At 37.2% G+C, this 72,089-nt stretch overlaps 3 protein-coding genes and 2 long non-coding RNA genes across 7 annotated transcripts; 3 read left to right on the forward strand and 2 right to left on the reverse strand.

The window, feature by feature from the left end:
* Positions 1-5,171: 5,171 nt before the first annotated feature.
* LOC118479851 lies at positions 5,172-10,930 on the reverse strand. The gene is made up of 2 exons (XM_035974654.1): positions 10,396-10,930; positions 5,172-5,534 (listed from the first exon to the last, which is right to left on the reverse strand). Exons 1-2 carry the CDS (start codon positions 10,509-10,511, stop codon positions 5,267-5,269), a joined length of 384 nt encoding a protein of 127 aa, XP_035830547.1. The 5' UTR covers positions 10,512-10,930; the 3' UTR covers positions 5,172-5,266.
* On the forward strand, positions 8,252-10,138 carry LOC110865750. 2 transcript variants are annotated; one of them, XR_004861042.1, is made up of 4 exons: positions 8,252-8,588; positions 8,668-8,842; positions 9,464-9,511; positions 9,999-10,138. It is a non-coding gene; the product is annotated as an uncharacterized LOC110865750 (long non-coding RNA). The 2 variants fall into 2 exon arrangements; XR_004861041.1 differs by having other exon boundaries at positions 8,668-9,511.
* Positions 10,931-21,234: 10,304 nt separating the features above from the next.
* On the forward strand, positions 21,235-27,658 carry LOC110865749 (probable cyclic nucleotide-gated ion channel 5). 2 transcript variants are annotated; one of them, XM_022115067.2, is made up of 8 exons: positions 21,235-21,385; positions 22,157-22,211; positions 22,335-22,914; positions 24,253-24,465; positions 24,982-25,283; positions 25,993-26,104; positions 26,185-26,421; positions 26,799-27,658. In XM_022115067.2, exons 2-8 carry the CDS (start codon positions 22,183-22,185, stop codon positions 27,489-27,491), a joined length of 2,166 nt encoding a protein of 721 aa, XP_021970759.1. In that variant the 5' UTR covers positions 21,235-21,385; positions 22,157-22,182; the 3' UTR covers positions 27,492-27,658. The 2 variants fall into 2 exon arrangements, with proteins under 2 accessions (XP_021970759.1, XP_021970760.1); XM_022115068.2 differs by having other exon boundaries at positions 21,237-21,402.
* A 5,536-nt stretch (positions 27,659-33,194) lies between these two features.
* LOC118479852 lies at positions 33,195-38,468 on the reverse strand. The gene is made up of 3 exons (XR_004861043.1): positions 38,390-38,468; positions 33,368-33,482; positions 33,195-33,220 (listed from the first exon to the last, which is right to left on the reverse strand). It is a non-coding gene; the product is annotated as an uncharacterized LOC118479852 (long non-coding RNA).
* Positions 38,469-49,436: 10,968 nt separating this feature from the next.
* On the forward strand, positions 49,437-57,401 carry LOC110865748 (ARF guanine-nucleotide exchange factor GNOM). Its single transcript, XM_022115066.2, has 3 exons — positions 49,437-49,612; positions 52,134-54,644; positions 55,351-57,401. The coding sequence occupies exons 2-3, from the start codon at positions 52,186-52,188 to the stop codon at positions 57,050-57,052; spliced, it is 4,161 nt and encodes a 1,386-aa protein (XP_021970758.1). The 5' UTR covers positions 49,437-49,612; positions 52,134-52,185; the 3' UTR covers positions 57,053-57,401.
* Positions 57,402-72,089: the final 14,688 nt, after the last annotated feature.

Here is a 72,089-nt window from a genome sequence, read left to right on the forward strand (position 1 = left end):
CAATTGTAGAGTCACTTGGCATGATCTTGAGCCATGAAGTTCACTATATAAGGAGCTTGAGTTGTGAACATTAGTCTTGCTCACTTGGATCTTTTATTCAAGACTTCTCTGGAGCTACTGGACAGCAACAAATCTTTCTTAGGCTCTATAAGCAATCTTAGGACTCTTGTAAGTGTCCTTAATCCTCTTTAATCCATTTTAGCTTAGTTAATTAGCTAAAAGTCAAACCGTCGTAATTAAGGTTTGACTTCGAGATTAGTCCACAATTACTCAGTCAAATCTCGAATTAAAAATACCTATAAGTAGGTAATTATGTGGGTAACAAACCCTTAAAAGGGTATTTCCAGATTCCCACTCTAACCATGATGATTGTCGAGTCAAAGCTTACTTTAAAAGTCAACAGAATGCTTAAATCCAAATTAACTCATGATTAGCAATGTAGGATACATGCAACCTGTTTGATCATCAAAATAACTTGGTAACTAATGTAAGAACATGTCCCAACATGTTCAACTCGACAATTTTCTGTTTAGACCCGGTTTGGAACCGAAAGTCGCATAGTTTGACTTTCGCTTTGACTTTCAGTTCTGACCCGTTTTAGTCAAGTTTAGGATTGCCTTAAAGCTTCTTTTGGACCTAGTTGCATGTTAGTATAACCCTCTGTGATTATACAGCTTGGTTCACTAGTTGTCTAATTATTATACGAGTTTCCGTTAAATGCCCATATGTTGACCATTATGCCCAAATGACCATAAAATATGATTTTTGAAAATATAAAAGGGTAGACATCTTAGTTACTGAGTTATAAACTTGTACCTAAAATTTGACATCAGTTTGAGGTCCAGATTAAGAGTTATGCTCATTAGCGTAATTAGAAGCTTTCTTAGTAATTAAATAACATAATTAGCATGTAACCTATCTAAACCTAAATTTTTATATCAAACTTTATACCCACTGATATATAATAATATTTTGGGATTTTTAGAGATTTTTATTTATTTTTAGGCTGAGCATAACTTAGAATTCGAAGCTTAATTCGATTATTGCCGGTTATGCCCTTTTTAAAGCTATAAAATGAGTTTTATAAATCCTTTTGACCTCAAACCTTTTTCTACTGATTTGTTATGTTAAATATATTATTTTGAGCCTTCTGGAATTATAAAAATATCAGCTTTTCTTTCAAAACCCGGAAATGGCTCCAAATCGCCGTTTTGGGCATTTTTACGACGTAGTATGTATCAAAACTAGTTTATATGAATGAGGGTTGATACCTACTGATATATTCAGTAAATTTTTATATTATAACAGTAAACTAAATTTTCAAACTCAGGTTTCCAGTTTTGACCTTTTTTACTTATGTGAAATTACCAAAATGCCCGTTCGATGCATAAGATGGTTATAATTAATAAAATTCACATATATATATGATACTATACTGTTATAACATAGTAAATTAAGTATATTTACTAATTTATTCAGATATGTAACTCGGATTACTAGTTTAACTCTTTTATACTCTTTAAAATGACCAAAATGCCCTTATAAGGCATAATGTGAGCTTAAAATTACTTTGGGCATAATAGGAGATACCTTACTGATATCCCAACATATTTAGTGCATATAATCTCAGGAAACTTGTATATAATTTATATGGTTACCCGTTACGCACTTTTGCCTTCGGATCGGCTTATGTAACTAGTTTACGCATATTAGCCGAAACGGGTCAAACCATATCATCTTTGTCTCAAAATCCAGAATATGTTTAGTTTACCCATATTATACAAGTCTCCAAACTTGTTGGGTCTAAATCACATTCCTTCCCAGTTGTCCCCTTTCATGCGATTAAACCGTATTTATCCTTTGAAACTAACCGGTCTAAGCTTAGGCTAAATTAAAGACCCGTTAGGATTCTAATAGGTTATTATAAAGCTTCGTTCCAGAATAGGAGACCCAGTAAAAGATACTTGCACTTGCTTGTTGTGGTTTGTACTTGCTCAGGTAAATACTTTTAACATAGTTTCCCTTATACGGGCTTGGGGTACGGTATATAAAATACCGCTTGGTCGGGCAATTGACCCCTACTCATTAGTAGTTGGGTATTATCAATGTGATCCGTTTAAAAATTGGTTTTGTTTGTTTTACGCCTTTGGGAGTTTAATGACCATGTCCCGGATATCCTTGGCATCATTCATGAAATGGCCACGACCTTGACACGCGGGTGTAGGCGTACACCCGACAATGTGTCCATATTTATTAAGGTATAACCGTTGGCTTCCCGCCACGGATTTATACTATGTGTTGTGTCTATTAACCTTAAACCCGGCACGAACCGGGCGACTAAACGCATAACGAACATGTAATTCTTTTACAAGTTTAAAATTTATTAATTATCCCAAGTTATAAAAAGTTTTATGCCATGTGCGTTCAAATCAATTTTTAAATGTTTTCAAAATGAGTCAGTTAAATTGTATTTACCAGTGTAAACTGACGTATTTTCCCCAAAAAGATTAAGTGCAGGTTCTACACGTAATAGGTTGGCCACTCCTTAGCATCGTTAGAGTCTCGCAAGCTTGGATGCCATTATCTGTTGAACAGTTTCTCCTTTTTATTTTTGATCCGCCTGTGGATCTATTTCAGCTACACTGTGATACTTGGATATTACATTTTGTTTGGTTGAAATAAATCTATCTTTTTGCTTCCGCTGTGCATTATAATTTGTGTGGTTTGACTATGATGATATCAACTACGTCACGATACTCCCCCACCGGGCCCACCGGTGACACGTGGAAATTAGGGGTGTGACAGTTCATTTATTTCTTCACTTGAACATCCTATCTTTTGAATATCCAGATTCACTTCATTGAAACTTTCAGTCAATTTCGAGAACGGTGAATTCGTTCGGTCACCGTAATCATTGAAATCTTTCAATCACTACAACACCTTGCGATGTCTGTGTAAATTTGTAGCTTGAACTAATTAATATCCCTAATCATATCAGTTCATACGTAATTTGTTTGACTCATCATTCAAGTAGTCTTGATACAATTATGTATTAAGACAATGATACACTAAATTCTATTGTATTTTCGGTGTATCTCTGCCATTTAAATAAATGTCACTGATTTCTATTGTGATAGTTGACAAATCATTTTTCATACTTCTATTCTCATTTGATATTGTTAGTCTACCTCAATTGACGATCAAAGTAAGTTCTCTTTTGACCTTGAATCCTATTATTTCTAAAAGTCATTGCATTTCGAATTATATGCCTATCAAATCTCTCTTTTAAATTGTGAAACTTAGTCACCTTGATGATTGTATCATTTCATCTCGTGCAGTTAACATCGATTCTTTTCACTAAGTTTTTTTTTGGAGCTATTGAATTCCATTTATTATTATTATGTCTTGATTCTGCTTCAAACACCTTGATATACTGTTTTTACTAACTTAGAAACATGACATAACTCCAAGGAGATATCATAACCCAAATCTCGAGGACGAGATTTAAAACAAGGTGGGGAGGATGTAACATTCCCAAAATTTCAAATTTAAAATAAAGTTATTACACGAATAGATCATGGGTAAGTTGACTGTTAGAAATATGAAGTACCTAGACGGGCCTAGGAACCATTTAATAATTAAATTATAAAAATACATTATATTAGAACCTACTCCGTTTTTAATGAAACTTGGTTCAAAATGTAGACACAAATTTTCTCGTTCTAATGACATATTTATTGTTTTATAAAACGTCATATTTTAGAAGTTATAAGCGCCAAATAAGTGAAGCAGCTAAATATATATATATATATAATAAAATAATAATAAAAACTAAATCAACACATTTGAAAATGTTGAATTGTTTACGTATCCCTAGTAATCAAAAGAAATCAAAATCAATAAAATAATAAAATAAAACTAACATGTGAATTCATTAAAAATGTATGGTGTACCAAAATCAAAAGAAATCAGAAGGAGTAAGCTCCAAGGTAAAGTTCAGGTATATAGAAAACGTATATAGAAAACATTTGGAAGACATTTTTTTCATTCTTTTCCCATCTCAGTCTCGGCTCCTCTCTCTCATTTCTATAAGGGTCTGTTTGGTATGGGGTAATGGAATGGACGAAGGAATGGAATGGACGAGGTAATGGAATGGACGAGGGAATGCAATGGATCATTACCATTCCATGTTTTGTTTGGTTACCATGTGTGAATGGAATGAGTTATTATTATGTATTGTTCGGTAGGCAAGAAAAACGGAGTAATAAAATCAGCGGTGAGTGGTGGTGGTGGTGGTCGGTGGTAGTGATTGTGGGTAGTTATAAGTGGCAGTCGTGGGTGTCGGCGGAGACGATGGGTGGTGGTGGTGGCGGCGAGTGGCGGTGCGGCGTCGACGACGAGTGGTGGTGGTGGCAAGGTGGTCGTTGGTGGTGGGTGGCAGCAGAGGTGGCGGTTGGCGGCGGCGGTTGGTGGTGGCGGTGGTGGTGGTGGCGTCGACGATGGTGGTGGGCGGCGGCAGTGATTGTCGTTAGCGGTTGGTCGCAGCTGTGGGTGATAACGGTGGCGAGTGGGTGGCGGCGGCGGCGGTGGCTGTCGGGGTGAGGTGGTGGCGTGTGGCGGCGATGGCGTCGGTGGTGGGTGGTGGTGGTGGTGGGTTGTGGCGAAGGTGGTGGGTTGTGGTGTTGTTGATGAATGGTGCAAGAGGGGATGGAATGGAAGAAAAACATGGGGGGTGGAAGGAATGATTTTGAGGGAATGGAATGCATTTTGGAATGGGTGATTCCATTCCATTGACCAACCAAACACCATTTCCTTCATTCCCTCGTAATCATCCATTCCATTCCACCCCTCATTCCTGCATACCAAACACTACCTAATTCTATTTTTATTATTATTAAATCTATAATACTCCAAAGCCCTGCCCCGTTTTAAGTGTTTTAACCCCTGATCACTGATACCCTGTCCGATTGATCTAGGTCCCCCTAACGCATGTCAAGGCTCTGCTCGACTAAGTTCGTTGGGGTTCTGTCTCGTGATGTAGGGATAAAGTTGAAGTGAGTTACTATACTTAACACGAGCGCATTATATATTTTATTAAATAGTTCAGAAGTTATACCCAAAATATAATAACCATCGAAAACACCCCTAAACGTTCCTAAATACACCTCGTATACGAAAACCGACCCCGAATAACCTTTATTTCATCAAATAACAAATAAAAACAAAAATTATAGTCTGTCACGGGGCGCGACAGACTCTCCTTCAGTCATCGCGGGCCGCGACCGAATAACAAGTGGCGAGATCTGGTGATGCCACGTGGCAGGACACGCGTCGATCTCCCCAGTGACTCAGCAACACCGCCGCCGCCTTTTTGTGTCACACCCCGAAAAATCAGAGCTGGCGTGACTGGACCGATATCTTCATTGCACAGCGGAAGCAAATAAGCTAAGACTTCTAGAAAATGAACGCCGCTAAGTACTCGAATTCCCATGGGTTCTCCTATTCCAACCATTCCATAGTTTTGAAAATGCAACCTGAGAAAGAACATGCGAAAAAAGTCAACATAAAGTTGAGCGAGTTCATAGTTTGTTTTGAAAAGATTTAAAATAAATCTTTTTGGTAACCGGTTTAAAAGTTGTTGAGAAAATATAGAAAAATCATTTTCTCGGCATGATATATAAAAGTTGTGAGTCTAGCCCACGAGAGTCTTTGTAAGCAGGACTAACACGTCCTCTTATTTGTACATAAGTTGAAAGCGTTGTCCAGGTTTGTAAATACATGTATTATGAGTTTGCGTCAAATGAATATTAAAAACATTTGAAAGTTTTAGTGTTGTAAGTTGGTATGTAAAGCGTCTATGAACATGTTGATCATTAATGTTTCGCGAGGACATTAATATATGCGACGACATAGGAGGTACTCAACCCGCGTAGGCAATTTTTAGTGTCGAATAACCTCGATTGGGACACAACAGCACTCTAAGTGGTCACCCATGGACCGTGAGTGGGGCTCGCCCGTACCCATTAGATCTAACCTTTGTTCCTTGGTCCTCAAAATGATTAATGGCACCTCAGTTACAGCCTATGCTCACATGATCTAAGAGTTCATTCCATAACTTAATCATACCTAAGTTTGACATGCATTTCCCCCCGAAAGTTGTAAATCAAAACGTTGAAAAAAAAAGGGGAACATGAACTCACTGAGTTGTCTCGTTTTTCGTACGCAGGCCAACCCAGTCCCGTTGTTGTAACTAGGACCTTCCCATCACTAGTTATGAAAATCATGCACGTTTGCGAAAAATACGCGTTTGTTTTGTAAAACCGGTATGCTTCGTATAAACCTTTCGTAAACCATTCAAGTTCGTTGAAAATCATTTGCAACATGGTTTATAAATATGTGTTTTCGTTCATCGAAATATTGTTTGCTTTTGCAAAAAAAACTTGCATGTCTTTCCACCCCCGAAAACATTTATAAAAATGTAAAACCGTAAAAAGTGGGGGTTATGAACTCACCTTGATATTTCTGTGCAAAGCTAGCTTAATGTGATTCCGTAGTGTCGTTCCGAGAATGTGAAGTAGCTAGCGTGCAACTATGACATTCCTACGAATGAATACTTATAAGTTTTCTAATTTAAACGTAGCTAAACCACGTGTCCGAGCTCTACCGAGTCGTTAATAAAACGACTCTACGAAGGTGTTGTTAGTTTACCTTAGAATAACCGATCGATGGTTATTTGATCCCGTTTATATTCGGATAAATCTAAGTCTCGAAAACGACTTAGTTTTCGAATGGTTTAGAACATGTATATATTTATATATGTAGATTTAAATATACTTACGGCGTCGTGTTAGTTGTTGCGATTAGAAATACGTAGAGGGATAGCGGTAAGTCTCGTTGAAGTCTTCGTAAAATGAGAATAAATAAATAAATATATATATGGTACGACAATCTATCGTTGACGCTTGGAATAAATATAAAACATTATATTTATTTAATAAAATTACACAAAGTATGGACGGTGAAATAAATATACACAATTATATTTATATTAAATAATCTGCGAATAATAGTCATTCGAAATAAATATAAACATTATATTTATTGTATAAAAAGTGTTCGGAAATCTTGACATTCGAAATAAATATAAACATTATATTCATTTGTAAAAGCGTTCGAAAGTATTGATGTTCGCAATAAGTATATACCTTATATCTGTTTGCAAAAGTGTCCGGGAGTATTGATATTCGAAATAAATACATACATTATATTTATTTTAAATGAGCATCGGGTTTCATTAGCTTATAACGTCGTCAAAATAAAGATATCTTTATATTCTTTATATTTATTTTATAACAAAACTCGGATCTGGTCAAGTGTCGTTTTTAAACTATAAATATGTTTTGTAATTCGGGGTTTTAACAAGCAACGGACAGAGTTTTCTCTCTTTTTGGACGCTCCCGACAATCAAAGTGTCGATATTTTAAATCAAAACTCAACAACTTTCAACGACAGTTCAATAATATAATCAATCTATATAAAATTTTTGTCGAGTATAGTAAATGTAAACTAATTTATAAACGAAACGGTTCGAGCTCGGTCGCGTATAGATTTAAAAAAAATCTATAACTATGTAATCGAAAGTTTCGCGTCGTGTAAATGTTACCGGGTCGCGTGAGTTGACCGGGCTTTGACTGCTGACCACGTTTGACCATCCTTTGACCTGAGCCCGTTCGACCGAATCTGAACCGGAATCGAAGCCCGAGTGTTGACCGAACCGAAATCTGATTTTGACCACAACTTTTGACTTGTTGACCCGTTGTGAAACCCGAACCGCGTCTGACCCGAGTTGACTTCCTTTGACCGCCTTTGACTGAGTTGACTCGGTTTGACCGAGTCAAACCGAGTTGAACCAAACCAAATATGACTTTTGCGGACTGAACCTGAATATTCACAACACCACCACTGTCGCACACCACCGTCTTCATCATCTCATCGGTTATCACTCAGCAACGTCATCATCATCATCGGACAATAATAAAAAAAAAACGAACACCAGTCGTTATGTTGTTACTCGGAGGTGAACGGAAAGAAAGAAAAAAAAATATAACAATTATCTATAATAACATTTTGGGTAGACTCTTGTGAACAGTAAGCTAAATAGACAAATTCAGGACATTATTTACGATAATGCCACAGGCCACGCCACCACCTGCTTATCTCCATCACAGCCTCCCCTCCGTCAGTATCCCAAAGGCAAACCAGATTAAAAATAAGAGATAGAGAAAACGGGAAGATAGAAAGAGAGATGAGAAAGTGAGAAGGGAGGGGCCGGCCACGGTTGTTCCGTGGCGGCACTACGGAGGCAACACCATTGTACATCCGAGCGACGGTGACGATGTTGGACGGTGTAATAGCTCACTGGTCGGCGTCAGAACAGTACCCGAGGCTGCCTCCGGTGATGCGGCTACGGTGCTGGCAAGGTTCTTGCTTACCTCCGTTTTAAGGCGCCGCGCTCTTTCCAAGGCCACCATCAATTCCGGATTTGCGATGTTCATCTAGGATCCCATCTACTATTGCACATTCAAACGGTATCCGTTTCTTTTCCGGTCATCAGGTTTAGGCTTCAATTATGTAGACAGATTGCAAATTGTATGATTTTCCGTGCAGGTTAGAGATGTGATAATCCCTAATTTGTTAACTTCAGTCTGCTTTACGATACATATTCTTCAAATTAGTTTTGAATTTTTGATGAAATGGAAGCAGCCGAAGATCTTGATGTAGTTCATGATAAGTATCTTAACTCAATCATTTCTTGTACAACGGTCTCAATCTCTTTATAAAGGTATATTCGTGATGTTCAATTTTATATTTCTTTGCCTTGATAAGTTCTCCTAAGGATTATACTTTTGACCCGTTTAGCTCATAAACGGGGTTGATTTGGGTTGTATTTTGCCTCAAAAGGGTCCAAAGTTGTGAGAAATTATTTAGAATGCTTGAAACCTTATTATCCATTTTGCATCAAATATAAACACTGGATTCTGTTTGTATGAGTATGGTTCTTTAATTCATGATGATATGCAAAAACATGAAGTTTCTTATTCGGTTCGAATTCCAGTTCAATTTCGAAAACGTCAACCCGATCAACCTATGCAAATAACCTGATAACCAGCCCGATGAACACCCCTGGGACCCATTTAAAATAAATCAAAACTCAAATCATTCTCTTTATGAGCAAATGGGTCGAAATTCCCACCCCATATATTTCATTTAATTTAAAGGTTGGGTGAGCAAACTATTTCCAGAAAAACAAGCACGGATTCAATCTCAACTAGGGAGAAATATGCAGATAATCACAATTCATTTTAGCTGTTGTAACTCAATTTCAAAAGTGCTTTTAGGAATTATCATTAATGCTTCACAGTTGTTTAAACCTATTCACTTTTTATTCTCCTGGCGCGACTAGAATCTAGCGAATCACCGGAGGTTTTTGAGACTTGAAGTTAAATCAAAGGTAGAGTTACCGTTTATGTTTTTTATTTATTTTGGTAAATGGATTGTGTTGTTGAATGTTGACCAGACTACTTGATGCGACACAGTTTTCTTGCTTGCGTTTTGAGCTTTTGTTTACGGTTATCTGTATAGTTGGGTTAATAAGTTATGATATCATAATAATCACTTACATGTGCATGGACATTACAATATATTGAAAAATCTTTTATTTTTTCTGCACGACAACTAGCTTCATGAGTAATTTTTTTTTAAATCTTATAATAAATTTGCAACATTGAAAGTTTTCTTTTAGATGCAATAACTCAAGTTAAATGCTCTTTGCAAGAATTTCATGAAGACATGCAAAAGAGTTTCCACACTTAAACTAGGCAAACTTGGTGCCCCAATTCATATGGCTGAAAAATCTATGTTTACCTTTATAATCATTTAATTAATTAATTAATGAATTTTGATTTTCACGTAATTAATGTGTTTAGTCGTATTTGCAGCTCGCTTAAGAAGCTAGCAGAAAAAAGGATGCTGGAACATAGCAGATGATATGCAACTTCTTGAATATAGGGTAAGTGACTTCAATTAATTAACATTTTTTGAATAAATTAGCATGGAATACAAGCAAGTAAGCAACAAATGCCATATTATAAAGGTAAAAATGGTTATTTTTGGTCCAATCTACGAATCTCAAGAATGATGTATTATGTAAATACAGTTTTAGTGAATATATTTGTTTGTATAATGTTCTTTTTCAGGTCTATTTGACAATCAAAACTGGTTCACTCACAAAGTTGATGTTTTATGTGCGTCACGTTCTACATCACATGTTCACTAACAGAGCCCGCCGCAAAGCGGCGGGGCTTAAACCTAGTTAAAATAAATAAAAGAACTCACTGGAGTTCTTGTCGGGTGGAGATGGATGCCTGGCTTCGCCCTTCATCGCAAGAACCACCATCTCCGTCGTCATCATCACGCCGCCACAAACCCACCGGAATCTCCCACCGTTTCATCGTCACATCATCACTATCACCGACAGCAGCGGCACCTCATCAATGCAGACGCCTCTTTCTCTCCCTCGGTTCCCCTCTCTTTCACTCGCTTCCCTGATGTCGCGCCGCTGTGCGCCACCCTCCTCCGACCTCCGATCTCCGATTCTCTCTCCCCGAGTCACACCCTAACCGGGTGTGTGATTTAGCAGGTTTAATCGGAGAGGAAGGGGGTGTCTTGTCGGTTAACCAAGCCACCGAACCACCGGCAGCCGGCCGGCCTTCTGTCGAGGGGGACGGGTGACCGAGAGGGGTGTTTGGGCTTGTGGAAGGGTGTGTAATTGAGAGATTGAGAGTAGATCAAGGGTTTGTTGTTTTTTTTTTCTTTGAAGATCATGTTGCAGACAATGAGTTGAGAGGGAAAGTAGGATATAGCGGCTGACAACAAATGAAAATTAGGGTGATCTCTAGTCTTAAATAGGTAGGGATTGTTTAGTGGGTTTTGGGCTTGGGCCCAAGGCCCACAAGCCCAATATCACGTGTTTTAAGTGGCCCGCCAGTTCCTACGAACCCGTTTCCGCACCCGGATTTTCTAAAAATTGTCGTAAATTATTGTTTTAAAATCAAAGGACGTAAAATAGTGTCGGTAGTCGCGGTGACGCGTTCGTTTGTCGCTTACGGTGTAATTAGCGTAAAATCGCGTCATTGTCGTTTTAATCCGTTTTTTATCCGGTTTCGACTATGGTTAATAAAATTTAAAGACGACGCTAAATATATCAATATATATTAATATCGAGACGAAATTCTGATCTGGTGTTTCCGTTTCGCCGTTGATTGTCGATGTGTTTCTGTTTCCGCGTTTTTCGTTCACGTTTGCGCTTTGTGACGAACGGAGGCGCGATAAGTTCACAAAATTAAATTCATAAGTATAAAATATTCATAGAAAATCTGTACTTGTCAGCGTGGTCAGTATTTTGTTCGGTTTCAGTTCGTTATTGCTTAACGATCAATAGTTTTCTCGAAAATCACCGTACGCGCACTGTAGAGTCATATAAGCGTTCCTAGGCATTCCACGAGCCTAATTAAGTTAATACGTGTCTTAAACACTATTTATCATCACCTTAAACATTCGCTAATTGCGAAATTAGAGGCCGTTAATTACCGGTTGTCACATTCTCCCCCTGTTACAGAAATTTCGTCCTCGAAATTTAGACTATGTTATCTTCTCAGAGTTGTGTCGTTCGCAGGTAAGTCCGAACAATGCCAAAGTGAATAACCGCGTAATCGAATCAAGGCTTATTCAGACTATGTGAATGTAAAGACATTTTGCACCAATAAGAACCCAGCGGTTCAACGGAGTTGTTCCAGAAATCGATGTCAAGTGAACGAAGCGTAGTGATACTATCACCAATGTGATCAAGTTTACGGGGTTCAATAAAAGAGGAATTTCGAGCGGTAGAATTTCAAATGAACGTTCACAATATGCAAATCAATTTTTGAGACAATAGAATTCACTACCAACGGAAACTTGCGTTGGTTGTTGTATAAATGAAACTCGAATTACACAAACTCAAATAAATAGGATCATAAAAATGATTTATCAACTCTCGAACTATTAAATGGATAAAATCAACGTGTTGCAAGGATACACCGAAACGAAATACAAACAAACCGGGTGTATCATCGCCTTAATACATAGTTGCACTAAGACTATTTGAGTGATTAGTCAAACAAAGAGTGTATATAGTTTTGCATGGAACAATCGATCACGATTAGCACAAGCAACAAGTTTACACTGACGCCACAAGGTATCATAATGAATGAAATAATTCAACAATAGCGGTGACCGAACAAGCATCACCGTGTTTTGCATGAAATGCTCGATCATGATTAGCCCAAGCTACAAATTCATTCCGACACCACAAGGCGTCGTAGTGATTGAAACAATTCAATAATAGCGGTGTAAAAAAAAATTACCGCGTTTTGAAATCGAATGCAAGGTTCAACGATGTGAATCTGAATGTTTGTTCCAAACAAATCTTATAAGATTTCCAACTCAAAGTGAAACAAATAAATAATGTTTTCCGATCGAATATGAAGAAGCAATGAATATCACAATATGTTTGATCGATGCTGAAAGAACCGTTAGGAGGTACACCGGGATATGACATAAATTTGTGTACCATTGTCTTAACACACAGTTGTATTAAGACTGAGTTAACATGATAAATCAACAAAATGGATTTAATATCAATAAACAAATAAATAAATAATTAAATCCGTACATGGTGTGAGCAACGAGATTAGCGCAAGCTTCAAATTTGTGAGAACGTCACCACAAGGTGTTCGTGATCAAGGAAACGATTCAATGAAGTCAAAGACCAAACAACCATGTTATGGTTCAAAGCAAATGAAGTGTTTGTTGGGATTATTTCGAATATGATGGCCTCAATCCATCATATGGAACCCTGAATTGAATGTATATTACGAACAAGTTCAAACAATTGAACTTGATTTAAACACAGTCCAACAATGGATGCATGTATCAACCAGAAGATTTTGAAATGGTTACAACGAAAACCATGTATGTGGCTTGAAAAGAAGGGAGTTTCAACGAGTTTCGTTGACTCGATATCAAAGAGTCAACATTATGCAATAATGTGGTTTATCTAGGTCACAATGCAAGGAGTGAGGATAGCGAAATAATATTTGAACTTGATAAAGCAACAATTTCAAGCGAAGCCACATGCGTAACGAACAATGCATGCGTACCATATGAATTTATCAAGAAATTAAGAAATTGAGCGTTCGCTATCATGAAGGAAAATCTTCGTCATGCAATGACCATTAGGGGGAGTAGAAATGCAAAAATCTACTCACTATATGCAAGAAGTCGAAATTTTAACAAAAGAAATGTAAGGACTTTACCTGGAATTCCGAACATAGCGTAATCTCCATTAATGAGGGAGGGGGAGTGCGAAGAAATGTGACTTCTTATGCAGTGCCCATAGTTGTGAGTCTCATTAGACTAAACACCCACTGTAATGAAATCTTGTTTGAGCATAACTTAGCGAGATTCGAGCCGTTTGCAGGATCACGTGGTAAAGTGTCGTATTTCGGTTGGTAGTTCTCTTGCTGACGGGGTTAGTATCGTTGTTGTCGTGTCCATTTGTGTTTTCCCCAAGGCCTCGCCTCGAGAGTCGTGTGTGATGTACTTTGACGTCCGCTGACGTGTAGTTTAGGTTTCATGTAAACTTGTGAACTAGCGTTTCGTTCCGCGTAGGTGTTACCTGCTCGGGTAAGCAAGATAGCATAGACGACATAATATAATGGCGTTTTGCCCGAATTGTTAGTCACCGTTTACACGTGAGGACCCTTAATGAATTTCGACATAAGTTTCTCTTCAAGAGTGATCCCAAAGGTCCTATATGCGTGTTATCAAAACCCTCCAGGTTTTGCTTAATGTGTGTAATCGTTTCGTGTATCGTGTATCAACTCAACACTTGTGTATGTTTTAAAATCAAAACAATTGACTCATTGTTCTTGGCAACGGTTGGAACCCATATTCGAGTCTTAGGCGTTCTGTATGTGTTCAAGGTCTTAAAAACCTAAGTCCCCAGAGGAAAGTGAGGTTAAAGCCTAGGTATCTCTACAGAAACCTAATTCGCTGGAACCTATAGCTCTGATACCAATCTGTCACACCCCGAAAAATCAGAGTTGGCGTGACTGGACCGATATCTTCATTGCACAGCGGAAGCAAATAAGCTAAGACTTCTAGAAAATGAACGCCGCTAAGTACTCGAATTCCCATGGGTTCTCCTATTCCAACCATTCCATAGTTTTGAAAATGCAACCTGAGAAAGAACATGCGAAAAAAGTCAACATAAAGTTGAGCGAGTTCATAGTTTGTTTTGAAAAGATTTAAAATAAATCTTTTTGGTAACCGGTTTAAAAGTTGTTGAGAAAATATAGAAAAATCATTTTCTCGGCATGATATATAAAAGTTGTGAGTCTAGCCCACGAGAGTCTTTGTAAGCAGGACTAACACGTCCTCTTATTTGTACATAAGTTGAAAGCGTTGTCCAGGTTTGTAAATACATGTATTATGAGTTTGCGTCAAATGAATATTAAAAACATTTGAAAGTTTTAGTGTTGTAAGTTGGTATGTAAAGCGTCTATGAACATGTTGATCATTAATGTTTCGCGAGGACATTAATATATGCGACGACATAGGAGGTACTCAACCCGCGTAGGCAATTTTTAGTGTCGAATAACCTCGACTGGGACACAACAGCACTCTAAGTGGTCACCCATGGACCGTGAGTGGGGCTCGCCCGTACCCATTAGATCTAACCTTTGTTCCTTGGTCCTCAAAAGGATTAATGGCACCTCAGTTACAGCCTATGCTCACATGATCTAAGAGTTCATTCCATAACTTAATCATACCTAAGTTTGACATGCATTTCCCCCCGAAAGTTGTAAATCAAAACGTTGAAAAAAAAAGGGGAACATGAACTCACTGAGTTGTCTCGTTTTTCATACGCAGGCCAACCCAGTCCCGTTGTTGTAACTAGGACCTTCCCATCACTAGTTATGAAAATCATGCACGTTTGCGAAAAATACGCGTTTGTTTTGTAAAACCGGTATGCTTCGTATAAACCTTTCGTAAACCATTCAAGTTCGTTGAAAATCATTTGCAACATGGTTTATAAATATGTGTTTTCGTTCATCGAAATATTGTTTGCTTTTGCAAAAAAAACTTGCATGTCTTTCCACCCCCGAAAACATTTATAAAAATGTAAAACCGTAAAAAGTGGGGGTTATGAACTCACCTTGATATTCCTGTGCAAAGCTAGCTTAATGTGATTCCGTAGTGTCGTTCCGAGAATGTGAAGTAGCTAGCGTGCAACTATGACATTCCTACGAATGAATACTTATAAGTTTTCTAATTTAAACGTAGCTAAACCATGTGTCCGAGCTCTACCGAGTCGTTAATAAAACGACTCTACGAAGGTGTTGTTAGTTTACCTTAAAATAACCGATCGATGGTTATTTGATCCCGTTTATATTCGGATAAATCTAAGTCTCGAAAACGACTTAGTTTTCGAATGGTTTAGAACATGTATATATTTATATATGTAGATTTAAATATACTTACGGCGTCGTGTTAGTTGTTGCGATTAGAAATACGTAGAGGGATAGCGGTAAGTCTCGTTGAAGTCTTCGTAAAATGAGAATAAATAAATAAATATATATATGGTACGACAATCTATCGTTGACGCTTGGAATAAATATAAAACATTATATTTATTTAATAAAATTACACAAAGTATGGACGGTGAAATAAATATACACAATTATATTTATATTAAATAATCTGCGAATAATAGTCATTCGAAATAAATATAAACATTATATTTATTGTATAAAAAGTGTTCGGAAATCTTGACATTCGAAATAAATATAAACATTATATTCATTTGTAAAAGCGTTCGAAAGTATTGATGTTCGCAATAAGTATATACCTTATATCTGTTTGCAAAAGTGTCCGGGAGTATTGATATTCGAAATAAATACATACATTATATTTATTTTAAATGAGCATCGGGTTTCATTAGCTTATAACGTCGTCAAAATAAAGATATCTTTATATTCTTTATATTTATTTTATAACAAAACTCGGATCTGGTCAAGTGTCGTTTTTAAACTATAAATATGTTTTGTAATTCGGGGTTTTAACAAGCAACGGACAGAGTTTCCTCTCTTTTTGGACGCTCCCGACAATCAAAGTGTCGATATTTTAAATCAAAACTCAACAACTTTCAACGACAGTTCAATAATATAATCAATCTATATAAAATTTTTGTCGAGTATAGTAAATGTAAACTAATTTATAAACGAAACGGTTCGAGCTCGGTCGCGTATAGATTTAAAAAAAATCTATAACTATGTAATCGAAAGTTTCGCGTCGTGTAAATGTTACCGGGTCGCGTGAGTTGACCGAGCTTTGACTGCTGACCACGTTTGACCATCCTTTGACCTGAGCCCGTTCGACCGAATCTGAACCGGAATCGAAGCCCGAGTGTTGACCGAACCGAAATCTGATTTTGACCACAACTTTTGACTTGTTGACCCGTTGTGAAACCCGAACCGCGTCTGACCCGAGTTGACTTCCTTTGACCGCCTTTGACTGAGTTGACTCGGTTTGACCGAGTCAAACCGAGTTGAACCAAACCAAATATGACTTTTGCGGACTGAACCTGAATATTCACAACACCACCACTGTCGCACACCACCGTCTTCATCATCTCATCGGTTATCACTCAGCAACGTCATCATCATCATCGGACAATAATAAAAAAAAAACGAACACCAGTCGTTATGTTGTTACTCGGAGGTGAACGGAAAGAAAGAAAAAAAAATATAACAATTAAAATAAATAAAAGAACTCACTGGAGTTCTTGTCGGGTGGAGATGGATGCCTGGCGTCGCCCTTCATCGCAAGAACCACCATCTCCGTCGTCATCATCACGCCGCCACAAACCCACCGGAATCTCCCACCGTTTCATCGTCACATCATCACTATCACCGACAGCAGCGGCACCTCATCAATGCAGACGCCTCTTTCTCTCCCTCGGTTCCCCTCTCTTTCACTCGCTTCCCTGATGTCGCGCCGCTGTGCGCCACCCTCCTCCGACCTCCGATCTCCGATTCTCTCTCCCCGAGTCACACCCTAACCGGGTGTGTGATTTAGCAGGTTTAATCGGAGAGGAAGGGGGTGTCTTGTCGGTTAACCAAGCCACCGAACCACCGGCAGCCGGCCGGCCTTCTGTCGAGGGGGACGGGTGACCGAGAGGGGTGTTTGGGCTTGTGGAAGGGTGTGTAATTGAGAGATTGAGAGTAGATCAAGGGTTTGTTGTTTTTTTTTTTTTCTTTGAAGATCATGTTGCAGACAATGAGTTGAGAGGGAAAGTAGGATATAGCGGCTGACAACAAATGAAAATTAGGGTGATCTCTAGTCTTAAATAGGTAGGGTTTGTTTAGTGGGTTTTGGGCTTGGGCCCAAGGCCCACAAGCCCAATATCACGTGTTTTAAGTGGCCCGCCAGTTCCTACGAACCCGTTTCCGCACCCGGATTTTCTAAAAATTGTCGTAAATTATTGTTTTAAAATCAAAGGACGTAAAATAGTGTCGGTAGTCGCGGTGACGCGTTCGTTTGTCGCTTACGGTGTAATTAGCGTAAAATCGCGTCATTGTCGTTTTAATCCGTTTTTGATCCGGTTTCGACTATGGTTAATAAAATTTAAAGACGACGCTAAATATATCAATATATATTAATATCGAGACGAAATTCTGATCTGGTGTTTCCGTTTCGCCGTTGATTGTCGATGTGTTTCTGTTTCCGCGTTTTTCGTTCACGTTTGCGCTTTGTGACGAACGGAGGCGCGATAAGTTCACAAAATTAAATTCATAAGTATAAAATATTCATAGAAAATCTGTACTTGTCAGCGTGGTCAGTATTTTGTTCGGTTTCAGTTCGTTATTGCTTAACGATCAATAGTTTTCTCGAAAATCACCGTACGCGCACTGTAGAGTCATATAAGCGTTCCTAGGCATTCCACGAGCCTAATTAAGTTAATACGTGTCTTAAACACTATTTATCATCACCTTAAACATTCGCTAATTGCGAAATTAGAGGCCGTTAATTACCGGTTGTCACATTTTGGCCCTGGCGGGGCGCGACGGCCCCCTTTGATTCCGTCGAGGGGCGCGGGAGACCCCTGATCAGGCCCTATAAATTGGACGATCAAGCATACATTCCATATCGGTCACAATTCTAATTTCTCTCTCAATCTCTGATAGCTAAAATAATTCCCGGGCATTATACCCCCTAATTAGCGAAGCTCTGCCTCGTTGTTAGTATTTTAACCCCCGGTTACGTATTAGATACGCTGCCCGATTGATCCAGTGCTCCCTAATGGCTGTCGAGCTTCTGCCCGACGTAGTCGTTGGAGTTCTGTCTCGGGGAGGGTATAACTAATGTAAATTGGGTTATTATGCTAACACGTGTGCATTGTTTAATTAATAGATTATAACCAGGAAGTCACAAAGGAAAGACCTAAAATAGCAATGTGAGTAATCTCCTTTTTGCAAACTGTTTTTACAAAACCTCAAATAATTATCATTACATTAAACAGTGATTGAGTATTTGTATTCTACAATTATCGTCGGTATGTTAGGGTTTTGTATACAAAATTTGTTACTATATTGTGAGTAGTAACATGACCACAAGTCGGGTTGACAGTACGGTGGGTGGTAATTAAAGTAGATGGAAACAAATGTAATTGCGCGACCGCCCTCAATGCTGTAGACTGATAAAACCTGTTTTGATTAAATTGGGATTCACTCACCAGTATTTCCTGCTGATAAAATGTTTTAAACACGTGTTTCAGGTAACTTAGTGTGAAGCCAATAAAAGCCTGCTGGAGAGCACTGAAGGCTTAGAAAAGTGGCAATAAAAGTTACCTAATTAAAAAGGAGAATTGTTTTCAATAATTGGGGTTATTCCCTATAAATGTATCAAAATAAAAATCGGGTTTTGTCCCACTTATAAATGTATTATCAGAGAAACTGGGGTTTTATCCCATTATTTTATTTTAAACATTTTTGGTGTTTAACTATGATAAAATATTTTCTAACTACGGTCCTGATGAAACTTTCCGCTGCCAAATTAATAAACACCGATACCATCAGACTGGCTCGCGGCTCCCACTCCCATGGAAGGGATCGGGGGTTGTGACAAGTGTTCTTCCTACGCATTACTTTTTATTGCAATGGGCCTTGGTATGGTGCTTAAGGAATCGGATCGAATCGGGCGGGTTTTCTTGTGGGGAGGATCAGATGAGAAGACGAGACTTAATTTGGTGGCATGGCAAAACGTTATAAGTGTCTCGGTTCGGAGGTTGGATGGGTCAGGGATTTACTCAGTATGACTTGAAGTAGATAATTATGTAGTGCGTAGAGTATGACTTAAAGTAAATAATTATGTAGTGCGTAGATAAATATATAGTGAATAAAAAATACTCAGATCCAATAAGAGAAAAAAAATAGTTACGTAAGTGTCTTGTACATAAGAGAAAAAAAATAGTTACGTAAATGTCTTGTATATCAAAATTAAAACGATATATATGTAGTGCGTAGAGTATGACTTAAAGTAAATAATTATGTAGTGCATAGATAAATATATAATGAATAAAAAATACTCAGATCCAATAAGAGAAAAAAAATAGTTACGTAAGTGTCTTGTACACCAAGCTTGAAAATACTCAGATCCAATAAGAGAAAAAAATAGTTACGTAAATGTCTTGTATATCAAAATTAAAACGATATATATTAACAAATGCATTATACAATTAGTTAGTTAGTTACATGACAACTACTTGTAAGATCTAACTAATATTCAACTACCTCTAAGACCGTGGGGTGTGGGTTGGGGCGGCGATGCCAAGCACTGCTGGCTAGACCACACCTGGCTAGCGTTGGCAATGGCGTGAGGATTGAGCCTAGCGTAGGGTGGGGGAAGGTGACATGGCTGGCTTTAGTTGGCTGGTCCAATATAGCCGTTGTCAAACGGCTACTTTAATTAATTTTTTTACATATTTAACCAATATAAATACCCACCGATTTTTAACATTTTTTTACCACTTCTCTACTTCTTCTACCATATCTCTTTATTTTTTATAAAATCAACCCACAACATCTTACAATGCATCCTTTTAACCGAAGCTACGACTCAAACAACCCCTTTGGATACCAAGAAAACCCGAATCATAGCTCGCCACCAAACCGTCCACCACCAAACCCGACCCAAATACCCCTTACACGCGGCCATCCACAACAACCGCCACACTGTTTAATTTGGATGATTTTGATGATTCTCCTTCCCGCCCACCCGATAGAGACACGTCAAAAAACGGATTCAAAGAATGAGATCGGGTTTGGCCTCGGGTAAAGGATTGTACACCGACTAGTTGGAAGATCTTGGGACGAAAATTGATACATTTAATTTCCTCTAACAACAAAGGATCGAGATGAGGAAAAATATCCAAGCGTCGTACGATAAAAATATCTCTAAAAGAAAAACGCGAAGATATGAAATTTCTCGTCATGCCCGTCGACCACCTTACCGGCCCACAATTGGCAATGACGTTCGAAATGAAAGAAGAAATCATGAAAAAATATAACATGGAGAAATCATGACGTTTTTAATTTTTTTTTTAATTTTATGTAGCCTTTTTTTAAATTTTATGTAGTTTTTTTTTTTAATTTTATTTGTAGTTTTTAAATTATATATGTAATCTTCTCTTCTAATTTAATTAGTGTTATATTTTAATTACATGAAATTTAAAATAGTTTAAACAAATAAAAAAATCCACATTGCTGTCCACGCCAGCCGAAGTCACATCACACCACACCCCTTATTTTTAAATATTACCTTGTGGATTCTACATTCGCTATGTATCATCGAGCAATGCCCTTAACCCAAACTCCTCCATACCCATAGTCTAAAGATTCAACCCTAACCAAATATATCATTCACCAAACATTTTGACCGTGACCAACATGATAAAAAGTCAATAATCCCATACCACGTCGATATACAAATAGTCAAACAAAAAGGACCATTTCCAACCTTTTAACAAACTTCAAGCCCCCCTTACACAAACTTCTTAAATTATATTTTAATCCCAAAAGAAACATCTTTGACCATTTCTCTCCTACTTTCGTTCGACAATTTCGTCCCTTTGTTAAGAAAGAAAGCTGTCTTCATAATTATCTCCGAATTTCACTCTTCCCGATGATGTTTTAATTTGATGAACCTTGCTTCTTTGTTCACTGTAAGCCAAGTGTTCAGGTTCCTTTATATGTTTTTTATATTTTTTTTTTGTTTTAATTATATATATTTGTGCTTGTGATTGATGTTGATTGTATTTGACTTTGATAATTCGAGTTGGGTAGGTGAGTTTTTGGTTTTTCTGGTTCAATTTTGTTGTTTGTGAAGTTAATTTTCATGAATTTGTTGATATTTAATGCGAATTATAAAGTTTTGATCAAAAACCAATGATGAATTTGTTTAGGTTTTTTTTTTCTTTTTCTTTTTCTTTTTCTTAACTAGTTCATGTATTTGATTAAAAAGAGGGGATTGAAGTTGGGGGAGTTGGGTTTGTGAGGAGTTTTGAAAATTAAAATTAGTGAGAATTGTGAAAATATGATTTTTATGAGAAAAATAGTTGAAGGTGTTTGATTTACAAAGGGGAATGGATCTTTATAATCATTTTGTGGTTATATATTTAATAGGTTTAATAATCATTATCATACTTCCTTTAGTCCCTTGAAGGCTAGTTGAGCGTTACAAGCTGCGTTTTACCTGGTTCCATTGGTTAGCAGGGTGTTGATGGGCCTTGGGATTTTACCGGGGACGAGTTCCCGTGCTGTGCCCCTGAATTTCTTCTCGTCCATTTTTGTAACTCGTGTATAAACTGATATTGCCGCTTATCATTAAACTACTTGTATCAAGTAACATTTTTACTTTTGAGAGGTTTAAGTGCTCCCTTATGATATATGTCCGTCTTTCTGTTCATTAATCGTATCTTGTTTGTTGGTGGCAGCTCGGATTTCTGTGTTAGACTGCGATATGTTTGGCCAGAAAGACAAGTTTGTGAGGTAAACAATTCATAACTTTCATATTAAACCAGTATTCTTCTAATTTATCTATTTTTATATCTTGAAACAATAATTATTATTTTTTTTATATATTTGGAGTAACACCCATTGTTTCATTTGAAGGTTGGATGATTTGGATTCAAGATTATCATCACCCTCTTCTTCAGTTGCTATAAACAAATGTGGATTCGACGGATTAACCCGTCCAAGACACGCAACCGCTATTCCCACAAGGTCGTTCAAAAACGGAATCCGAAAAGGATCGGAAGGACTTAAATCAATCGGTCGATCACTCGGATTCGGGGTTTCTCATGCGGTTTTCCCTGAAGATCTAAAAGTTTCCGAGAAAAAGATCTTAGACCCTCAAAATAAATTCCTTCTTACATGGAACCGATTCTTTGTTCTCTCGTGTATTCTCGCTGTATCCATTGATCCGTTGTTTTTCTATCTCCCGGTTTTCGATAAAACGAAAACTTGCCTTGGTATAGATCGAAAGCTGGCCATTATTGCTACAACGTTGAGAACTATTGTTGATGCGTTTTATCTCTTTCACATGGCTCTTGAGTTCAGAACCGCTTATATAGCTCCATCGTCGCGTGTGTTTGGACGTGGTGAACTCGTTATAGATCCCGGACAAATAGCAAAGAGATACTTGCGTTGGTATTTCATCATCGATTTTCTTTCTGTGCTCCCCCTGCCGCAGGTCTGATAACTAATTTCTCGTAAGCTTTTCAATACTTTAGAGCATATTGCACAGTCATCATGATGACATGGCAACTGTTGTGTCCTTAAATTTGACTAGGGCTGTAATCGGGCCAAGTTGAGCTCGAACATAAACGAGCCAGCTCGGCAGGGCTGTTCATGAGCCGAGCCGAGCTAGGGCAAGCTCGGGCTCGGCTCGATTATAAGTCGAGCTGGCTCAGCTCGACTCGGATTTGAAACCGAGCTGAAAATCTAAGCTCAGGCTCGGCTTGGTTTTAAACCGAGCTGGCTCGGCTCGGCTCGGCTTGGTTTTGCTCGATTTTAAAAAGAAAAATTTACATACCTCTCGAAATTCAGTATTCTAAAATATTATTCAATACTTCAAAAGAACATATTGAAAATAAGTTCAACCTAATATATTAAAAGCCAAAATCACGTTCAACAATGCAAAATAAGTTTTATATTTCAAGGAAATACAATATTAGTTCATTAGCATGGAAATCAACCTTCAAATATGTCATAGATATCAAATTACAAGCATAAATACATGTAAATAATAATCACTTTTTTGTAATATATTATATGTATATAAAAATTAAATATATATTATAAGTAAAATAATTCAAGCTAAGCCGAGCCGAGCTACCAAGCGAGCCAAACCGAGCCAATTTGGCTCGTTACGAGCCGAGCCGAGCTAGGCTCACTTTCTAACCGAGCCGTGCCGGCTCGGCTCACTTTCAAACAGAGCCATATTGAGTGAGCTTTTTCCGAGCTAAATCCGAGCCGCGAGCTTTTTGGACAGCCCTGCCTCAAACCGTATATTTTATCGAGCTGAAAAGTCTAGCTCGAGGTCGGCACGACAAATGTTCGAGCTGGCTTATTATTATTTTTTACAAATATTGATAACATAAAAAAATACACATAGATCTATATGTATTATTTTTATTTTTCTAATATTTTAAAGACCGAAAGGAATAGTAAAAGTTATTTTAATTTATAATTTTTGTTTATTTTCCCATAGTTTTATTTGTTATTGATTAATTAAACTTAGAATATTAACACTTCAACCCCGTCCCCCATATTTTTTATTTTGATACATTTAAAATCAAGATTAATCTATATAAAATACTATAATTCAAGCCGGCTCGTGCTCGGCTCGTTTACAACCGAACGACCGAGCTTTTTTCAAACTTTTTTTGAGCGAGCTGCGAGCTTTTTGAACACCCATAAATTTGACCATGTTGACTTTCTTTTTTTTTATTAAAGGTGACGTGGCAGCTGATGTGTCCTTAAATTATGTGTTAATATGGATGTTTAACGTTATTTTATATCTGTGCAGATTGTTATCTGGAGATATATGCGGAGGTCTACGGGTTCAGACGTACTGGCTACAAAGGAAGCCTTACTTTATATCGTGTTGATTCAATATATCCCCAGATTTGCCCGAATCGTGCCTTTGACTTCAGAACTGAAAAGGACCGCTGGTGTACTTGCTGAAACTGCGTGGGCCGGGGCTGCTTATTATTTGTTGCTCTACATGCTTGCCAGTCATGTAAGCTACTATTTAAGTTGGTTGTTTATGTTAACAAGGTGAGCGGGCTGAGTAATGAATTTAGATTGAACGGGGCCACTTTTAAATATATGTCAAAATGGTTTGGGTTCGGTTGACTGGATAACCTTTTTTGTCCACTTATTAGTATATGGATGATCGCTTTTGGTCCCTAGATTTTTAAAAGTACATGGATGGTCCCTGTGGTTTAGTCCCCAGCCAACAAATCTAAAGGTTTCGGGAGGTCCAAGTTAGGGACTAAATGCGTTACAAAGGGTAAACCACAGGGACCAACCATGTACTTATAGCAAAATTTGGGGACTAAATACGTTACAAAGTGTAAACCACCAGGACCATTTGTGTACTTTTGGAAAGCTAGGGACCAAATCCAAAATTTTGGAAAACCACGGGGACTATCCGTGTACTTTACTCTTATTTTTATTTGACCCCTTTCAGATAATGTACTGAATATATATATTTATTTATAATTATTAAGTTTCCATGATTTTCTTTTTGCAGATAGTTGGGGCCTTCTGGTATTTGTTGTCTGTAGAGCGTAACGATACATGCTGGAAGAAAGCTTGTGAACACAAGAATATTAATTCAGATTTATTGTATTGCGGAAATGAGCACATGCAAGGTTATAGCGACTGGATCAGTAACAGTACCAATGTTTTAAACGAGGCTTGCTCTCCAGACGGCGATAAACCGCCATTTGATTTTGGAATTTTCACACAGGCTTTGTCATCGGGCATTGTGTTCTCCACACAATTCGTTCAAAAGTACTGCTACTGCTTGTGGTGGGGCCTGCAAAATTTGAGGTAAGTTGAGTTTCCTAATATCTCAAGTGGCAAAATGGGCGCCAGGTGGACCAGGCGGATTGGGTCATGGGTAACTGGGGTGAGGAAAAAACCGAACCACACAAAAAACTGGAAAAAACCGAACCGAAATATACGGTTCGATTACGATTTTTATGGAAACCCAAATAACCGAATAACCTAAAAAATCATTTTCTAATGTTTGTTATATATTGATTTAGGAATTATTAAATTTATTATTGAATGTTAAGTATTTATATAAAAACATTATCATGTTTATTTATCTCTGAAATGATTTATCCATTGCCTACAAGAAATAACAAAATATAACATAAAAATAATGATTTTTGAAGTATTTTAATAAAAACTTTGGAGAAACATAAGGATAGATTTATGTGAACAATATTAATTTAAAAAAGTTATATATAATAACTTAAATGTAAAATCTAAGAAGATTCTTAAATCTTGGATTATACTTTTTATTTTTGAATCTTACGTAATTTTGTTCCAAAAACCAGAAAAACCGAACCGTTGCTAAACCGAAACTGAACGGTTTTCTAAAACCGAAAACCGAACATTTCAGTTTTACCATAAAATCTAACCGTGCACACCCCTAGGTAACTCTTGGTACGGGTTAAAATCAGTCTGGTTGGATTGGATTGACCCGAAACACTTATTATCAAAACTAATATGATTTTTGTTTTTCTGTCAGTACTTTAGGACAGGGGCTCGAAACCAGCACTTATCCTGGAGAGACTATATTTTCAATCGCGCTAGCCATATCGGGGCTCATTCTATTTGCTCTGTTGATTGGCAACATGCAGGTACTGTCTCCGTCAATTTCTATACTTTAACCAGTGTTATCGTTTCATGTGATTTTGACTGATATTTGGATGGTTGGCAGACCTACCTTCAATCTCTTACCATCCGGCTTGAAGAGATGAGAGTTAAGAGGCGCGACTCAGAGCAGTGGATGCATCATCGGTTACTTCCCGAGGATCTTCAGGAGCGCGTTAGACGCTACGATCAGTATAAGTGGTTAGAAACTCGAGGTGTCGATGAGGAGAATTTGGTTCACTCTCTACCTAAGGATCTCAGACGGGACATCAAGCGTCATCTTTGTCTTGCTTTGGTCAAAAGGGTAATTTTACGCAAGTATATCATATTTCTTTCCTATTGAAGAAGCCTACATGTCTTGACAATCAAATCCTTGAATTTTGACTTTTCAAAGTCAACGGATGGAGTCAAATAAGTTTTTCATAATTTGAGCCGATTTTTTATGTACCCCTAATACTACGCAATAAAAAAAAATTAATATCAAATATTCCTATTCAAACACTTAAAATTTCGCATTTACCCATTTTATTAAACATGATTTGTAATATGACCATTATGCCCTTCTCCTTTTTCTTACACTTCAAACTCTTAACTACCTAAATCCATACATAGAGAAGGGTCTTCATGTCAAACAAAAATATGTATATTTGATATTATGATTTTTTTTAAATTTCGTTGCAGGTTCCTCTGTTTGAGAACATGGATGAACGGTTGCTAGACGCCATTTGCGAACGGCTAAAACCGTGTTTATACACAGACAGCAGCTACATTGTTCGCGAAGGAGATCCAGTTGATGAAATGCTTTTCATCATACGCGGCCGTCTCGAGAGTGTGACCACCGATGGCGGCAGAAGCGGGTTTTTCAATCGTAGTTTGTTAAAAGAAGGAGATTTCTGCGGCGAGGAGCTTCTGACGTGGGCCCTCGATCCCAAATCGGGCGCTAATCTTCCATCATCCACAAGAACCGTGAAGGCGTTAAGAGAAGTGGAAGCATTTGCTCTACCAGCCGACGAGCTTAAATTCGTCGCCAGTCAGTTCCGACGACTTCACAGTCGGCAGGTACAGCACACTTTCCGGTTTTATTCGCAGCAGTGGCGGACGTGGGCGGCGTGTTTCATTCAGGCGGCATGGCGGAGATATTCCAAGAGGAAGATACTGGAGCAGCGGCGGAAGGAGGAGGAAGAGGAGGCGGCACGCAACAGTAGTGCTAGCGGTGGAGGTCCTTCTTACAGCCTCGGGGCGACCTTTTTGGCTTCGAAGTTTGCGGCTAACGCGCTTCGTGGGGTCCAACGCAACCGGAACCTGAGGACTGCTAGGGAATTGATGAAATTGCAAAAGCCTCCGGAGCCTGATTTCACTGCTGATGGTGATTAGTTTTTGTGTATTGTTTGTGCTTATAAGAAGACACTGGGTATAGACCTTATAAAATACTGAATGTGGTTTGATGAGAGGATTTGAAATTGTAACATAGTTGCTGTAAAGATGATTGTAAACAATATTATTATTGTTATTATTATTAATTGTTATTGTTTATATTGTTATTGTAGTTGTTATAATTATTATGTTTGTTAATATTATTTAAAAATTAAATCATAAATATACCATTACATAAGACCCAACCCAACCCACTTGTGTTGAAAGAGAAAGACTCTCATTTTAGATGCTTAATCAAAATATTCATTTTCATTTACAGCTCGAATTACATACATACATAGTCATATATTATGTTTAGTCACTTGAATTATTATTATTATTATTATCATTATAATTATTATTATTATTATTAAAATTATTATTATCATTATTATTATATTATTATTATTATGGAGGCAATTATATTCTTGTGGTTTTTACTAAATCGTGTTTCGTTACTTCGTCATTTCTTGTCTATCAAATTGTACAGAGTAATGAGGTAATGGAATGAACAAAATAACCATAAAAATTTATGGTAATTTAGATTGAAATAGTATACAGGGTATTCACATCGACAATCTAAATTACCGTAAACTTTTCTACTATTTCAATCATTACATATCTCGAGGCTAGGCTATATAGATAATTTTGTCGATGTGAATACCTTGTATACTCTTTGTTTTACATGAAATACTTTCTCATGGCTTACATAATTGTGATTATAGTTCTCGGCACAACCTTTAGCAGACGAAGACTATCTTGCATTTTTCATAAAAAAAAACCAATCTGAAAGTGTCTAGATACCTTACGGAGCAAACAAATTATACATTTAAGACCGTGGGGTATGGTGAGGCGTGGGTTGGGGGCATGATGCGACACGTGGAGTATGGGGCACCCAAGACCAAAAGCCAATTTCAAAGGGGTATGGTGGGGCGTGGCTGGGGTGGCGTGGCTAGTGCTCTTGGCCAATGAGGTTTCACCATGTCATGTGAGTAGCCCCGCCCCACGCCCGGGTTGAATCCCACGCCAATGGGGCCACGCCCAAACCCAAGCCCACCCGGGGTGGTGACTTGCGTTTCTCTCCAACCCACGCCCCAACCCCGCCCCATACCCCATAGTCTAAAGTGTTAAATAGAGATTTGTACCTTATTATACTAGTCACTTACCCGCGCGATGCGGCGGGAGTGGCGATTTACAATAGGATACTCGTTTACCGTTAGTTTATCCGTCGTCTCGTGATATATTGTATAGTACTTAAGTTAGTTTTCTTATTCGTGATATGATGGCACTGGTTTCTCGTGATATATTGTATAGTACCACCAAATTGTAGTTGAGCGAAGGTATAGTCATACGCCCAATTCAACTCTTCATCCGTCCAACCAAATGGATCATCATGTTCAGGGTTTGTCACCGGATGAGGGTTTGCCACCGGAGGTGGGTTTGCCACCGGACGAAAAGGGTTTCTAACTTCAGGGTTTGAAGTTAGAGGGTTTGAATCAGGAAGGTTTAAATGGCGACGGGATGATCGTCCATGGTTTGTTGATCCTAGTGGTTCAACGGGAATTGGATAACCACCACCCATACCTCTCAATTGATATGTGTTTGGAGTGATTTGTAAACTGAAAAATACAATTTTGATTGGATATAAAGATCAATTTTAAAGGAAATAAAAATAGTTTGGTTAAATATAAAAAAAAGGATTGTGTAAACTGAAACATACAATTTTTATTGGATATAAAGATCAATTTTCTTACCACGTTAAAAATTAACATCAAAGTAAACTGAAACATAAGGATTGTGTAAACTGAAAAATACAATTTTTATTGTAACATTTTTAACATCAAAGTTAACTCAAATGTTTATTGGATTTATATATATATATATATATATATATTTGACCAAAAGAAATGGCAGTTCGGATCATCAGTTAATTATTGTGTTTTAAACAACTCATTATTCGATTGGGACCCGAAAACAACAAAATATGAACGGGACGGGACGGAACCGAATTCGACTAACAATTTTAAATCCAGGTTGCAATTAGTCCACGTAAAATACAAAATCATATGAAAATAATTTTATGAAGCGACACAAACTAAATGGAGAGTCTCAATAGTGTTCCCCTAGGTCTTCAATTTTCAGTTTTTTTGATGCTTTTGTGTGTTGTAATGGTTGTTCTCTAGCATAATTTGGCCAGGACAAATGGGCGTGTTATTTTCTGCTTGTTATTCTTCCCCTCTTAGCAACTTGCTAAGCCCTAAGAGTGGGATGTTTATGGTTGAATAAAGTAGTTTTGTTTTTCTTTCAAAATATATATATTAAAAGATCAGCCGGAATTATTTTATTAAATTAGTGACAAATGAAAATTTAAAATCATATTTTGTTAAAGTGTAACGTGTTCTTAGATTATACCAATTTAATAGTAAATATATACTGTAATATGTGAAAAGGAAAAGAAGTAATGGTAAGGGTAGAGTTATTTTACCAATTTAACATTGATACAAAGTTTAACTCAAAAACTTGATAAAACAAACATATGAAGATTAATTAAAAAAATGGAACTGTTTTTGCCCCTGGTCCCACATCGATTCTCAAGTAGGGTGAATGAGGATGAATGAGAGTTATAAGAGGAAAAGAAAATATCCCTAACGTATAGTTTTATTGCCTATATGGTCATTTTTTGTTGGGCTTTTAGCCTGATGGTTATAGTTTTGATTTTTAGTTAAATATATATTCTTTTTTTTAACAGCAAAATATATTCAATATTCAACATTAAGTGTACAATAGAAGATATGGATATGAGCTGGGATTTTCATTGGATTTTACAACTAAAACACCATTTTAGTAAATATTTTTGAAACAACACCATTTTAGTAAATATTATTTCTACCAACACTCTTTCAGGAAAAAACTCAAGATTCAAGCAAAAAGGCTGCACATGTCATTTCTCACATCATTTTTAAATGTTTATAACATTTTTTATATGTGATTATTTAAACGTATATACTATTGATATACTTCGATCTGAGGAAAAAATAAACTAAGTATTGTATGAACTTGACAGTTTATGGTGTTTTTATGGCATTTTTATAGTGTGTTTACCCAGTCTTAAAAACATCATAAAATACTACATAGAAATACACAGTTTCAAAGACATCATAAAAAACCTTTAAGATTTGGGCCAAAGTTAAAAAAAAAAAAAAACAAAAAAAACAAAACCCAGAAACAAATAAGTTTTTTTTCATTCAACATAGAAATAAAGTCTATACTTAACATTTATTTTACAACACATGTAAACTAAAATAATAACATGTTACAAAACAAACAGATGTATAAGGCCACGGTTAAACAATACAGATGCAAAATGCGACAGTTAAAAGTGAAAAAAGTAACCAAGAAATATGAGAAAACTTACAACAATGCAAGAGCCTGATGTAAAAAGCCGAAAAAAATGTAAGACCTTGATGTGAAGAGCCGAGAAACAACGCAAGACCCAGACGTTTAGAGTATTGATTGATATTCTGAAATCAACGTAAAATAGAAGATGTTAGGTTGATGTTTCGAAGGTTTGATGTAAGATTCAAAAGTAGGATGAAGTTCAACGCAAGATTTACGATTTGAAGGTTTTATTATCTCAGTTGAGTGCTTGTAGATAGTGCTTGTAGAGTTGTGATGAATGTAGTTGAATTTATAGACTTCCAAGCATGCTTCCTTTCTGATAAATCCGAACAGTCTTAGCTTTTACAGCTGTATGTGAACAGTCAGTCTGGTCAGTAAAAAAATCTAAATCTAAAAGGATAGCAGTAAATCTTTTGGATTCTGACAAGAGTTGGTTTCTGAAAAAGGTTTCTGAAAAGTCTTTCTGAAAGGTTGTCAACTGTTAATTGAAACTTTACACGAATTATTATCAAAACAGTTAATTGAAACTTCACACGAATATATAATACCAAGATAGTTGAGAGTGTTGTAGGAGATGTCAGGTTCCAATATCAAAAAGCATGGGAAAAGTTGTAGAGTTCCAATGCTTGACCATGTATTACAGCTGTTAAAACAACTCTGCTATGAAAAGGACAAACAGTAAAAGGTAAAGGAAACAGTAAAAGGGCTAGTATATGACACTTGACAGGTTTAGTAGTTGACAATTGTAAAAGCAAAATGAATAGTTAGATTACAACTGAAACTGGTTAGAGCAAAAGAAACATCAAAACCAACTGAAACTCCCCTAAACATCAAAACCATCTGATACATACAACCTCCTAAAGTGGTTTATTACAAATTAAGTTATATTATTATATAACATAAATTTACCAATCATATAAATCAAAGAATGGACAAAAAAGAGGTTTGAGGGCCGTCCAAACTAACTTGACCGGTGTTTAAAAAGAAAACTATAGATTAAGAAAACGGACACAAAGCAGTTTACAAATAAACAAATCTAAAGTGTAAAGCTAAATGTAGCTAGACATGTAAAAAAACTGGTTTTAGGATCGAAACCGGAAAAAAATATTGAAACCAATGTTTTAAAAACCGGTTCGGGCTCAACCAGATCTGGTGGTTATAGCGCGGTTCTTCTTCGCGACATTTGTACCCCTTCAAAAACCGAACTTATTTAAAAAACCAGTTAAAACCGGTTAACCGAATTCAGCAGACACGTCCATACACTTTTAAAACGAACGGACTACAACATGAACCTACCTTATTCGAAACAACAATAAACGCGACGGATCAGGTGCGAGAACGACCGTAATCAGCTAACAGAAGTACCGAAAGAAGATCCAAGAGCAGTCATCGTTTCCATCTCGGAACTTCAACCGTCTCGGAACTCCCTTGACATCATCATGAACAATAGTATTCGACTGCAGTTGTCAAGTAAAATTTTCAATAAGACAGGTCACAAAAAAAAAATTACCAAATCATACCTCAAATTCCACAGGGACACTCCACATGTAATCACATTATGTGTGGCTAACGGGTATTGTGGTAGTTTCTGCAATATATAAATGAGATTTTGTATATTATTTTGGTTTTAGTTGGATAAGCGATTAAAAGATATATCATCAGAAAGTGAATTACCGGGTGGAAAATTGCCAGGGACCCGGCCTCCCGGATTGGAAGAACTCGGTGTGGTGACTTTTTTAACAATAAGAAGGAACTTGGGGCACCATTCGCCATCCAGAAACCTGCACCAATTTGGGAAAACAAGTCAATGCACTATTAAATTAAACAAAACCTCAATCTTCCTTCATATATAAACAATCCTGTGTCAATAGATTCGACCATTGTGCCCAACAAACCTAATAACTAAACAAAATAGAAGAGCTAGTTCATTTGGTACAAAAAAAAAGAGCCAATGTAGAATTCAGATTTAAAAAAGCGATTTATATTTCATTACAGTTAACAGTTTACAAAACCAATCATGTTGATAACTTTTGAACTCCCTTCATTTGGGTTGGCCGATTATGGTGACAACAGATTAAACAGGTAAACCAGATCAAAGGTTTGACATGATTTTCTGTATAACTTACTCTTGCTTCCAAAATCACATGCAATTACCAAAACCCATAAAATGTTTATTAAGAGCCTCATAGTTTGTTAATGTTGCAAGTCAAAAAAAGACAAAAGTATAACAAATTTTACTTTAAATTAAATTTTAATACAACAGCATATATCTGAGTTTTATCTATTCATCACTACAAGCAGATTTTTAAAATTGGTTAACCAGTCAGCACAAAAACAAAATCATGTAAGAAAATCGTAAAAGTGATATAGAAAATGAAAGGGACTGATCTGGCCTGCAAAGGCAGTTAGCCTCACTAACCCAGACTATTAGTTCTCACCTTGGAGACAGCTTTTCCTAAGTAGTCTGAACCCTCATCTCTTAAATCATAAGCTTTATAGACACCTGCAAGATGATAACTGTATGCACAAATACACAACATCAAAAGGTTGTACCTGAAAGTATTCATGGATATATTATTGATTGATTGATAAAGAATACAAGCAAACCCCTATATATAGGGAAGAACCAAGAACCTATACAAGCACCTAATTAGGAACTGATAACAATTCCTAAAATACAAGGATTCCTATCACCAAATATAAACAATCTAGAATAATCTAAATAATAATGATAATAATAATATATACGGTGCTAATATTCCCCCGCAGTTTGAGCGGGCGGAGTACAAACGCTTAAACTGGAGCGAAATGACTGAAACAAGTCTCTTGGAAGGCCCTTGGTAAATATGTCAGCGTATTGATTTGCAGTCGGAACATGAAGCACACGAGTGTGGCCAACACGGACTTTCTCACGTACAAAATGAATGTCAATTTCGATGTGCTTTGTTCGTTGGTGCTGCACAGGATTGTCTGATAAGTAGACGGCGGAAACATTATCACAATAAACCACCGTAGCTTTCTTCAAGGGAACATGCAACTCAAACAATAAATTTCGTAACCAAGTAGCTTCTGCAACCGCATTTGCGACCCCACGATATTCCGCTTCGGCACTAGAACGTGAAATAGTAGCTTGTCGTTTAGAGGACCACGAAATTAAATTATCACCCAAGAAAGTACAATAACCACTAGTCGAGCGTCGCGAATCCGGACAGCCACCCCAATCAGCGTCTGAGTATGCAATTAAGTCTTGGGAGGCGCATTTCACGATCCAAATACCATAATCCATTGTTCCCTGAAGATATCGAAAGATGCGCTTCATGAAAGCAAAGTGTGGCTCCCGGGGCTCGTGCATAAAAAGACAAACTTGCTACACAACATAAGAAATATTGGGCCGAGTAAACGTTAGATATTGTAAAGCACCCGCTAAGCTTCGGTATAGGGTCGGATCGTCAAAAAGTGGACCCTCGGTGGCACTCAACTTAGCCGATAGATCGACCGGTGTGGTGCAAGGCTTGCAAGCAGTCATGGAGGCACGTGCGAGAATATCCTTTGCATACTGAGATTGCGACAGAAACAAGCCATGGGGATGCCGCGAAACTTTGATCCCTAAAAAATAATGCAAGGCTCCCAAATCAGACATAGCAAATTCCCGGGACAGAGTCTGAATAATAGTGTTTAACAAACTAGTGCTAGATGCAGTAAGAACAATATCATCCACGTATAAAAGCAAATAAGACATGTCAGCCCCCTTTGAATAAATAAACAACGAATTATCACAAGGACTATTGCGGAAACCCGTCTGCAAAATATATGAGGTAAACCTAGTGTACCAAGCCCGAGGCGCCTGTTTGAGGCCATATAAAGATTTCTTTAATCGGCAAACAAAGTTAGGACGACGAGTGTCAACAAATCCCGGTGGTTGATGCATGAATACCGTCTCGTTTAAATGACCATGAAGGAAAGCATTCTTCACATCCAATTGATGAATAGGCCATGAACGGTTGACCGCCAAAGCAAGAACCGTTCTGATGGTTGCCGGTTTAACAACCGGACTAAAAGTGTCGTCACAGTCAACCCCCACTGTCTGTGATTTCCCATTAACTACCAGTCGGGCCTTGTACCATTCCAATGACCCATCGGCTTTAAACTTGTGACGAAAGAGCCACATACATCGGATAACCGGCCTGTCGTGAGGTCGTGGAACCAATTCCCATGTTTCGTTTTCCTGTAAAGCCTTAAATTCTATTTGCATGGCATGTACCCAATTAGGGTCGGCAAAGGCTTTAGCATAGGTGGTTGGGACGGGCGAAATAGAGGTGGTCATAAGGGTTGGGTAAAGCGGAGGTTTAATCGAACCGGTTTTGGATCGGGTCGACATTGGGTGGATGTTATTTGAAGAAGCGGGCCGAGGTGTAGGGGTGGCGGATGTTGGTTGGGCTGGGTGTGTGGCGGCTGGAGTAGGTGGGCCGGGTGGGGCGTTAGGGATTGGGGGTGGGCCGGCTGAGGATTGTGGAGGTTGTTGTGGGCCGGTGGCCGAATGGGTTAAGGGGTGAGTGGCAGTGGACCGTGGTCGACGAGAATAGGTAAACGGATAAGGGGCCGTGACATCGGGTTTAGGGGTCAGCGTTTGGCCGAAGGTAAACCCGGTGGGTATCGAGTCGTCCAAAAAGGAGTATGTAGCCGAGGGTATAGGTAGGGAGTATGGAAAGGTCTGCTCATCAAAGGTGACATGGCGGGATATGTGAACCTTGCCTGTGGTAGGGTCGAGGCACCGATACCCACGAAAATCAGCGGGGTAACCTAAAAAGATGCAACGAATTACACGTGGGTGTAATTTGTGTGGTTGGGTAGCCGAGGTATTCGGGTAACATGCACACCCGAACAAGCGGAGGTGATCATAGGTTGGGTGACGAAGATAAAGAGCAAAAATGGGTGTAAAAAAAATTTAGGCGTTTTGTGGGAAGTATGTTGTGAAGGTATGTGGCGGTATGAAGAGCCTCGACCCAAAATGCGGGAGGTAAGTGGGCGTGTATGAGAAGGGACCGGATGATGTCGTTTAACCGACGAATCATTCGTTCGGCTTTCCCATTTTGGGAGGATGTCTGAGGGCAAGAGAACCGAAATAGGAGTCCCTGCTGATGAGCAAATTGTTTAAACATGTTGTTGTCAAATTCCCCGCCCAAGTCACATTGGAAGGTTTTTATGGGGCGGTTGAATTGGGTAAGGATAAGACGGTGAAATTTAACAAAGGTGGGGAAAGTCTCAGATTTGTATTTCAAAGGGTAGACCCACACGAAGTGTGAGAAGTTATCTATAAGAACCATGTAATATTTATAACCGGTTTTACTGACGACAGGTGAAGTCCATAAATCACAGTGAATAATGTCGAACGGGGAAAAAGTGAAGGAACTGGACGTATAAAAAGGCAAACGTTTACTATTAGATAGATGGCATGAATTACAAAAAGTAGTAGATATGTCTTTATTACATAAAAAATTAAATTTGCGACTAAGAATATCTAAGACTTGCGCTCCAGGATGCCCAAGTCGATCATGCCATGGTAGAGTAGATGTGGTAATGAAGCAGGCTTGTGGCGGAAGTTGTGGTGGTGTGATTGGGTAGATGTCTCCGGTACTATTGTGGCGGGAAAGGTGTTGTCCAGTTTTGAGATCCTTCACAGTGAAACCAAAGGGGTCAAATTCAATAGAGACATTATTATCACGTGTAAAGCGTCTAACTGAAATCGAAGTTTTGATAACGGACGAGCTAAAAAGTATGTTAGGTAGGATGTAGGTGCGGTCAAGGATTTTGCAAAAGCCAGTGCTGGACCCTTGTATCGGGAGACATTGCCCGTTGCCTACAAGAATTTTCGGATTTACAGAAAAAGAATTGGGAATGGAGATTATACCTGAATTCTCGGTAACATGGGAGCCCGCGCCAGTGTCCATTAGACTCGGGTCCGGTGGTTGCTGATTCATATTCATGGCGTTAAATGCTGCTTGTAACTCTGCTGGGTTAAGTGCGTCGAAACCAACAGGTGGAGCCTGCTGTCCATAGCCGGTTGATTGCTGATCAGTCGTGTAGTAGGCAGGTGGGGCCGAAGGGCCTGTGTTTGTCGACCTGTTGGCTGCAGATGGAGGAGTACCTGTGTGGTGAGGTGCGTACGGGCCAGGGTTGAGCCAGGCCGGTTGTGAAGGGTAGGGACATAGTGGAACATTCCACCAGGCCCATGTAGGGTATTGTGGTGGCTGGGTCGGCCAAGGGTAGGATTGGTTGCGGCCTGAACCCCGACCTCCACAACCTCCCCTGTTTCTGTTCCACGATCCTCGGCCGCGTCCGCGGCTGCGGTGAAAGTTTTGAGGCTGCTGCTGCTGAGAAGACCATGTTGGCGGCTGTTGTTGACCCCAAGATTGCAGCTGTTGCTGGGAGGGCTGCTGTTGTGAAGATCGATTAGAAGGGCCAGTGGCAACCAAGACCGAGGAAGAGTTGGATTTGCGTGCCTCTATGCGGATAAGTTCATCGGTGAGCATGGAACGAGCCTGATCCCAATCAGCGTTGGTAGAGTTGATTAATGAGGCTGTAGTGTCAAATTCTTGAGGCAATCCACGGACCAATTGAAGAACGAGACGTGACTCGGAAATCGGTTGATCAACATCTTCAAGTTGGTTTGCTAAATCCTTCAACTTTCGACAATAATCATCCAAGGAGGAGCATGCTGCAAGAGTAAGGTTTACGAATTTTGTCTCTAATGCCGCCGCCCGAGCTTTCTTGTTACTCAAGTAAATTTTCTCCAATTTGACCCATGCACCGCGTGCGGTGCCATCCGAATCCATGACTCGAGGCAGGAGGTCGTCAGAGACGGTGCTCCATATCCACTGTAGAACTAAAGCATTAAGCTCGAGCCAAGAATCGTATGTGGGATCAGTTTTTGATGGGGCTGCGGTGTCGTCTATGTGGGCCGAAACTTTGTAGGCAACAGCATGTAATTTAAATATCTTGACCCATGCTGAATAGGTGACCGTTGTGCCATCCAGTGTACGAATTTTTGACTGAATGTTTGTAACGAAATAAGCAGGGTGCAACAGGTTTGGTTTCGAACTGGAATCCGAGGATTCAGGTTTGTCGGTGCCGGGCATGATGACCAGAACCGAGAAAAGAAATCGGCTGGAAAGAAATCGAACTAAGGGGACGGCTGGAAAAGAAAAAATCGGCGGGTTATTTGGGATTTTAGAACCGAGGCTCTGATACCATGAAAGTATTCATGGATTGATATTATTGATTGATTGATAAAGAATACAAGCAAACCCCTATATATAGGGAAGAACCAAGAACCTATACAAGCACATAATTAGGAACTGATAACAATTCCTAAAATATAAGGATTCCTATCACCAAATATAAACAATCTAGAATAATCTAAATAATAATGATAATAATAATATATACGGTGCTAATAGTACCAAATAATGCTACAAAGACATCAATTAAGACAATTTGTTTCATTAGAGATACAAATCTTACCTGTTGAAGTGCCGCTAGAAATAGTTGCACGATTAGTCGACCCCATATATGATGTACCACTTGTTCAAATACAAAACAGCTAGAGTAAGTTCCGTTCTCGCAACATCAAGAAAATATCAATCAAACAGCAATAAATGTCCTTCCAAACTCATACAATTCCACAAATCTTCAAGTGTAACAATAATATTTCATTAACAGTCAAAAGTATTGATTCAACAAAAGAAGTAAATTGTACATAATCATGAGGAAGCGATAACTGTTTCCCTGTCTCCTTAAGCAGTCGCTCCAGCTCAGCATCTGCAGACGCCATAACCTCGCACTATTCGAAACCGTAGCAAAAAAACCACAGTCAAAGAAACTGAAAACCAAACGAAATCTCCCAAAAAAAAACACAAAACACATAAAAAAAGCCTATAAATTTAAACAAAAATCAAGAAATCTTGTAAATAAACCCTAGACTTGTAAATAAACCCTAGAAATCTACTTGCAAAGAATAGAGTGCTTGTTGTGCTATTCTAGAGAGAAATCTACTACAAATAAACCATAGATCTGGCCAGATCTTCCACCCACAAGCACCATCGTTGACGAACCCACAACCAAACGGAAGATCTGAAACATTACCCAGATTAGATTCAAATAACAAAAAAAAAAAAAAAACGATATGGTAAAAAGAAAGGTACCCTATAGTCAAACCAGTAGATCTGGTGTCGAATCTACTGAGATAGTGTCGGATCTTGAAGCCACCGGGAAAGAAGCCATGAAGCGACTGTTGGAGTGGAGAAGGGGAGAAGACGGTGATGGCGACGACCGGTTCGATGGATGAAAGGTGGAGGAGCGGTGGAAGATCGATGGATGAAATGAAGGTTAGGGTTAGGGTTTGTAGAGAAAGGTGGAGCGTCTGGATGGATGAAACGAATTTTGTGGTTTAGATAGAGTGATAGAAAGTTTATATTGGATCCATCAAAGTAAAACGGGTCAAGTTGATCCGGGTAAGATCCATGCGGCTATACAGCATGTGTTGAAAACAAGTTTTCAACACTTTGTGCTTAAATGCTTGTACAATGGGCTTCAAATGGTTGTACAATGGTAAATGACCATTCTTGCCCTTCCTATATGCTTATTAAAGTAGTATAGATTAAACAAATGTACCCGTATTTTAACTTAAATAGAGATTTATACCTTATTATGTTAAATATAGATTTATACATTATTATATTAAACAAATGTACCCGTATTAAAACTTATACACCACATTTTCATTAAATTATGACAAGCCATTTTTAAATGTTTTTACATATATGTATATTAAACAAACCCCTTTTTCTTTATAAAAGTTAGCTTAACAAACTTTTACCTAGAAAATTAAAACTATATTGGTTTAATATTTTAAATTTTAAACTTTAATATAAATCATTTATACTTATACTCTATGTTAACGAAATGAAGTTTGAACAATAAATGAGTGTGTTGTGGGTGAGCACCACATTTGAGCTACAAACTTAGTAGTTTTTTTAGAATGGCACCAAACCAAGCTATAAGCAAGGGCAGGCAAAAGAAACACAAACCAGAAATAATAAAAAACTTAAAACCAATTTACATGACATTAAAATTATATCAATTCTTCCATCGAATATCCTTGAGTTTCGATCTGTTCTTCAACCATAAGAAACCAAATGATTTTATATCTTTCATAATTTTCTCTATCTTGAAAGTTTGGTTTTCGAAAACACCTTCATTTTTGACCTTTCATATACACCAACATGTTATAATGATTATTCCGTGGAGAAAAAATGTACCCGTTCATCTTGAAACGTGTTTTCATGAGCTCAAACAAAACTTTGATTGTGAAAACAAAAATAGGTTGAATCTTGCACCATGAACTATCCTGTTGCCAAACAACCATACCTACATAATTTGACGTAAACAAGTGTTCCGATGTCTCCATCTCCTCACTACAGAGTGTACACCAATGTGACAAAATCATGGCCTTCCTTTGTGCCAATGACTCAGAATTGGTATCTATCCAACCCCCCCCCCCCCCCCCCCCCCCCAATTAAAGAAATTACAAATAACAAGTTTTCTGTATTGCTATCCACGTTTTATAATTAAATTAATATACAATAAATAAAATACGAATAAAACTATTATTATTATTATTACTATTACTATTATTATTACTATTACTATTACTATTATTACTATTATTATTATTATTATTATTATTATTATTACAGTAAATTACAAGTTTTGTCCTTTATGTTTGTCTCAAATTTCAGGCGCTGTCATTTACCTTTAAATTTGATGAGTTTTGTACTTAATGTTTGAAAATGTTGCAAGTTATGTCCTTTAAGGCAAACTCAGTTATAATTTTCAGTTAAGTTATGTCATGTGCACCGCACATGAGGGTAGCATTGTCTTTTCACATCCTAATTTATAAATGATTTTTAGAAACCAAATAAAACATAGCATATCCTACGGTTTCTCTCTCTAAACACACCCACACACACTCTCTCTTTCCAACCACCACTTGCCATCACCTGCCGCCACCACCTCCCACCCTCACCTGCCGCCGACCACCACCATCTCTCACCCTCACCTGCCGCCAACCACTCACTATCTCCACCATCGCCTGACCCACCATCGCCTGACCCACCATCACCACTCACTCCACCGTCTCCAACATCACTTCTCCTCCATATAAGATCTGGATATTCACGAATAAGCTCCACTAAAAATATCTCATTCTTGCAGCAATAAATAGAACATGAGACCTTTCCCATTTGATTTATCGGGCCTTTGATTATCTAATCAGTTATATTCTTTGTTTTTTTTCGAACATTCTCCTCCTCCAAAGTAACCTTAATAATGGTGTTGCGGTACTTTCCTATACGGCATGTATCTTCACCAAACAAATGTGTGCCAAAACTGCAATAAACCAAAAAAACCCCCAAAATCTTCAATCTTTTGTCCCCATTCTAATGCATTCCCGATCATCTACATAATGCTTTCCCTATCCATCTATTCAAATTGCTATAAAAAACCAAAGCAACAAAAATACACAAATCCTTAAACCTTCAAACTATTCAGATTCCCAATCGTTCCATCTATTCAAAGTCCGCTCATCAGAGGACGATGAAGAACTGCAATCAACCAGAAGCATGTTGTCACGAGTGGCCGCAGGATGTGGTGTGATTCGCGAGTGGCCGGAGGATGTGGTGTGATTCGCAAGTGGCCGGAGGATTCGCGAGTGGTCAAAGGCATCGCCGTACAAATGAATTTGGGGTTGTGATTTTTAGGGTTAGGGTTTCGAAATGTGGTGGTGGTGGTAAGAGATGGAGTAGAGAGAGAGAGAAAAAGATTTAGAGTGTATATAGTATTCAGTAATTTAAAGTGTATATATATATAGTATTTTAGTTTTTTAAGTGTTTTTTAATTAATTAGGGTGAAAAGACAATTGTACCCTCATGTGCCTGGCATGATCTAATTTAACATAAAAAACTAACCGGGTTAGGGCCAAAGGACATAACGTGCAGGATTTTGAAACGTTAAGGACAAAACTCATCAAATTTAAAGGTAAAGGACAACGCTTGAAATTTAGGACAAACATAAAGGACAAAGCTTGTAATTTTACTCTTATTATTATTATTATTATTATTATTATTATTTAAATTTAAAACAATTAAATTATCAAACTCAATCTCATGCAAAGTACTATCAATATCTAGAGCCCCCGCGAAGGAATTCTGCGTGGCTCTGATACCATTCAGAGCGGTATTTACCGAAATATTTTGTCGGTTCAAAATTGATAACTCAAGTAAGTTATTATCTACAAGATTAAAGATTATATCAAAATTGTTTATATTTATTATTAAAGTTAACCACATATTAAATCTATTTTATATGACAAAAATTTTCAGAAAGACTTTAAAATTAAAATGTAACATTTTTTTTCTAGATTATAAAAACAATAATAAAATAAAACTTTGTTTGAATTTGTTTGTTAAAAGATTCCTTATAAAACCTAAGAGTGTCAATTATTTAAAAATATTTCAAAATTAAAAAGAACAAGGGTCCAACATGCTTCTGTACCTTTTTCCGTTTTGACCAAAATATTGCCGGATTACACCACGGGTCTTTTTACTAGGTTCTTTCACACCAAACCTAAGAGGCCTTAGGTAACTCCCCTTTGGATCCTTTAGTAATATCCAGCACAATCTGGTTTCGTTTTCTACCTCTAATGTAGGGTAAAAAGAGACAGTTTAAGATTGGAGATTTTTTCTTTTTAGTAGAGAAATATCTAAAAACAAAAAGAACACTCAAAAAAGACTTTATAAGGAAAAGGGAAAGCTTTTTATTTCATGGTAGATGATTTACAATGGAAGGTGTTTAGAAAAGATACAAAACTTAAGAAAAAATACAACACACTTTTTTAGTACATAAAAACTTTTTTAAACACTCGTTGAAGTTTCATGTCTTCCATCCTTCTTTCCTCCTCTTTTTATAACCTTCTTGTTTAGATAAGCTCCAGGTCTTTGTCCTTTTCTTTTTACATGCTTTCCTTAAGACATGAACCTTCTTGTAACTTTAACTTTGTCAGATGCCTTGGAAGTTGTTTTTTGTAAAAGAAAGTCTACTCTTGGGAACTTGAGCTTATTTATCCATTATTTCCTCTTTAGTCACGTTCATCCTTGTATTCTCAAGTAGGTGGGCATGGGAAAAGCAAGTTTTGACTCCATGTGGGTCTTAAAGGCTTGTTTAAATGACTTATCTTCGAAAGGTAAAAATCTGATGATTTGAATATCATTTTTGGAGTAAAGGATTTATAAAATCCTTAATTATCAGATGTTTGACCCTCATTTTGAGAATCAATACTCATAGTGTCCTTATCTTTTTGTTTATAGCATATTGGACACATATTTCTTGGATTCATACCTTTTTTATGATCCCTAAATAAGCAAACATTTTCTTGAGCCCGAGGACTCGATCTTATTATGCCTTTTTCTAAAAATTGGATTTTATCTTCCAAATATTTTTTGGCTGATGGTGGAGTATTTTTTGCTGGAGAAATCATGACAGAAGAAAGCATATTTTTCCCACCATATGTTCTAAATCCATTTTTAAAAGCAGCTTGCAATGCTTGGAGTATTACTTTAATTCCTAATCCTCTTCTGTAATGAACATCATTTTCATTAAAGTTATGAAAAATCTTTCTTTCAGTATTAACTGAATAAGTAAAGGCTAAATTAACCTTTTCTATCTGAATAAAGTGAAAAGCTGGATAATAAAATTCATTATAAAAATCAGGCCCTGCAGAAAAGAGTTTTAGAGCCATGACATCTTTTGGAGTAATTGTGGGATTATTTAGATAACAATCTCTAACTCCATCTTTAACCCATCTTGGTAAAAAGGAGATTTTAGGAAAATCGGGTAAAGTAAGATATATCTTATTGACTGCTCCAAAATCATACCAGTATCTTATCTCTTCAGCAGAGTTTCCTTGTAGATAATTGATTCTAGGGAAGATCCCTGTAAAATCAATATATCTTATATATGTATTTTGAAGGCCATATAGTTCCTTCATCTTGAACCATTGTTGCTCAACATAATTTGGTTGAGTTGGCAATTCTTGAAAAATATTTTTAAAGGTAGAGCTTTTCCCTGTATTAGGGAAAAATGAAAAAGATTTTTCTTTAGGTTCTTCCTGGTCAGAGGTAAGATCTATCGTTTGTACTCCAACTGATGAAGTGGAAGGATTATCTCTTTTTTCCCTTTTTACTTCAGGATAAAAATGAAAGAAAGATCTATTCTTTCTTTTATGTGATGTTTTACCAGAAGCTCTATCTTCTTACTGTCAAACTCATAAAATGATATCTTAGAATTTATGAGAAGACAATTTCTCTCATTCAAATCCTTTATATCTGGGATCTTCTCGGGGATTGTTTCAATGATGTTTAACATTTCTCCCATATCTTTTGCAATTTCTTTTATCGACTTTATTTGTTTATCCATATCTTCAATATATTTATCCATCCTTTGGGCTAATTCTTGCTCCTCCATCTCTGGTTAAGAAATCTGCTAAAACATTTTTATCAGATTTGATTATTTCTATATCAAAATGATACTCAGATAGTAGTGTTTGCCACCTAATAAGTCTTTTATATTCTGGTTTAGAAGACAAGTTATTTTTAATAAAAGTCTTTACCTGTGTATTATCTGTTCTTAGCAAAAATTTATTTGGTAATAAAAAATAATAAAGCTTTTGACAACTTTTAATAACAGCTTATAATTCTTTTTCATTTATATGATATCTTGTTTCCGTATCACTAAAAGTACCCGAACAATATCTACAAATACTTTCTCCTATTTTTTCTTTTTCAGAATTATAATCTATTTTCTTAAGTACCCCACTCCAATAGCATTCTGAGGCATCTGTTTCTAAAATAAGATTATCATTTTCTTTAGGAAGTTGTAATTTTGGTAGGTTTTTACAATATTCCTTAATCTTTTTAACTTGGTTTTCTAGATTTTTATCAAAAGTAAATATTTTATCTTTTTAAGTAGATTTTGAAAGGGCTTTCTTAATTCTGCAAGATTTTTTATAAAATCTGAGGTATAATTTAATATGTCAAGAAAACTTTGTACATGTTTTTTATCTACTAACTTATTAGGAAAGACTGTAATCTTTTCAAGAATGTAACTTTGGAGTTGTATTCCCTTTCCATCTATTTTCATCCCTAAAAAGTCTATTTTCTCTTGTAATAGACTAGTTTTCTTTTCGGATAAGGCTAACCCATTTTTTATACATAAATCTGCAAAAATATCAAGATGTTTTAGATGCAAATTAACATTGTCTGATAAAATTAAAATGTCATCTATATAGACAAAAATAAAATACTAATCTTTGAATATTATATCCATTTTTCTTTGGAATATTTGTGGTGCATTTTTTAATCCAAAAGGCATTACAAGCCATTCATATTGCCCTTGAGGAGTAGAAAAAGCTGTGTATCCAATACTATCAGGATGCATTTTTATTTGCCAAAATCCACTTTTACAATCAAACTTAGAAAATATCTTCTTATTTCTTGTCCAATTTATTAGACTTTCTTTATGACGTAAAAAATTTCCATCAAAAACAGTATTATCATTTAATTTTTTTATAATTTATCACCATTCTAGGCTTACCTCTCTTAATTTTTGCATGTTTTCTTACCATGAATGCAGGAGAACTATGAGGGCTATGACTAGCTTTGATTAATTTTAAATCTAGGAGCTCTTTTATTTAGGAGCTAAATTCTTTTCGGTCTTCTGGATTATATCTCATAGGCTTTACTCTAATTTCTTTATCTTTGTCTTTCATTTCTAATTTTGCTGTTATTTGATTTTTATTCCAAAATTGTAATGGATTATCCGTATAACACTGTCTTAACTTATATTTTATATTTTCTATGTGGTTATCTAAGTTTCTTAGATTTACTTGGTAATCTAGTGGTTCTTCTGGATAATATTCCAAAATTGGTATACCTTTTTCAAGTTTGGGTTTTTGTTTGTATCCTAAATCACCACGCTGGCTTGCGCGTGTTGTAAAATTAATTGGGAATTTTCTCCCATATGCATTTTTTATTCTTTTTACAACTATTAAGTGGTGACATGGTGTTTTTAATATTATTTGATATGCTATTATATCAAAAGTTATTTTGTTAAATCTTTCTAAGAAATCATTTCCAAATAGTACATCTGATCCTGAATTATAAAAATAAAATGGTGGACATTTAACCATATATGATCCTATTAATATTGTTGGATTTTCTACTCCTCTTCTCAGAGGGATTATATCTTTTGAAAAACTAACACCGTTACAGGGTGTTAAATCTTCATGATATTCTTTTGGAAAGCAATCAGGTTTACATATGCATAACCCTAATCCACTATCTATATAAGCAGCAAAGTATTCAGCTTTATAATCTTTATAGGTTATTCCTATAGGGATGTATATACTTTTAGGACTTGTCATTTTGGTATATATATCATCTTATCATTATATGTGATTTTTAACCCATAAGAGGTTATTTGATAAGGTTTAACATTTTCTAAAAAGGTTAATCCTAACATAATTTCTAATGTATCATTTTCATCTTCATTACCTATTAACAATCTTAATGGAATTTTTTCTTCACCAAATTTAATTATAGTTTCTATGGCTTCATTTATTTCATGTAACTCACCATTAATGTTAATATATTGGTGAGGTTCTTCTAACGGATAGTTTTGCAAATGGTCACATAGTTTGTGATTTATATAATTTCCATTTGCACCTGTATCTATTAGTATATTTATATGAGAGAATTTCTTTCCATTGAAATATTCTCCTTTTATTTTATAATTTCTTATGTTATCTTCTTTAGCATCAATGATATTATAAAATCTACTAGAATTAGTCAACCTTGCAAGGGGATGACTAACTACACCTTTATTTGAAAAGGATAATATAGGGGTGATCTGGTTAGTTAATAGAATTGGTTTATCTTGTAAATCAAGACTTAATGGTCTTGAATCTATTTCCTCAATTTTAGGTAGGGTTGGTATTTGTATTTGGCATACTTCATTAAACAAAAAAGGAAAATCTATAGTATCTTTTATACTAAAACAATCAGAATGGTGGGTATTTGATATAGCATATGATATAGCATATATAATAGAATATGGCCTATTTTGTTGTCTAAGGAAATCTTTTCTTTTAAAATCTTGTAATAAACTTAAAGTTTTATCAAAATCTTTGTCTTGGATATAATAGAAAATTCTTGAGTATATATTAAACTTTAGTTTACCATATTGCAAATTTCCTCTTAGTATTCCTAGACATGCTTCTTCTTAGTTTTGGATTCTATTATCCATAACTGCTAATTCTATAGGGGTATCTATACCTTCTTTAAAGGTGGATTTTATTATTATTTGGATAGCTCCAACATGTACCCATCCCAAAGTGTTCCTTATTTCAGGCTTTACCTTTTGTAGTTTTTCTTTTTAAGTTTTTTACTCATTTTAGCTAGTATGGCATCTCCACACCACTCGCTCAATTTATCTCTAGCATGTGTTATTCTTTTTCCTCAAGTATCAGTTGTTCCTGGGTTATATGTACTCATTAGTTTTTGTCCCCATGGGCCAGGTATCTTTGCGAAAAATAAGGGTAAATAATTACATGTATCTGATACTTGGTTATAGATATGATAATAATAATCTTGAAAAACACAAATATATGTATCAATTTCACAAATATCACATAATTGTAGACGTAATAAAGCTGTCAAATATTTTTGTATAGTTGCTGGGTCTTTTATTATATTACCTTCCCCACAAAATTCTAATCTAAAAGCTTCAACAACTCTTGTTATTATGTTTGCTATATTTTGATCTTCTGATTCAAATATATAGCTTTTTGCATCAGGACTTATGTTTTACCAATATCTTAAAACACTGTTTAAAAGAGTCATTTCTAAAAATCCTTTATTGTTTCAATGTCCATTTTATTAACAGAAACTGCTATTCTAAAAGCGGTTTCCCATCTTCAGTATTGTTCACACAATCTATATCTAAATATATTCCAAAAGGATTAATTGGTTCATTTTTCATAACTTGGTATGGTTTATAATTATCTTCTTGTTTCATTGTTGACTTTATTGCAGCATATCCTAGAGTAGTCCTTTGAGATTCATTTCTTATTGGTATATTTTTATCATTACTTGTACTAGGTGTATCATTTATATTAAAATTTTCACCAACTTTAATATTTATAAAATTTTCATTTAACTCCATATCTCTTACTTTAGTTATTAAATTTTCTACCTCATAATCTTCTACGTTAGGGACTATATTATTTTCACTTTCCGTGTCTGAACTCATTTCTAATTTTCTTTATCTTTCCTATTAGGACATCTAGACTCTAATAATTCCATAATTTTATCTAGTCTAAAAATTATATTTTCTCCATAAAATATGATAGTTTTTTTGTACTTCTATCAAATCTTTATCTATTTTTAAAGAATTTTGACTTTCTTTTAGTTTATTAAAATTATGGTTATCCATTAAGATGAATTATATTGCCAATCAGTATCATCATATACAAAGTCAGAACTAGTCCATTCATATCTACTAAAATTAAAATCTTCGTCAGATATATAATTTTCATCAAAATCAACTTCAGAATCTAAATTTTCGTTTTCTAATAAATCATTTTGTTGATTTAATCTAAGCATGATAACTTTATTATTTATAAAATTTAAATTTAATACAATTAAATTATCAAACTCAATCTCATGCAAAGTACTATCAATATCTAGAGCCCCCGCGAAGGAATTCTGCGTGGCTCTGATACCATTCAGAGCGGTATTTACCGAAATATTTTGTCGGTTCAAAACTGATAACTCAAGTAAGTTATTATCTACAAGATTAAAGATTATATCAAAATTGTTTATGTTTCCTAGAGTAGGCCTTTGAGATTCATTTCTTATTGGTATATTTTTATCATTACTTGTACTAGGTGTATCATTTATATTAAAATTTTCACCAACTTTAATATTTATTAAATTTTCATTTAACTCCATATATCTTACTTTAGTTATTAAATTTTCTACCTCAGAATCTTCTACGTTAGGGACTATATTATTTTCACTTTCCGTATTTGAACTCATTTCTAATTTTCTTTATAACCCTTAGGTTTATGTATAAAAAATGGGTTAGCCTTATCTGAAAAGAAAACTAGTCTATTACAAGAGAAAATAGACTTTTTAGGGATGAAAATAGATGAAAAGGGAATAGAACTCCAAAGTCATATTATTGAAAAAATTACAGCCTTTATGTTACTTTTTAATTTTAAAGTCTTTCTAAAAATTTTTGTCGTATAAAATAGATATAATATGTGGTTAACTTTAAATTCTTTTCGGTCTTCTAGATTATATCTATAGGCTTTACTCTAATTTCTTTAACTTTGTTCGTGCTGTTATTTGATTTTTATTCCAATCAGCGTTTTCTGTTATATGAAACATCTCGATGACGCAGCATTTTCATCATCTTTTCCATTTACTCAAGTCTCTCACACTCTGACTTCCGTCACCGGCGACTACCGCCCACCGGCGCCTGATCTCCACCGGAAAACCTCTGTTAAGGTACACTCATCTCTCTCAACTCTCTATATATTCCTTTAATCTGTCTCTACATTCTTCGATTCACATAACTGTTGTTCGTTTCATCTGTTATACAAAAATAGGGTTCGTATTTAATCTAAGCTAAATTCGTTAGGATTTGTGCTTGTTTTCTTAGATTATTAAGTGCAGTTCGAGAGGATTTTGTTTGTAGATATATTAGGCTGATATATCGATGTAATGGTATATGATCCTGTTGCGAATATACTGTGTTGGATTGAGTTGTTAAAGTTATGCTCTGTATTTAGGGCTAGATCTGAAGTGCTTGACTGTGTTGTGGTAAATAAGAAGATATGTGTCAAGTTTATGATGAAAATCTCATTTGGTTTAATATTCACAGCATGTATGGTTATTAATTGTAGATTATCTGTGGTTTGGGATATATATTTTCTACGTGATGTGTAAATTGGTACTAAAGAGCCTTTGGCCTCGCGGTATCAAGTTTTCGCTCAGATGTCAACCAGGTGGTTGTTGAAGTAGGTGTAGGATCTAGGGCATGCGTGAGTTTGGCGTTCAAATAATGATAATAGTAAGAATTATGTTAAGTAAAATCATTACTCGTGGTTGTTTAAATAATGATAATAGTAATAATATTGTTACGTTAACTTGGTACTCGACACTCGTGGTTGTTATTTGTTTATAATGGCCCTTGAGTATGGTATGCAGCACCCAAACATGTCAATTATTTTTTAGACCTGTGAAAAAACTACAATAAATGGTATTAGCAGAAGCGTTTGATTATTAGTTGAATTTCTTGTATCCTTTATCATTACAAAAGAGATGTATTGATATTGTGGGTAAAATTGAATACCATAAAACTTTTGCAATGAAGTGTGGGGTAAGCAAGTATTTCTAACTTAAGAACTTATAAAAGGAAAAAAAATAGACATTGCAGTTAGTATGGGACCTCGTAAAATGGAAATGTTGCAGTTTCTTGTGGTTAAGGGAGTAGTATTCTATTTTCCTACAGTTCGATATCGAAATAGTCCACTTCTGTAGATTTTGTTCAAGTTATCTTATTAAGCATGGGGAAAAGTTAACGTATGAGAGATTACTGTATGTGCTTCAACTTCTTAATTCGATATATGATTCCGTAGCCTTCATAAAGTTGTCAATCATTTCAATGGGTTTTGTATATATGCTTAAGTTGTTAAAGTTATGCTCTGTTCTTAGGGCTAGATCTGAAGTGTTAAAATATAAAATCTCATTTAGTTCTATAGTTTACAGCATACATGATTATTAATTGTACATTATCTGTAGTTTGGAATCTTAACTCTATGTAATACGTGAATTGGCACCATAGAGCCTTTGGTCTCACGGTATCAAGGTCTTCGCTCAGGCCTCAACCGAGTGGATGAGGGTTCAAGTCCTATTTGGGGCACAGGTGTAGGATTTAGGACATGTGAGTTTGTTGTTCAAAAAATGATAATAGTAATGATAATGTTGAGTAAACTCGGTACCCGCGGTTGTTATTTGTTTATAACAAGTATATACTAATTACTATTATTTTCTTGAGGAATTTCACTTTGTTTATGTTTTGGTGGTATAATTAGCTTTGAAACTGAAGACTTTTCAAAAATAGTGTTTGGCTATATTTCGCAATATCTCTCTTAAATTTATCTAATTTTAATATAAAGAAATACAAACAAAGTTTAAGTTAAAAGCTTAATGAGTAACCTTTTTAGTTCATAATAAATCAAAAGATTGAATTAGTTACCTATTATATTAAATCATAAATATGAGCAGTAGTCATGAAATTCTGAACAAGAATTGAAACCGGTGCTCGTGACGTGAACCCCATGATCTGCTCACCGGAGAGTTTTGGCTCGTGTCAATGTCAATGCTCCACGACACATGCCATTTCAAATTCTGTTTTAGTATTTTGATTAAAATCCCACCTGCCTGTTACTGTAGACCGAAGTTTTTTTTTTTTTATAGATGTATATAATCTCATAATGGGTCTTGCGTATGCAGCACCCAAACATGTTTCAGTTATTTGTATGAAATCCCATGAAAAACTACTATAAATGGTACTAACAGAAGTGTTTGATTATTTGTCGAATGTCTAATATCCTTCATAATGGCAAAAGAGAGATATTGATATCGTGGGTGAAATTGAATACCATAAAAACTTTTGCAATGAGTGTGGTGTAAGCAAGTATTTCCTCCTTAAAAACTTATAAAAGGAAAAATAACAGACATTGCAATTAGTATGGGACATCGTAAAATGGAAATGTTGCAATTACTTGTGGTTAAGGGAGTATTCTATTTATGTGCAGTTCAATATGGAAATAGTTCACTTCGTTTTTGTTCAAGTTTTCTTATTTCAAACCATGGGAAAAAATTAACGTATGTGAGATTACTGTTTATGCTTAATCCTTAGCCTACATAAAGCTGTCAATCATTTTATCAGGTTTTGTATGTATGTACGTTTCAGTTAACTATCTAGTTTGACCAAAACGTTTATCCAATCGTCTCTTTACAGGTTTTGAAGAGTCAGGTTACAGGTCATAATCTGTATAGCAGATAGTTTTAAAATGGGGCGATTAAAGATGCAACCTGGAATTAATGCAATCGAAGAAGAACCCGAAGATAACGAGAATACTATTTCCGAGAGGGATAAAGCTGCTTTGGGATGCATGATTAACTCCGAAATCGGTGCCGTGTTAGCCGTCATGAGAAGAAACGTAAGATGGGGCGGCCGTTACACGTCAGCCGATGATCAGCTGGAGCACACCCTCATCCAATCTCTCAAGTCATTACGTAGAAAAATATTCTCCTGGCAGCATGAATGGCATACGATGAATCCTGTTGTTTATCTACAACCGTTTTTGGACGTAATTCAATCTGACGAAACTGGTGCACCAATTACAGGTGTCGCGTTGTCATCGGTTTATAAGATCTTGACCCTTGATGTACTTGATCAGAACACTGTTAACGTTGAGGTTGCCATGCACTTGGTTGTCGATGCTGTGACAAGCTGCAGGTTTGAGGTCACTGATCCGGCATCCGAAGAAGTTGTCCTCATGAAGATCCTACAAGTTCTACTCGCTTGTATGAAAAGTAAAGCGTCGGTTATGTTGAGTAATCAACACGTTTGCACCGTATTTAACACGTGTTTCCGTGTAGTTCATCAGGCGGGAACAAAAGGTGAGCTGTTGCAGCGAATGTCTCGCCATATGATTCATGAACTCGTGAGGTGTATTTTTTCACATCTTCCCGAAGCAGTCGGGAGTTTTGGGGTTACGCAACTTGACAACGGAAATGATAATGTTTCATATGATTTAAGTTTAATGACGGAACCGTATGGGGTGCCGTGCATGGTACAAATATTTCATTTCTTATGTCAGTTGTTAAATTCCGTTGAACACATGGCAATAGATTATGATGAAGACGTGCCCCTTTACGCGTTAGGTTTGATCAATTCAGCAATCGAATTGGGTGGGACCGCCATACGTCTTCATCCCCGCTTATTAAGTTTAATCCAAGATGATCTGTTTCGTAATCTGATGCAATTTGGATTATCAACAAGCCCTCTTATTCTTTCAACAACATGCAGCATTGTTCTAAACCTGTATCAACATTTGCGTACCGAACTCAAACTACAACTCGAAGCATTCTTTTCGTGTGTTATTTTACGTCTCGCACAAAGCAGATACGGAGCTTCTTATCAGCAGCAAGAGGTTGCTATGGAGGCTCTCGTTGACTTTTGTAGACTCAAGTCTTTCATGGTGGAAATGTACGCCAACTTAGATTGCGATATAACATGTAGCAATATATTCGAAGAACTTTCTAGCTTGTTGTCGAAAAGTGCGTTCCCCGTAAACTGTCCGTTATCCGCAACGCATCTTCTTGCGTTAGACGGTTTAATCGCTGTTATTAAGGGTATGGCTGAGAGAATAAGCAATGCTTCGGTTAGTTCTGAATTGGCTCTGGTAAACCTTGAAGAGTATGCGCCTTTTTGGATGGTTAAGTGTGATGACTATACCGATCCTGATCATTGGGTCCCGTTTGTACGCAGAAGAAAATACATAAAAAAGCGGCTCGTGATTGGAGCCGATCATTTTAACAGAGATCCGAAAAAAGGGCTCGAGTTTCTTCAAGGAACACATCTTTTACCTGCGAAACTCGATCCTGAAAGTGTGGCTTGCTTTTTCCGGTACACTGCAGGCTTAGATAAGAATCTTGTCGGGGATTTTTTGGGTAATCATGACGAGTTTTGCGTTCAAGTTCTTCATGAATTTGCCGGAACTTTCGATTTCCAAGATATGAATCTGGATACCGCGTTGCGACTCTTTTTAGAGACGTTTCGGCTGCCTGGAGAATCGCAAAAAATACAGAGAGTTCTCGAGGCGTTTTCTGAACGATACTACGAGCAATCACCACACATTCTTGCTAACAAAGATGCTGCTCTTTTGTTATCGTATTCTTTAATTATGCTTAACACGGATCAGCATAATGTTCAAGTTAAGAAGAAGATGACAGAAGAGGATTTCATAAGAAATAACCGTCACATTAACGGTGGTAATGATCTCCCTCGTGAGTTCTTATCCGAGCTCTATGATTCAATCTGCAAAAATGAAATACGAACAATCCCTGATCAAAGTGTAGCTTTTCCCGAAATGAATCCTAGCCGTTGGATTGATTTGATGCACAAGTCGAAGAAAACTGCTCCGTTCATTGTGTCTGATTCCAACAGTCACCTTGACCGTGATATGTTTGCTTTAATGTCGGGCCCGACAATTGCTGCGATATCTGTTGTGTTTGACCATGCTGAGCGGGAAGATGTGTTCCAGACGTGTATCGATGGGTTCTTATCGGTTGCGAAAATCTCTGCCTGTCATTGTCTTGAAGACGTTTTGGATGATTTGGTTGTTTCTCTCTGCAAGTTCACCACCCTATTGAATCCGTCATCTGCTGAGGAACCGGTTCTAGCGTTCGGTGATGATGCAAAAGCCAGGATGGCAACTATAACGGTTTTCACCATCGCCAATAGGTTATAATGATTTTCTTATGTTCTCTCTTTATGTTCCTATGGCACAACAGATGACCCGCTAACACTTTTATGTCCTTTTTTTTAAGTAAATAGTTAGTACTTTAAGGATAGGGATCCTAAGAGAAACACATGCTAATTGAGAACCGTGAGAACCATTCTTTCTCAAAGCCAATTTTTTTTGTTTATTATAATCGCATGTTTTTAATTTTTTTGGATATACATATGTGTATATTGTCAATTTTTAATTATACACATGTGTATATCGTCAATTTTTAATTACACACGTGTATATTGTCAATTTTTAAATTATACATGTGTGTATATTGTCAAATATATATGTACGATACTTATTATTCAACTTTAAACACGTATTTACACGTATGTGCACTAGAAAAAACATGTTAAGAACCATAATCTTCCTTTATATACATATATGTACAATCATTTATACACATTTGTACATATATGTACATTATCAAACATAGATGTACAATACATACTCTGACAGAAAAAGCTGCGATTTTTCATATAAAAATTGCATTTTTTGCGTTTTTGTTTAGGAAAAATGTGTGGTCAAGAATTGTTCTCAAGGTTCTCAATTACCTAGTGATTTTCACATGATCTTAACCCAATACATTAACTACAACTAAAAAAATAATATAATATCTATAATCATCTGAGTCTTTAACTGTCAAATTGTAAATAGGTACGGTGACTTCATACGGGCCGGCTGGAGGAACATTCTCGATTGTATCTTGAAGCTGCACAAGCTTGGTCTTCTTCCCGCTCGCGTTGCTAGTGACGCAGCTGACGATTCTGAGCTTTTATCCGAACCTGGCCATGGGAAGTCTTTAACAAACTCTTTATCCAACGCTCACATGCCAGCTGTCACTACTCCAAGGAGGTCTTCGGGCCTAATGGGCCGGTTCAGTCAACTCTTATCTCTCGACTCAGAAGAACCGCAACTGCAACCCACCGAGCTACAACTTGCTGCTCATCAACGTACTCTTCAAACAATTCAAAAATGTCATATCGATAGTATTTTCACCGAGAGCAAGTTTCTTCAAGCGGATTCGTTAATACACCTTGCTCGCGCAATCGTTTGGGCCGGGAGACCACAAAAGGGTAATAGTGGGAATAGTTCCCCTGAAGATGAAGATACTGCGGTTTTCTGTCTAGAATTGTTAATTGCGGTCACGTTAAACAATAGGGACAGGATAGTAATTCTTTGGCAGGGTGTTTACGAACATATTGCCAACATTGTCCATGCAACCGTGATGCCGTGTGCGCTTGTTGAGAAAGCGGTTTTCGGTCTTCTAAGAATCTGTCAACGGCTTCTTCCTTACAAAGAGAATTTGGCAGATGACCTTTTGAGGTCGTTGCAGCTTGTGCTGAAGCTTGATGCCAGGGTGGCGGATGCGTATTGCGAGCAAATAACTCAGGAAGTGAGCCGATTAGTGAAGGCAAACGCTTCTCACGTTCGGTCCCAAATGGGGTGGAGGACGATTACGTCGTTACTTTCCAACACCGCGCGAGACCCAGAAGCTTCCGAAGTGGGATTCGATGCACTTACGTTCATCATGTCCGACGGGATCAACTTAATGCCAGCTAACTTTATGGTATGTGTGGATGCAGCAAGACAGTTTGCTGAGTCACGTGTCGCACATGCTGACCGGTCCATTCGTGCACTTGACCTTATGTCGGGGTCCATTACATGTCTAACTCAGTGGGCCCAAGAGGCCCGGGAAGCTGCGGGGGAGGCAGAAGCTGCGAAAACTTGTCAGGATATAGGGGAAATGTGGCTGAGACTCGTGCAAGGCTTACGAAAAGTTTGTTTGGATCAGAGAGAAGACGTTAGGAACCACGCTCTTTTATCACTGGAAATGTGTTTGACCGGGGTTGACCAGGTCAACATCCAGCATGGATTTTGGTTACAGTGTTTTGATATGGTCATCTTTACGGTTCTTGATGACTTACTGGAAATCTCCCAAGGACACTCGCAAAAAGACTTTAGAAACATGGAAGGAACCCTTGTTTTGGCGTTAAAGCTTCTTTCGAAAGTATTTCTACATCTCCTTCCCGAGCTTTCGCAAGTGACTACCTTTTGTAAACTATGGTTGGGCGTTCTTACTCGGATGGAAAAATACATTAAGGTTAAAATCAGAGGTAAAAAGAGCGAAAAGCTTCAAGAACTAGTTCCCGAGCTTCTAAAAAACACACTGATTGTTATGAAAAATAAAGGCGTGCTGGTTCAAAGAAGTGCGCTCGGTGGAGATAGCTTATGGGAACTCACTTGGCTTCATGTAAATAACATTTCTCCATCTATCCAATCAGAAGTTTTCCCAGATCAAGATTATGAACAAAAACAAGAGCTTTCGGATGAAAATGAAGCAGGTGCACAAGCTTGAGGCCCGCCTGCTTCATTTTCATTCATTATTGTATTTTCCGGTCTATATGTATGTAACAAAACTCAGTTGCTTGGTTTTAAAAAGCATGATCTCACACCTCAAGCCTGAGGTCGGATGAAGCGGTATAGTCTAGTTTGCTTTTACTTCCTTTTAGTGAGGTATAGAGGCTTTCACTAAGATTGAGGCAATTAGGTTTAGTTCCTTAATTGATGTTCATAATGACTGAAGATTGAAAGTAGTTACTTTCCAGATGACAAAGGATTGAGATTTGAAGTCACTGTCTTTATGACTACAGTAAAAACTGTGATTCTGTGTGCCAGTTGAAAAATAGTTAAAAAGGCTTTTAACATTTGTACTTGATTGTAGTTTCAGAAATATAAATGTTTTTTAATAGGATGTCAGGGGGTGTTTGGTGTTGCGTTTTCAAAATAGATTATGTGTTTTCAAAATATATTTTGCGTTTTCAAAACTGCGTTTTGAAAAAGCATATAGGTACATGCTTCTCCAAAACTGTGTTTTGGAGACAGATAATCACTTTTTCATCCAAACACTTTTTTAGATTATTTATGTTTTACAAACGCAATAATTAAATAATCACTTCAAAACGTACTCCCAAACACCCTCTTACTCTTTACACTTTCATGTATGATGTGGGTATATTTAAAAGTGATTATTGTAAAATTAGATATCTATTGTCAAATAACATGCATCTATTGGTAAATCATTAGATTGATTTATGTGATATGTCACTAGATTGATTTGTAGGGTTGGTATAGCATTACCCATGTAACACCCCACACCGAAATGGGTGTTCTTAATGCACTAATAATAAATAAACTTAAAACGAATAATCGGACCATTACACTTCCAAGTTTCAATTGGTTTCACAAAAAAATTAATAATCATCTTGCTTGTTCATGATTATTTCTAGAGTACACTCTTTGTTAACACAATAACGAATGATGTTTAATCAGGGCCGTCTCCAAAAATATTAAAATAAATTTGGGCCCTGGGCGAGATAAAATAATAGGGCCCTAACATTGAAAGTTTCAATTCAATACAATATTAGTTTTTTATACGTGCGTTGACTATGGAATCTGATTTCCTAGCGACTATGTTCCCCTTTTTTTCCTGCAGTCTTTCCAGCTATGGATCCTACAACGGCGACGCCATACCCGACGAATAAATTATAGACCACTGTTAACCCGACTCATTTCCGAACTAAATTCACATTGAAACGTAAAGTAATCCAAATTCATACCATTGAATGAAAATATATTAAATTTGACCCAATTTGTTTCCAAATAAAATTTACGTCGAAATGTAGACCAACTCAAAACGTACACAATGTGTAGTGGCAACGTGATAAAGCATAGATTACAATTGACCCAACTCGTTTCCAAACTAAATTTACGTCGAAACGTATAGCAATTCAAATTTATACCGTCGAATAAAAACGTATATATTTAACCCAATTTGCTTCCAAACAAAATTTATGTTAAAACGTACATAAGCATAAATAATCCCTCGCATTTAGTTAAATAATAGAAGGAAAAAGGATCAACAAAAATAAGCCCATAAAATTACATGATTTTGTTATATTAAAATTTGAATTAGTTAAGTTCTAACACGAAGAGTCCTTCAAATAAAATACTAATGAAACTATTAATAAAAGAAAACATCATTTTAATATCGGTGAATTTCATTTAAATAGAGATAAATTAGAAGAAAACTACATTCGACATATCCTGTGAACATCAATTCCCAATCAGAAAAACAAAGAAAAAAGTAAGCCAGAAAACTGAATCGATCCGGGGTCCTTTGCTTCAAAACAGAGTCTACCTACCACTAGAACAAAATGATTTTGTGTTCCTGTTTTGTATGATGTAGTATATATAGCTTATATAAAAAAATATATATAAATTCTAAAAAAATTTCAGGCCCTTTTACGATTTTGGCCCTGAACCGACGCCCACCCGGCACTTGCTCATGGCCAGTCCTATGTTTAATAATTAGTTACATATATATAATTTTGAAAACGTTAACTTTTCATACAATGTTTTTTTAAAAGTGAAACTAATGCTTTTTTAAGTTTTATATGATATGATTTGATTGTTTTAGAATATTCACATTCGAATTCTTATCCATATTCATAGAACTTTATGTATCTTATGAATTTAAAGATTTTCTAAAATACCCTCACATCCCCACCAAATATGTCCGGTATGACACATACCCCCTTCCCTTCCCCCCCCCCCCCCAACCAAAAAAAAAAAAAACTTTTTTGGTTATAATTAATAAAACTTTAAACCTAATTAAATTGAACAAAATTATGTAAACCTTAAAAGCTTACATAAACCTAATTACAAAATTACTTAAACATAATAAATTAAAATTAAACACACATAAGCCCTAATTACTCAGTCCCAATCACCTAGGAATGAGTTAGGAGATGACAGGCCACGATTGTCACACCCCCAAAATCCACACGCGGAGTACCACTGCATGGAGGCGTGACATGACCAGAATCAAGCCACCAATTATATTGAACATAGTAAAAGTAGTTTATGAAATCCAACACAATACAATTGATGTTCAGACAAAACATAGTTTAAGTAGTTTATGAAATCCAACACAATACAATTGATGTTCAGACAAAACATAGTTTAAGTAGCGGAAGCATAATATGAGATCCCAACGTAAGTATCAAGTTCAAAGTGTTATAAAGTTTAACATGGCATCCACGATCCATGCCCCACAACGACTGTGCTTCCCAGTGCAAGCTCCATGAATACCTAACGACCTGCAAGACATGTAACAGAGAGTCAACAACAAAGTTGAGCGAGTTCACAGTAAGCAAGTTCGTAATAGTAAGTTCGTTGCATCATCATGCGTCATTAACTAAGTCATTTGTATGTTCATTTGGTGGGGGGGGGGGTTCCCATGTGTATATGTACTAGCCTAGGGGCAACCATAAGTGTTCTTCTTAACCCAAGAACAGTAGTACGTACGAGGTTTACGTAGGTTTTACGTAAGTGTCCTTCTTAACTCGTGAACAGTGGTACGCGGGGGTTTACGTAGGTTTTACGTAAGTGCTCTTCACAACCCGAGGCAGTAGTGAGTATTAGTTTACGTAGGTTTTACGTAAGTTTCCTTCGCAACCTGAGGATAGTGATAAGTACAAGTATACGTAGGTTTTACGTATGGGTCCTTCGCATCCGAGGACGATGGTAGATAGTCTAGTAACGGTGTAAGTACAAGTAATTGTTCAATCCCATTCCTTCAAATCCCATTCCCTACCCGCCGGGAATCCCATGCCTTGGTAAGAGTGTGAACTCACCTTGGTTTGCTCGGCAGAACACGAAAAGGTTACTTGAGCTAAGAGGGGTCAACCACGTCCTAACATGGTTACCATACGAGTCAGGTTTTGGTTCAAGTATTGCGCATAAGTTTACACATAGTCTAACAGGTTCTCAACACATATTGATCATGGTAAACAGTTAACAGTCACGAGCATAACACATTCATACTTGTGCGATTCAAGTATAAGCCCAATAGTACCCGGCCCAACATGTTGTGCGATCCACAACATGTTGTGCGATCCATCATAAACCCGGCCCAATTAGTTAAGCAGTCCAACAGCATACTCGGCCCAATTAACAACAAATAGGTATCTTGTGCGATCCGGGTGACTTATGCGATCCGGATGGTCTTGTGTGACTGACCCTATATTGTGCGATCCTACAATGCAGGCCCAACATGAACCAGCCCAACTGTTCGCCCAAGTCAAATGTTGTGCGACTAGTGTGGGCTTGTGCGACGGACTCAACTTTGTGCGATTATACGTGTAATCAGTTTAATAATTGCTGAAATCATGGGATCGATTACACTAATCTAGAGTCGGTTATTTGGGGAATGATTCCAAACATGTCCATAACAATTAACCTTAATCATTTAGCATTTAAAACGGATCAAACGGTTTCCTATTTCACATTTAATCGATCAAATCATGCATTTACCCGTTAATCCTCATAAACCCTAATTAACCACTAATCATAATCACAACCTATCATCATGCAACCATGTAATCAGATCATCAGACTATAGAATTCAAGTACTAACATGCAACCTGAATCATCAATACAATTTCTCATGCCAAAACAAACTAATCAACTAACACTCAATCAAGATCACATTCCTTTATCATGCATTCGGTCCTTGGTTAACATATATAATTATTCAATCCGTCGACCAAAAACAGTTTCATCATATAACTATATTGAAATCGAGCATATGTTTCCAATTCATAATCGCAACATTTAGCAATACAACTATTACATGAACCCTAATCGATCACACAACAAAACAACATCAAGAATATAGCATTCTATAAACGATGAACACTCACCAGGAAGCCGAAGGACTAGATTGATCGAGAGGGGAAAGCTTCGGATGTGGGAATTGCCGTCGAACAAAAGAGAGAAGAGGAGAGCTAGGGTTTTGATGTGTGTTCTAGTTTTGCAACTAATGAGGAGTATACACCCTCCTCCTAAGGTTATGCGTGCAAAGGAAGTGGGCCGAACCCATCCTGGGTTGCCCATTGGTTTCGGTTACAAAAAGTACGTCCCAAATGGGCTTGTGCGATAGGACAGGTGTTGTGCGGTTCGGATCATACAAGTACATACACATTCACATGTAAAAACACATATCATTCCATTAATCATTCAGTCAGTTAACCAAGTTCACATAATAACGTTACATTAAGCACAAAGAGAGGTTTGAAATACGAGTTGTTACAACGATCACTATCATGATCGTCCAACCACTCGTGTTGATAACGACGTTCGGAGGCATTGGAAGATGGATAAACCGTTCTTCGTCCGACCTAGGTACGTATTCCTCACCTAGGTTGTTTTCATACCCATCAGCCTAGCTAGGTACGGCTTGTGTTGGACAATTGTTTGTGACAAGAGGGTTTGTATTGAAGTTGGTTTGAGCCCCCCAAGTCATTGTCAATTAAGTTGTAGTTGAGTCATGGTGTAGTCATACACCAAGTTCAACTCCTCACTTGTAGAAGGATTTAGATCATCATCTGCTTGAGGAAAAGGGTTTGTAGGTGAAGGGTTTAAAGGTGGTGGATGGTAGACTATTTGAGGAAAAAAGTCTGAATAAGGGTGAGCAGAAAACCAAAAAAACCGAACCAAAATTTGGGGTTCGGTTACGGTTTTGCATTTTGTAAAAACCGAAAAAACCAAACCGAACCGAACAACCTAGAAATCATCTTTTAAATTTATGTTGTATATTGATTTAGGAATTATTAATTTTATTTTTGAATGTTAAGAAGTTATAAAAAGAAAATTAACATGTTTATTTATCACTAAAATGATTTATAGAACTAACAAAATTTAACAAAAAATTAAATGATTTTCAAAGTATTATAAAAAAATGTCTTAATAAAAAACTTTGGAGAAACATTAAAATAGAATGGGTTATTGGATTTTATCACCCCCAGCTATCGGCCTTTGGCTGTTGCCACCCCTAACTAACACTTTGACGCCCGGTACCTCCAACTTGACTTTTAGTTTGTGCTGGCACCACTCTGTTAACTCATTACTAACATAGTTAGTTCCTGATCCTACATGTCACAACTTAGCTTACGTGGACAGGATGACATGGCGAATTTGTGGCACTATATCTCTGTACAAATGCTTTAAAATCAACTCTTGAAAAGTATTCAAACCTCTCTTTGGTGAGAGAGACATTCATTTAAATCTCAACTACAAATGGGGTGGTGGCCCATTGGCAAAGACGTACTTTAAAATTCTGAGTTTTGAAGGGGTGGTCTTGGGTTCAAGTCCCACAGACGACAGGGATCGAAAGAAATTTGACGTTAAGAAAAGGTTAAATTTCAACTACTCACCCTTGGCATTATTATTATATCTCCAAGGCGTTTATTCTTCCGCTAGAATACGGTAAAAAAACTAAAAAACTTTTGAGTCCTTACTATGATGAGACTAACGTAATTTTGTTTTGCATGATAAACTCTACTTTCGGAGGTGAACTATCCAACCAACACTCTTATCTCAATTCACAACGTAATTTTGTTGCTCGTTTACCTGCTATCCTTATGTAATTTTCCCTAAGGATTGGAATGAAACAATTATAATGGCTATATTAAAAAAAATAATTAAAATATGAGGTTAAAATGAAAAAAAAAATTAAAATAAGACTTAAAGATGAACATAACAAAAATAAATAAATAAAAAAAATAAGGCTTAAGATGAAGAATTTTCATTTTCCACCCCATCATCCAACACTTTGTGTTTCTACATACTGAAGGCAAGGCTTGTACAGGAGCCAGTAGCTTCCGCACGCTTCGATCAAGGGCACACACACAATTGATCGCTTCTTGCACATGAAATGACTGATTTTTTCGTTTTCTTCCTTTGTGTTTTTTCACTTCCGGTGAGAGAGGTGAGTTCTCTTTGTTTCACTTCTTGGCCGCCAGGACGATAAAAGAGAGATATAGAGAGTCTAATGCAATGTGTGTAGTATAGATAGAGATACCGGAAAGAAAAAAGTATTATCAGTCCTTAGCTAGAAAAATTACTTACCCCCACAATTACAAAGTCGATCTACAGTGTCTATCTCTTACCGGCCATCGTGGGTGGTGGCACCAACCAATGGATGCCACATGGCATCCACTGACCTCTATTATTTTTTTTGCTTACACCTACAATTAAAAAGTCGATCTATAGTGCTCTTATCTTATTGGCCATCACCGGCGATTAACATATTCAAATTTTAGCCTACCAGCTTGGACAGTTCCTGACCCCAACACTTTACCATCTGAATTATTTCCAAAAGATATATCACCTCCTCCATGTGTATGGAAATTTGATAGTAGAGCTTTGCATCCAGTCATGTGCCTGGATCCTTCACAGGCTATCTAGGCATGTAGTGGCTCCATTTTTTGTAGCCATTAATGCACAATCACAATCACTCTCATTATCAGTTGAGTTCCAAGGATATTTTTTTTACAACTTTTGCATCAACCTTTAGACAAACTGTTGTTTGTAATGTGTTAGATGCACTCTCAACCTCTTATTCGTTGAGAGTATTTTGGTTGTTTTTAACAATTTCCTTGGTTTTATTGAAATTTTCTTTTAGCTCATCCTATAGCTCCGTTGCACTATTACAATGTAATAGCTCAACACAGATCTCATCCGGTAGAGCCTTTGCAACAATGTTAAGTGTTTGGCATCTGTCTCTAATTTTTGATAATCTAGCTTAGAGTAGTTTTCTGGTTTCTTTGGCTCCTGAACATTTGGATTTTCGATACTAGGTACCATCGGAATGTGAGGTCCATATATAACAGACTTCCAACATCCTGTGTTCTGTTGAGCGAGCAAATGTACCATCCGACGTTGCCAGATATTATACTCTGATCTAACAAGCATCGGTAGTTTGTTGCTGTAACTGAAATTGTGGGAATCATGTTGTGCCATCTCTTTTGTTCCTTTGAAGAAAAATAGAGTATGTGTGAAATAATTTTTGAAATCAACACTTTACAACTCTGGTTTACGAACAGATTGGATCTTGTGAGCTGATCTTCAAATATTAAACTGATTTTGAAATCAAGTTTAATGTGACCAAGCTTTGATACCAATTGTTATGATCTGAGTTTGATACTTGTGGTTTTTAAGCAAATATATGAACAAACAATTTATAAACTAAAAGACAAATTAATGCAAACGCACAAGCAAGAAGATATTATCAACAATTGTTTTCCATTGGAATCAAATTATTTCAAATTACAATATGATGATTTTACAAATTCCCCCGCAGCCTGATCACTCACAAATTTGTTCGTACAAAAGTGAATATGTGTGAAGTGATAAATAGATCTCTAACAGGTGAGATCTATTTATATTAGTACAAAAGGTCTGTTCGTGATTGGCTGACATCACCATGATAGTGATATCTAACATTCCTAACAGTAAAGATTCCATATGTTGTTTTCAAACATATGTGGGAATCTAACACCTAATCCAATATACTAAACCTCTGTTACAAAGCAAAATATTGTTACATAGATGAAACCCTGATCTCTAAACCGCTCTTGCTTCATATCAAATATCTGTATGTCCTGAACAGATGTTTGGTCTTCTTAAATAGATCTTTGCTTCAACAACAATTTGATCTCGATCAATGCTTGGTTCTTCTTCAACAGTGGTTTCCAAGGCTTGAACAGATGTTAGCATGTCTTCAGATGTTCTGATTAGTGTTCAAGCTTTTCTATCTTCGGGAGGATAATGCTTCATCTATTGTTTATTTCTTGATTAGATAGGTCATGTTTTGGCTTTCAAATAACATTTGTTCTTTTGTAGGTCCAACAAAATTGCTGGCATGGTAGCATATCGCATTGTTGCTTCACTACTCAAAGGTGGAAAACGTCGAGGCGATACGCGCATTGTTCAAAATCTCATGATTGACTATTTAAGATTTAAACATATTAGTCAACTGATTTATGAATCCATACAAGACAAATTGTTCACAAATAAAGAAACATAAACTCAAATTAAATAATATCTAAGTTCGAGCCCTAAGTCAAACATTGTTACTTGAAACATGTTCTAAAATCAAGTGTCAATTTTGAGAAGTTGGTGAGCAACATAGGGTTGATGTGTGTGTATGTGTGTGTGTATATGTATAAACTGAAATGTGTACAATTTATATGGCATAGTAATCATCTAAGCAATAATTTGTTAAACAAAACATGAAACTAGGTGTACATTCAAACCTATGTTGATATGAAAGTGAGGAACTACAATAAGTTAACCTCATGCTAGAATATGGATTCAATCATCCCCCAAACTCCCCCAAAAACAAGGCTAAGGGACAGGGATTGTGACAACTCGAGTTTCCAAGATTCCACCTTCGCATTTATTACACGTTAATTGTTTAGTTGTTTGTTTACACGACTTGTTTGCCTTGTAATTGTACACATTGGATTATATGTTGAGATGTTGATTTGATATGTTATCCATGTAATGTGATTAAGGTGTTTATCATGTATACTGTTTGAAAAACTTAAACTGTTAAACTTGAATGTGACCAACGAAACACAAGTGTATCGCCATAACCCATAGCGACGAAACATATAGTGTTTCGTCACAAGCACCCTGATGAAACAAGCCGTTTCGCCGACCCAATGATTCGCCGAAGCCCATTAAGGGCCCAGTACGTTACACGGATATTATTTGTGTCCCACTGTTTCATTCATCACACTTTGAACCAATAAGAAACCCTAGAGCTCTCTCCCTGTTGACGGAAACTGTGTGTCCTTGAATCTCTCTGTAATCGATCAAGTCATTCTTTCTGTTCATCGCGGTTAAAACTTGCATGATTGTTTGATTGATATCATCGTTAATTGTTTAATTGAAATCATTAGGGATTTATGCTAAGTAATTCTTAGGTTCATGTTTAGATGATGAATTGGCTATAACATGATCTAGTTTATCGGTTACAGTTCGTGTGTCGAGTTTGGATGACTTGTTGATGAACCAGTAAATAGATAGGGTTGATGTCCTATTATAAATCGTTCAGATTACAGTTAATGTTTATGATTTCAATTGTCTATGCCACTATTCATGATCAGTATGAGGATGTAAATCATGTTGTTGAATGATGAATCTGTGATGCGATATGGGTATTGTATGTTAGATTGTTTTAGGTTAACACACGATTCTGTTACGACTGGTATGATAAATGGTATCGATAATTACTGTATGATTGTTGATTGTTTGATGATGATCGGCGGATTAGGGTTTTTTGTGTGTAACTGTTATCATGACGTAACGCATGAGATATGACAAAACGACAGCCACGACGAAACAAGAGGGTGTTTCGCCGAGGCCAGTCACGACGAAACAAAAGGGCGTTTCACCGAAAGGGTATACGACGAAACCAAGTGTTTCGTCGAAGGGGATTCACGGCGAAACAAGGGTGTTTCGTCGAGTTGTTAATTTGCACAGTAACTAAGTTTAATTCTATTAGGGGTTAACGGGGTTAGTTAACTGTTGTTAAATAAGCATGAATTGCATGAGATTGAATATGTGCTTTGTGTTATTCGGTGATCACTGATTCAATGCCCACTGTGATTGTACTTATACGTGAACTTCGTGGATATAAACTGATTATGTACACGTGCATACCATAGGCCTTGACTGATTAATTGGAACCAAGTAGTTAACCAAACCGAGCAAACCAAGGTGAGTTCACACTCTTTCCAAGGCATGGGATTCCCAGTGGGTTTGGGAATGGGATTGAATGACTACCTGTACTTTCATCACTACTAGACTACTAAATACTGTCCTCGGTTTGGGAAGGACACCAGTGTTAGAACCTACGTAAAACCTACGTACTACTGTCCTCGGTTTGGGAAGGACACCAGTGTTAGAACCTACGTAAAACCTACGTACTATTGTCCTCGGTTTGGGAAGGGCACCAGCGCTAAACCTACGTACTCGATACGTACTACTGTGCTCGGTTAGGGAAGGGAACTTACGTAAAATCTACGTAAACTAATTGTCCTCGGATTGGGAAGGACGCCTATAGATACAACTAGTCTAGTACATACAACATGGGAAGCCCCCACTTACTATTGTAAAGGTTTAGGAAACAGGTACTGGGTAACGCATGATCATGAAACGAACTTACGATTACTGAAACGAACTCATTAACTGAACAACCAACTGTGAACTCACTCAACTTCGTTGTTGACTCTTTGTTACATGCCTTGCAGGACGTTAGGTACTCATGGAGCTTGCACTGGGAGGCGCAGTCTTTGTGGGACATGGACAATGGATGCCATGTTAAAACATCATAACATTTTCGAACTTAATACTTTTGTTGGGTTTTCATATTATGCTTCCGCTACTTAAGCCATGTTTTGTTTGGACACCAATTGTATTGTGTTGGATTTCATAAACTACTTTTAATTATATGCTATGTTCAATATGATTGGTGGCTTGATCCTGGTCAGTCACGCCTCCAAGCGGTGATACTCTGCGTGTGGATTTTGGGGGGGTGACAGATTGGTATCAGAGCCATTGGTTATAGAGAACTTGGTTTTAATAAGGGGAAAAAGTTTTTGTTAAAACCAGACTATAACCAGAACAGTGCTCAACGAACCACAACGACGCTTCGCTCCACGTGCAAGACTCAACACTATAGGTGATATGGTTTATGTTTTATTGCCTACTTGTTAGTTACATAGAACTTTGCTCATGGTATGCTTAGATAAACGTAGCAACTGTTGATTGAAAACACATGTGTGCTTACCCTCTTCTGTCAACGCACTTTCGCGAACCTCTCTCACTCATGTTTTCCTTTTGTTGTGAAGATCATGAGTGGACGTGTCAATATGACTCAAGCCCAGTTGACGGCTTTGATTAACGAACAAGTTGCTGCGGCACTTACAGCCGCTCAAGCAGGAGGTATATCCTGCAGTCGCAAACTCACTCTAGGATCTTTAGATCCTACCCTCATAAACCAACTCTTGTGTTTAACCTTGTCCTGTTCTTATACACAACAGGTCAGCACGCTCAGCCACCTGTATGCACATTCAAGACTTTCATGGACTGTCGTCCTAGCACATTCAGTGGCACTAAAGGGGCCGTTGGACTCCTCCACTGGTTCGAGAAGCTCGAATCGGTATTCGAGATGTGTGAATGCCCTGAGGCACGTAGGGTGAAGTATGCCACTGGTACTCTCGAAGGCATTGCGCTGACTTGGTGGAATACGCAAGTTCAGATGCTGGGGTTGGCGGCTGCTAATGCCACCCCATGGAACGACTTCAAGGAACTGATCAAGCGGGAATACTGCACTCGTGATGACATCCACAAGTTGGAAATGGAGTTCTTTAACCTGAAGATGACAGGGTCAGAGATAGAGGCGTATACGAAAAGGTCAAACGAGCTGGCCATCTTGTGTCCAACTATGGTGGACCCTCCTATCAAGCGCATTGAGTTGTACCTTAAAGGCTTAGTACCAGAGATTCAAAGCCATGTGACCTCTGCTAATCTTGCTACTATCCAGGATGTTACTCATCTTGCTCATCGTCTCACAGACCAGGCAGTGGAACAGAACAGGCTGCCTAAGCGCATCGGTGCTACTACCACTACTACTTCTGCCATTCCCAGTGACAACAAGCGAAAATGGGATGGAGATTCCAGCAAGGGTTCGACCACAGTTCAGTCCCAGGCACAGCAGTGAAAGACTGATGATTACCAGAGTCCTGGTCAGCAATGTTCTGGTAGTCAGGGGCAGGGTGGATATCGAGGAAATCACCCAAAGTGCAATAGATGCAACAGACACCTCAGTGGTCAGTGCAATAGGGGACGTTGTCAGAGGTGTCTCAAGATGGGTCATGAGGCCAAAGATTGCCGGAGCTCACGACCTGCAAATCAGAATCGTCAGCAGCAACAGCAAGCACCACAGAATCAGCAGCGGCAACAGGGCAACAAGGGATGCTTTCATTGTGGCTGTAACACCCCGTGTTACCGAATGTCAAAGTCAAAGTCCAAGTCAAGTTTGACTTCTTTGACTGTAATTAGTCTATTTTATGTTTTATTATTTGTATTATGTGGAGTAAGTGTTGTTGATCAAAGTAATCGAACGAATCGAAGGTTTAATCGACGCGAAACGCTTTACGACTATGAATAGTAGGAAGTAACAATGCGATAAAGTTAATCAATCAATAATCAAGCTAATCGAATCATCAATCGAACTCGAAACTCGAATTATGCGAATTTGGTGTTGTATTACGTGTGTGTGCCTTATGTGTTACCTGTGCATGTTTACTTTATGTTATGTGTGGTAATCAATCAAATCGAAACTCGAAACTCAATCGAACTCAATCGAAATCGAATTGTGATGAATGGTAGCGAAAGGATAGTGTGAAATATAGATGCTTGTATGTAGATATAGTAGTTGGGATTAAAAGTAATTTGAATAGGAAACTCTATCGTATTCGTATCGTCTTCAATCGAAATCGAAATATCAGAAATCGTCGCACCGAACACTCAAAGCAAGCTGTGGATCGATCAAGCTCCTAGCCGATCTAACAGCCCAGCCGATCGAACGGACTGTCCGATCGAGCAGGCTGTCCGATCGGGATGCCTGGCCGATCGGCCAGCTCTTTCCCCTTTTGGAAGCCTATAAATAGGCCTGTCATTGTCATTCTTTCCACTTTTGGAAAACCTCTGACCGACCAGCTCGTGTTCTTCACTATTTCTCAGATTTCTCTCAATCCCGGTAAGATTTCATCCTAAATCTTGTACGTTTTTGATCTATGCACACTCCTACACCTTTCTATCTTTCAAATCTTGATTTCTAACCGTGAAATCATCAAGATCTAAGTGTTCTAGGATGATGTCATCATGGTGTTCTTCAAGAACTTCGTGTTTTGGCCTCAATCCACCAAGAATCGCTTAGATCTAACCGATTTCCACAGAAACAAACTAAGATCTATCACAGATCTGAACATTTACATGGTGTGAAGGATTGAAAGAAGGATTTCCAACTTTCTTTCAACTCTTTTACACTCAATGCCTTCAAACCGGTAGAAACGGAGCTTGAGCCAACGCACTAATCATTCTAGTGGTTGTGGGGTTCAAGATTTGGATTCTATCTACGAGGTTCACCGGATTCGGGTTAAACGTTAAACTACTGTTCCGAACCGTTCACCGGTCGGACTTGGGTGATTCCTGTCCGAGCAGGGGAAACAAGTAAGAACGAAGGTGCCAAGGTTCAGCTCATTGTCAAAATACCTCGATATAACGTCAAACAATCAGAACAGTCAAGTGTTAGACGAACAGGCCGACTAGGTCAGAATGCTGACCGATCGAACAGGCTGTTCGAATGAACAGCCCAACCGATCGGACATGTCAGCCGATCGACCAGGCCAGCCGATCGGCTAGCACATGGCCCCACACTTTAACAATTTCATGAAGTCTAGTATTGAACGAAGTGCTGTTCGATCGAACTACGGTTTGGGTTGAATTACTCTTCGGATCATGAGATACTATGCTTCAACACTTAATCGATTTTCAATTTGTTCGATGTATTGAAGTGCACTCGATCGAACATGCTGTTCGATCAGGTGACATCCTGCCGAGGACTTACAACTGAAGTGTCTAACCGATCGGTTAAGCCGGCCGATCGAACAGGCTGTTCGATCGATCGACCTGAAAGGTAAGAACACTTCAATGTTCTCAAATACTACAACAAAAACCTCAAAAGGACAAGCCATCATACATAAACACATCCTACTCAAAGGAAGAAACAATCCACTCGAACAGTCCAGCCGATCGAGCCTACCGGCCGATCGAACAGGCTGACATACCGATCGAGCCTACCGGCCGATTGAACAGGCTGTCCGAACGTACTGTCCAACCGAACGAACAACCCGTTCGATCGAACCTACAGTTCGATCGACCAGGCTGTTCGACCCATCATCATTTTTTTCCATTTAACGCGTTACTCATCGTTATACTATCGAACTATTCAGGCTAACCCTACTCTCAAGCGCTCCCTTCAATCCATCAATCAATCGTTGTGAGTATACTCGAACCCTTTTTGCTTTAGCACTTTTGGGTGTTACATACGTTACTTATCTAAGATCACAATCGAACACACTACTCAACTATTTAAACGCTAACCGTTCTGCATGTATTACGTGACTAAATGAATGCTTGTTGTTATGTTTACACGTGGAATGCTGTCTACCTGCCTTAACGACGTAGTACTATAGTTTGGACTCAGCACCGTTCACATGGGGGTTGTTAAGGACAATTACTTGCATGGATTACGGTGGTAATCATGTATTGCGAACTGTCTCGGACAATCAACCCGCAGTCACTGGTATCGATAGATCCATGTCGATAATTAACATGCTTCGTTTTCCTCTGTGTACGTGCTGGTTATGCGTAAACTATTTCGAACTCTATATGCTATTATCAAACTTGTATGC

The sequence above is a fragment of the Helianthus annuus genome, chromosome 6 (genome assembly GCF_002127325.2).
Source record: "Helianthus annuus cultivar XRQ/B chromosome 6, HanXRQr2.0-SUNRISE, whole genome shotgun sequence".
NCBI classification, from domain to species: domain Eukaryota; kingdom Viridiplantae; phylum Streptophyta; class Magnoliopsida; order Asterales; family Asteraceae; genus Helianthus; species Helianthus annuus.

Coding starts and splice junctions, on each gene's coding strand:
- LOC118479851 (XM_035974654.1), bottom strand. CDS start 10,511: ATGAAACGGTGGGAGATTCCGGTGGGTTTGTGGCGGCGTGATGATGAC. Junction 5,535..10,395: donor TCCACCCGACAAGAACTCCA/GTGAGTTCTTTT, acceptor GTTCTTTCTCAG/GTTGCATTTTCAAAACTATG.
- LOC110865749 (XM_022115067.2), top strand. CDS start 22,183: ATGTTTGGCCAGAAAGACAAGTTTGTGAG. Junction 24,466..24,981: donor TCTACATGCTTGCCAGTCAT/GTAAGCTACTAT, acceptor TTCTTTTTGCAG/ATAGTTGGGGCCTTCTGGTA. Junction 26,105..26,184: donor TGTTGATTGGCAACATGCAG/GTACTGTCTCCG, acceptor GATGGTTGGCAG/ACCTACCTTCAATCTCTTAC.
- LOC110865748 (XM_022115066.2), top strand. CDS start 52,186: ATGGGGCGATTAAAGATGCAACCTGGAATTAATGCAATCGAAGAAGAA. Junction 54,645..55,350: donor GTTTTCACCATCGCCAATAG/GTTATAATGATT, acceptor AATTGTAAATAG/GTACGGTGACTTCATACGGG.